This window comes from Zingiber officinale, chromosome 10A, assembly GCF_018446385.1.
Source record: "Zingiber officinale cultivar Zhangliang chromosome 10A, Zo_v1.1, whole genome shotgun sequence".
Lineage (NCBI taxonomy): Eukaryota > Viridiplantae > Streptophyta > Magnoliopsida > Zingiberales > Zingiberaceae > Zingiber > Zingiber officinale.
The window spans coordinates 45,700,950-45,773,038 of record NC_056004.1 but is presented as its reverse complement, the minus strand read 5'-3'; the positions used below and the strand labels follow the sequence as shown (position 1 = coordinate 45,773,038).

The 72,089-nt window shown below is 42.2% G+C and overlaps 1 protein-coding gene and 1 non-coding gene across 3 annotated transcripts; both read right to left on the bottom strand.

Annotated features, from left to right (window-relative positions):
• Positions 1 to 11,037: 11,037 nt before the first annotated feature.
• Positions 11,038 to 11,146, bottom strand: LOC122028351. Its single transcript, XR_006124748.1, has one exon. It is a non-coding gene; the product is annotated as a small nucleolar RNA R71 (small nucleolar RNA).
• Positions 11,147 to 20,726: 9,580 nt separating this feature from the next.
• Positions 20,727 to 44,458, bottom strand: LOC122028134 (E3 ubiquitin-protein ligase BIG BROTHER-like). Of its 2 annotated transcripts, XM_042587149.1 has the most exons (9): positions 44,204 to 44,458; positions 43,870 to 43,959; positions 43,269 to 43,429; positions 42,225 to 42,453; positions 41,742 to 41,776; positions 23,401 to 23,445; positions 23,029 to 23,156; positions 21,063 to 21,171; positions 20,727 to 20,977 (listed from the first exon to the last, which is right to left on the bottom strand). In XM_042587149.1, the coding sequence occupies exons 3-9, from the start codon at positions 43,410 to 43,412 to the stop codon at positions 20,945 to 20,947; spliced, it is 723 nt and encodes a 240-aa protein (XP_042443083.1). In that variant the 5' UTR covers positions 43,413 to 43,429; positions 43,870 to 43,959; positions 44,204 to 44,458; the 3' UTR covers positions 20,727 to 20,944. The 2 variants fall into 2 exon arrangements, with proteins under 2 accessions (XP_042443083.1, XP_042443084.1); XM_042587150.1 differs by lacking the exon at positions 43,870 to 43,959.
• Between the last annotated feature and the right edge of the window lie 27,631 nt (positions 44,459 to 72,089).

Here is a 72,089-nt window from a genome sequence, read left to right as displayed (position 1 = left end):
GGGATTGAATCCCTACTTTTGATAAGTGACTCCTAAATTCTCCCAAGAGGTACTTGTCACTACGATCTTACCATAGTGACTTTTACTTTAACATTTCTCCGCATCAGCCTTGTACTCTTTGAACTAATCAAAGTACTTAGTCTTGCGGTACATTAAGTAAATTTATTTGTATCTTGAATAGTTGTCTATAAAATAGACGAAATATTCAATACTACCTCTTGTCTGGATAGTCATAGGATCACACAAATCAGAATGAACCAATTTCAACATATCTTTGACTCCATACCCCTTAGACTTAAAAGCTTCTTGGTTATTTTTCCTTCCAAGTAAGACTCGCAGGTTGGAAAGATTTCCACTACTAATGAACCCAAAAGTTCATCAGCTACCAATGAATCCTACTCAAGTTAATATAACCTAGCCTTAGATGCCAAAGATATAATTGGTTCATTTCCGAAGGTTACTTTCTCTTAAAGTTAGAAGATGTGTTACTAATTTCCATTTGTTGCATCATGAGAGTTATTGGATTTATAAATTGCCAACCAACGTATCAGAACAGATAACTTCCCTCTTTTTCTTAATAATAACTTTGTTATTAAAAGAGACAGAATATCAAGTTCTTTGAATAGTTTAGAAACTGAAAACTAATTCTTTCTAAACTTGGTGCGTAAAGACAATTACTCAAAAATCCATGTTTTGTTCTTATCAAAAGATAAACATCTCCCACTGCAACAGCTACCATTTTTACAGTAGTGCCCATGTGGACGGTGTTTTAATTTTCATTTAGTTGCCGGGTTTCCTGGAACCCTGCAATGAATTACAGACATGATTAATGACATCTGTATCTACACTCCAGGTTCTGGTAGATAACACCACTAAACATGTTTCAACTAATGAATTAAATACACCTATATTGTTCTTAATTCTAAGAAGACAGTCTACCTCAATGTCCAAGTCCTATTTCCAATCATTACAATTGGGACTACTAAGTCTTTTCTATAGTATGACTACTAGGGGATTGACAAACATTTTAAATCATAAGAATCATAAAAATATTTGGTCAAGATCAACTCCTTAAAATCTCCATGAATTTTGTATGCCACGATAGTATGAACGTATACAAAATCGAAGAGGAGATTTTATTCATTAATTTTATTATCTCGTCAACTTTACTTTATGACGAATAAAATTAATAGTTGATCTGTCTTTGATCAAATATTTGGTCAAAACTTTTTGAATTTAAAATAACATTGATTCCTCAAACAATATTATTTAAATTCACCAACACCTCAAACACCGTGAATTTTGCATGCCACGATAGTGTGGACGTATACAAAATTAAACATTTGTAAAAGGAGGGGTTTACCCATTAATTACCTTGTCAATAAATCTTTATGACAAATAAAATTATCTCAAACATCGTGAATTTTGTATGCCACGATAGTGTGGACGTATACAAAATCAAACATTTGTAAGAGGGGTTTTTAATTTTATTATCTTGTCAACCTATTTATTTGACAAATTAATAGTTGGTTTTCTTCGATCACACAAATAATAGCAGTGACTCCGATGGGGAGGATACTATTAGACGTGCCTAAGTGTATACCATTACTTGACACTAAGTCCATTAATAAGATTATGCCCCTTCCGATGGGGAAGATCACACGCTCTTAATTAATTTCCTATAATCATCCAAAATGGAAGTTTAATCTAGTGATCTGTAAACATGCTCATCCGATATGGAGGAAGGCACTCAGAACCAACGCGCAAACTTGTTACATCACTTATAAACCAGTAATGGAGACCGTGAAATTTATTTAAAATAAATCCCTCTCCCACTTAGTTATTTAAAGTGAGGAATTTTGACTATGCTAGTCTACCTAACATGCATACTAACAAACACACACAGCACAATATAAAAGAAATAAATGAAAAACTATTTTTTCAACTATTATGGCTTTTATCTATTGTTGTCTTCTATGTGTTGTCATCCCAAGCTGCTGCCATATTTGGCCACCGCCACCGGGTCCAGCTGTCGCATCCATCTTGCTCCTTGTTCCGCTGCGCCTCTGGTCCTCAAAAGGTTCCACGCCTTGCAAGATTCGATCCGCGACATAAATAGAATTTTACATTTTTCGATCCTATATTCCTCGAAGGAATGTACATGTAAACTAGATCGAACATAAAATAAAAATTTACATCCATCGATCCTATATTCCTCGAAGGAATATACATGTAAACTAGATCAAAAATAAAATCCTAATTAAAAACTAAATAGAGCTCCTGCTGTATTTTATAATACAATCATGCACACACATATAATTGCCCTTGACATGTCCAAGGGTCCAATCACACACATAAAGAAAACTATAAGCCATAATAGTTGGATCCTACATCCACAAAGTTAGAACATCCTACTATTATCCTGCCTAAATTATGTATGACATGTGCATAATTAAACTAATACCAAATACACAGAGGCAAAACCGTAGCTCTAATACCAATTGTTTGTTGCTACTCGGAAAGCCTAGAGGTTCTACTGTACAAAGGTCTGAACCTTTTCCTAGCTACCATGTGTTCTTTTAAATTAAATTTTAGATCGCCTGCGGAACTTAACACGTTTGATCCAAAACTTAATCTATTTATTCTTTTCGGTTTTGACTTGGATCTCCTGCGGAACTTAACACGTTCGACCCAAATCACCTTAAGTTATTAATTCCATTAAATATTAATTTCCATAATTGGTTCCCAGTACTAACGTGGCGAGGCACATGGCCTTCTTGGATATGGGAGCAACCACCACCGACTAGACAAAACCTTTTATAGAAATCTAATATTTAATTTCCTAAAATAACTTTAGGTTAACCGAAAAGAACAATCAAATCACAAGAAAAAATAAAACAAAAGAACACAACTTCGAAAAACATATTCGAAATACTAGAACGTAAGCCTCTTGTATTTGGTATTATTTCCATAAATAACTAGTATGATGCGAAAAATGAAAAACTACTAATTATACCTTCTAGAAAGACCTCTTGATCTTCTACCGTATTCCTCTTCTAACCTCGGACGTTGTGTGGGCAACGATCTTCCGAGATGAGAAACCACCAACCACCTTCTTCTCCTCCAAGCTAGGTTCGGCCACAATAAGGAAGCTTCACCAAGGAAGAAAATCAAAACACCAACCAAGCTCCAAGAGATGCTAGCTTTCTCTCCTTCTTCTTCTTCTTCTCCAAGTAGTATCCGGCCACCACAAAAGCTCCAAGAGGAGAGAGAGGTTCGGCCACCACAAGAGGAAGAGAGGGAGAGGATGATGATGATGATGGCCGACCACACCAAGGAATAAAAGAGGGAGAGAAATAATAGAGGTTGTCTCTCATGAAGGCACCCTCACCCCTTCTTTTATATTCCTTGGCCTAGGCAAATTAGGAAATTTAATTACAATAAAATTTCCTTAATTTCCTTGACATGATTTAATGAGAAAAATAAAACAAAATTTCCAATTAAAACAATATTGGCCGGCCACATCAATAGAAATAAATTAGACAAGTTTTAATCAACAAATTAAAACTTCCTAATTTGTTTTCGGAAATTTTAAAAATAAAATTTCTCTTCAAAAATCTCTTCATGGTTGATAAAAAGAAATTTCTATAATTTTAATTTAACAACATGTGAATAATTTTTAAAGAGAAAATAAAATATCTCACCAATCTACAAATAAGGAAAGAGATCTAATATCTTTCTTTAATCTTTTGTAGATCCTTTACAAGAGAGATATTTTAATTTTAATTCTCTTTAATAAATTATATCTTCCACATAATAAAAATTAAAATTAAAATCCTTTTTAATTTAATATGGCCGGCCCCTCTAGCTTGGGTTCAAGCTAGGGCCAGCCACACCAATTTATGCTTAGGCCGGCCCTAGCTTGGTTTCCAAGCTAGTTTGGCCGGCCCCCATTAGGTGGGTATAGGTGGATATAGTACTCTATAAATAAGAGGCTACGATAGGGACCGAGAGGAGGAATTGGTTTTGGTCTCCCGATAAAATTAAGCATCCCGTGTTCGCCCCGAACACACAACTTAATTTTATCAATAATAATTCATTCCACTAGAGAACTATTATTGAACTACCGCACCAATCCCAAATTACATTTTTGGGCTCCTTCTTATTATGAGTGTGTTAGTCTCCCTGTGTTTAAGATAACAAATGTCCACTAATTAAGTAAGTTACTGACAACTCAATTAATATCTAGCTCCAAGAGTAGTACCACTCAACTTCATCATCATGTCGGACTAAGTCCACCTGCAGGGTTTAACATGACAATCCTTATGAGCTCCTCTTGGGGACATTCTCAACCTAGATTACTAGGACACAGTTTCCTTCTATAATCAACAATACACACTATAAGTGATATCATTTCCCAACTTATCGGGCTTATTGATTCATCGAACTAAATCTCACCCATTGATAAATTAAAGAAATAAATATCAAATATATGTGCTTGTTATTATATTAGGATTAAGAGCACACACTTCCATAATAACTGAGGTCTTTGTTCCTTTATAAAGTTAGTATAAAAGAAACGACCTCTAATGGTCCTACTCAATACACTCTTAGTGTACTAGTGTAATTATATAGTTAAGATAAACTAACACCTAATTACACTATGACCTTCCAATGGTTTGTTCCTTTCCATCATGATCGTGAGCTACTGTTTATAATTTATAAGGTACTGATAACATGATCTTCTGTGTGTGACACCACACACCATGTTATCTACAATATAAATTAATTAAACAACTACATTTATCACAAATGTAGACATTTGACCAATGTGATTCTTATTTCTAGATAAATGTTTTATACCAAAAGCTAGGCTTTTAGTATACATTCTAACAGTGACCACCCTCATCTGGCAATCAACAGTGGCATGATATGCTGACAAACAATTTATGCCAAGAATAATATTAAAGTCGACCATTTCTAGTACTAAAAGATCTACCATAAGTATCATGTTGTCAAAGTCTAACGGACAACCTCTAACCTCCTGAGCGACGTCCAATGTATCACCAGACGGTTGGGAGACGGTCAGTCAATGCGGTCTAAGAGTATGTAGTCTACCTGTGCCCCTCATAAAGGCACGGGAAATAAAAGAATGCGAGCTACCAGTATCTATCAGCATATCAACGGATAATGCATAAAGTAAAATCATATCACAAAAAATGGATCTATCGGCCCGCTGTGCATCCTCTCTGGTAACCGCATGAATATGTCCAGTCTCTAGCTGTGGTGGAGGTGGTAGTGCTTCCAAAGGTTGCTACGCCTAAGTCTGAGCCTGCCACTGCGACGATGTCGGGTACTGAGCCAGAGACGGATAGGTAGGTTGCGACTGATACTGGACCAGCGGCTGGGGTTGTGACTGGTACTGGACCAATGGCTGTGGCTGGTACTGCTCCTGAGTCAGATATTGTGGTCCCTGAACAAAGCACTGTGGAGTGCTCCTATCCATGCATGTCATATGCAACTGCTGCCGGTGGAGCTGCCCTCTGCTGGCTATACGAAGATTGGCCTCTTCGCCCTCCTCGATAAGTCCCAGTCTGACTGGGTTGTCGCCCATAACCAGACACTCCGAAAGCCATATGCTGAACATTCAGCGAACAATCTCGGCTCAGGTGCCCGGACAGTTTGCAATAATAGCAAACCGACTGTCCCAGATAGCAGGCTGTGATGACGTGGTCTCTAGACCCACATCTGGTGCAGTGAGTGTCACTGGCGGACTGTTTCCGGTTCTACCGAGAAGACCGGGAACGTCCTGATGAAGATCGCCCTGACTTCTGAGGCTAACCCGAAACCCCAGAAGTACCCTGACCTGGCCGACTGCGACCACTCTGTTGTTGTCCAGTCACTTGTGCCTGCTGGATCTATCCTGATGTCTGACCCATCTGCTTCCTTTTCCTTTCTGGAAACGCTCTCTGCTGAGCTGACTCAATCATGAGGGCTCTGTCCAACGTATCTAAATAAGATGAACTCCCAAAACCGACAAGCTTTACTTGCAAATGTCCATCCAATCCCTGGACAAACTGTAGGATGCGGGATCTGTCCTCAGCAGCTAATTCTGGACAAAGTCTGGCCAATCGATTAAACTCAACATTGTACTCTATCATGGTGCGATTGTTCTGCCGAAGGTTCAGAAAATCCTATCGACGAGTCGTCTGATATGCCCGTGACAAGTAGCAGCTCTCAAAAGCCTCTCTGAATCTGTCCCAGGTAATGTTTACCTCGCCTATGATGGAACACTGCGTAACCCACCAGGTGTCGACCTCATCCCGTAAATGGAAAGCAGCCAGCTCTGCTTTCTCCCACTCGGAGCAAGCCATGTAGAAGAAGGTCCACTCCATGGTCTCTATCCAGAACTAAGCCACACTCGTATCAGTCTCTCCTCGGAAGAGTGTGAATCGACTCTTCATCGACTCTGCCTGTGCTGGGACCCGGGCCTGTGCCGGAACAATATTAGTGTGGTGAGTAGGGACGACTGCAGGAACTGGCGGAACCACTGGAGCTGGTGCTACAGGTAGTACCGCTGGATAGACCGGGGGAGGTACTCCCGGTGTTACTGCATAAGCCGGAGCAGGTGCCGCTGGTGGCACTGCAGGGTTAGCATAGGTGGTCGCGGCTGGAGGTACGATGGGTGGTACTAAATGTGGAGCAACTACTGCTGCTGGTGCGAGTGCGGGGTGTGCAGTAGGCACCGGTGGCGGTGGTATCGCTGGTGGTACAGAAAATACGGTAGGGGTGGGTACAGCGGGTGCCGCCGAGGTAGGTACCTCTAAAGGAGCCATCGGAGTCTGGGAGCCTGACGCGCCCGCAGCACCATGAAAAGCTCCTAATTGATAGCCTCAACCCTAGTAGGGATCTCTGGAGAATCCACTGCCAGAGATTCCAAAGTCCTCTTACGTGGCCTTCCAGCACCACGTCTCGACACGAAAACACGTGCACCTCACCTCATATACGTTGAATTATAACACACAAATATTACTACAAGTATCACACTATAAAATTAAACATCATACCTATATGCCGTTTGGAGATGTCCCGTCGCTGTCCAGTCCCCCTTTATGACCTCAGAATCCCGTACGAGAAAATCGACGGAAACCCGTACAAATCCGAAACAGAATTCTGAAACATACATATAATGGAAATCCGTACAAATCTGAAAGTACCAGTTTCACCCGCGAACCTACAATACGAAAACCAAGCATCAGAAAACATGTGCTCTAATACCAAAAATATTGTCACGCCCCAGGTAGTCCCTGCCAGAGAAAATTTCGACAACATCTCCCCTATACGAGTGACAATATAAAATTTCCTACAATGCCCTCAGGGTCACATATACATCGGCCAACACAGCCGTAACAATAACAATAAAAGTACAAATATAGCAAGCATCCACGTAGTTTAATAGTAACAACTAAACATAAGCAAAGATAAGGAAAACATCGCAAAAATCCTACTCAACTACACCCATAAAGCACAAAATCGATATCCTACTCAACTACACCCATAAAACGCAAATCCGATATCATCCAAACAAAAACCCGTCGATAATAAGGAATCGTACAAAATCTAAATTCTAGCAGATACAAGTCTGAAACATAGTCTAACATAATAAGAAAAACCAAAACAAGGATCCAAAGTGGAAATCCTCGCAAACTGCAGGGGGACTAGCGACTGGAACTCCTCTGGACAGCCTCAACCTAAAAAGAGTAATAACGGGGTGTGAGTCCAACACTCAGCGAATACCTAATTGACATGCATAGTAAACTATAACAAATACCAATAACTATGCGTACAGTCTCCTGATATAACATATAAAAAGTGCAAAACTGTAAGATAAGGAGTAACTGTACTAACCAGAACCTGGGTATAGGGATATCAAGGCCGTCAGACCCAAAGTATTATAAATCCTGTATGCATGTCAAACAATGCATCCATCCAATATGCAGCATATAAAGTACAGCAAACACAAGCAATAAGTGCAAATAATGCATATGATGCCAATAACATGTCCTGGCCACCCCTGACGGCAGTCAGCCATCTCACACACGATGGTGAGACCAAGTGGGTAGGGCTATGACAACCGTGCACTCTGCCATCACTGCTCCTGATGAGTGACCGAGTGGACAGGATGCTATCGAAGTACACTTATCCTCCTACCCCAAATCATAAATGAGGGAGCTCAATGCTCTTATCTCCCTGAGACAATCCAGTGGAGGGACCCCTGACGTGCTACCACGTTACGTCCCGCTACTCATGAGTGGACCAGCGAAGCACTGACAGAGCCAGCACTACACCCTATCTGATATACCACTAACCCGTGAGTGGTGGTGTATGTAGATCTATGTAACTAGTGATGCGCTCAACAATAATGGAGCTGACTATCGCGCAGCAATGTAATCTTGTGAGATGGTGCATGACACTAAGCATAGAAATATCCTATTCCTATCTATCTCCATAAAAACAAACATGTACCAAAATACGTAGATCAAATAATATGATATAAGTACACAGGTCAGGTATAGTATCTAACCAGTCTGATATATCATAAAGCATGGCATGTCACTATCTCCATAACATACATAACAAACAGGGCATGAACGCTAAACAAGTAACAAACAAAACATGCTTGGAAACAAATAGTGGCATACCGATGCAGATATAAACATATTTAGTACTACTTGTTAAAATCTACTAAACATATCAACAAGACATATCAAAATAGATAAGTCAAGGTACTCGCTTCCAAAGAAAGGTTCAATCCGGTCCAAATTCGACGTCGAGATACTCGTCTCGCGTCAAAGTCCTATGTCACCAATAGATACATTTTTATTTAACTACAACCCAATGAATAGATAAATAAAATTAGGTAAAACCCCTAATAATATAACATTAACCCTACCAAATTCAACATGTAAACCTAATCATCTAACAAAATCCAATACACATGATCTACAACAAAGTAAATGCTAAATTCATATACCACATCAATTACAAAATGTATCAAGATCCCTACATCATACCTCAAGTTCAGCCCCCCCCCTTCCTCCTATTTTTTTCCTCACAAAAAGGAACATTACTGTGGAAATGAGGTTGTTGTCGGCACCAGAAAGTCTATAGAACAGCTGTTTCTATTGGATTCCTTCACTGAACAGAACAAGATGAGATCCGACAAGAAGATCACAAATCAAACAATACTTGTTAACATCCTAATACCAAAACAATCTACGAATCAAGCTGAACAAAACAGGAAGAAGGTCACAAGAAACTGATCCAAGATCAAACAAGATCCTCGAATCCCTAACCTTCTCGTCACTGCCTTACCTTGATTAGCCGCCTCCAGAGATCGTCACCAGATCTGGATTCTTGCCTCGGTGCTTTGAGCCCCACTCGACGTCGGTGATCTAGGGCACGGTGGCAACAAAAGTGCGACCATAATGAGGGAGAAGAAGAACCAAATTAAAAGCCTCCGCTCACCGATAGGGCAGAGGAGGATCGGCGATGGAGACAGCTAGGGCACCGGGCGATCAGAGTTAGCGTCGGGCAGTGAACCTAGGGTGGAGGGGCGATCAGCAGAAGAGAGGAAGATTAGGCTCGGCTTCCTTGATCGAGGTCTTTATACACAGGGAGAAACGGAAGGTGTGTCAGTTTGGGGAAGAAGAGGAAAGGGCACCGGCGTCGGCGATTTTGGGAAGAGGAAGAAACGACGACGGGTTGAGTGAGGCGCTGCGCGGGTCGGGGGAAGGAAACGTCATTTAGGGGGAAAAATAAAAAGAAAAGGAAATGTATTTATAAATAAAACATTTCCTCACTTAAGCGAGTATCCTAAATAGGCTTTATTCGTACCCATAAATTCGTCCCCTCAAAACCCGGCATACGAGCTCCGAAAAATTCCCATAAAATTTTTAAAAATTCTGGAAAATTCCCTTATTGTTATTTTCCCTTTTTGGTATTTTATATTAAATAAAATATTTCCTCACTTAAACGAGTATCCTAAACAGGCTTTATCCGTACCCATAAATTCGTCCCCTCAACCCAGCGTACAAGCTCCGAAAAATTTCCAGAAAATTTCTAAAAATTTCGGAAAATTCTCTTATTGTTATTCGCCCTTTTTTGGTATTTTACAGTTGCCTTCCCAAACCAACCACAATCACTTACACCCCTAGACTTCTACTCAATCTCTCCTTCTCTTCTCTTAATCTCTCTCTCTCTCTTCTTCCCTTCTCTCTCTCTTACTAGCGTTTGTAAGCTACCTTTCGATTATCTAGATAACTCATCGTGTGAAGTCAATTAGTGCTTAATCAATAGTCCCTGTGGATTCGACAATCTTTTATATTACTGATGACATTTCCATGCACTTATGGATACGTAACAAGTTTTGGCACTATTTTCGGAGACTGTTCGCATTAACATTAGTTGATTAGTATATGAGTTATTCTATACTTGTTAATAGATTTTTTATTTCCTTGTTTGTTTTTATTTCTGCATTTACTTTCCTTATTATTAATTTATAGTTCTTTTTTTTCTTTCCTTAATTTTTGCATTTTCTTTCTTGCTCTTAATTCTGAATTTTGTTCTATTTTATTTAATCTTTACATTTTTGTGTATCCATGAGTATTAACATGTCAAGTAGGCCGCTAAGAGAATTTTCTGCACCTATTTCTATGATTTATATCTCCCATTGTGCAACCTCATATCGATGCAAGAAGTTTCCAACTAGACCCAGAGTTAATTATCATGATACAAGATCACAAATTTGGAGAAGTATCATAAAATCCATACTTACACCTTGAAGAAATTCTTGAATATTGCAACATGGTAAATTGTGAAGGAGTGTTTGTGGATGTAGTTCAATTGATGGTATTCCCTTTCAGTATCAAGGATAAAGCAAAGACTTGATTTTATTCTCTTCATCCACAAAGCATCACAAGTTTGGAACAATTGGAGCAGCGATTTCTGAATCAATTTTTCCCTCTAAGAAGAACAATGCATATGTGGAATTGTATCACAAATTTTGCTCAGCGGATGGAGAATTACTATTTGAAGCATGGGACATATTCAAAGATTTATTAAAACAGTGTCCTCATTATGGTTTAGAAAGATAGCTGACAATGCACATATTCTACATGGAAATTTCTTTCTCAAATAAGTCTTTATTGGATTCATCATCTTGAGGTTCTTTTATAAAAAAAATTAGATGAAGTATATACATTAATTAATCAAGTGACATTGAACCTCCAAGAATGGTCAAATGAAAATTTGAAGACACCTTCAAGAATCCCAGATATGCAAGCCATTAATGTAGTTGAGAAAGTCAAGCAAGATTTAGTACAATCACCCGAGTATATTGAAAATCATACTGAAAACATCAGCAAGTCACTAAACGAGGGGTTCGAACTATTGGAGGCTAAGTTAGAGAGATTGACTTCAAAATGGTTTAAGCAAGACCCTCCTCCATTACAACCAAAGTCTAGTGAATATTGTAATAATTTTAAGCTAAGAAGTGGCTGGAATAGCAATAAATTTCAAAAAAAAAAAAAAGAGGGGTATGGATATGAGATGAGGAATAAAAGAGAATCACAAAATCTCACCTCCATAACTCCAACAAAAGATTATAGGTCACCAATACCATTTTCTCAACGGTTGATGAGTTCAAGCTTAGACAAACAATTTGAACCTCTCTTACATATTCAAACAAAATCTATGGAAAAGAAAGATAAAATAATTTTACCATCTCCACCAAAGACTTATGTACCACCCATCCCCTTTACACATAGGTTAGTGCAAACCAAGAAATGTAATGAATCATTCAAAAGTTTTATTTTTTTTACTTCATTCACTACTTTATTAGCCTCTTTCTTGGCTATTGTATATTTTTTTAAGTTTTTATCATTCTTACAAATATATAATTCCTTATAAGTTATTCATTTTTCTTCACTTTCTCTTATAGTTTCTCATTCTACCACCAAGATTTCTTACTTAGTGATGCATATTCATTTGACTCACCGAGTACACTTTTAGCTACTACTTTCAACTTTAATATCATCTTATCCCATGTCATATTAGAGTCACCATATATTTCACCTAATACTTGCACTTCTACCTTTTCCTTAAATATAATTTGTTTCTCATCTTTAAATTCAACCACTTAATTCTAAGAGTCATATATATTTTCCTTCTTATTAATATTATGCTTGAGGTGTATATCCAATACTACTAACCTATGTTAGGTGTTTTCTCCAGGGATAATCTTTCAATCTTTATAAATATTTCTATCCTTCTTCCTAACGATAAGAAAGTCATTTTATGATTTATTATTCCCACTTTTGAACGTGACTAAGTGTTCTTATCTTTTCTTAAAAAATGTATTAGCTAATATAAGGTCATATGCTATCGTAAAATCTAATATAGTTTTCTCTTCTTCATTTCTCGTTCCAAAATCATAACCCTCATGTACCCTCTCATATTTCTCATTTTTCACTCTTATATGCCCATTTAGATCACCTCCTATTAAAATTGTTGGTCCCTTTGGAGGCCGGCAAGAGGGGAGGGGTGAATTGCCCTACAGAATAAAACTCGAACCTTTCTCAGATTTCAACTATATCATAAACACTTGTAATAAAAAGTAGAGACTAAGTAAAGAAATCATACACCAGAGATTTACTTGGTTTGCAATCAGAGGATTGCTAATCCAAGGAAAGTAAGCGCACTATGATCTCCTCTGGGCGGAGAAGCCTCTTTACAACGTTGACAGCACAAATGAAAAGAATACAACTGAAAGCACAGAAAGAATTGATTACAAGTGAGTTTTTCTGAATGTGCAGATCAGTACTATATTTATAGTACTGGTCCGGGCGCCTGGAAGGAGTTCCGGGCGCCCTGGAGGGGATAAAATTCTATCCCCAACGATCAGATCACGTTTGACGCGATCTTGGTCAAAATCCAGCTCCGGGCGCCCGGAGGGGTTCCGGGCCCCCGGACCCTCAATAGCGCCCAGGGCGCCCGGAATGATTCCGGGTGCCCGGACCTCTTAAGTCAACTTTGTTGACTTTTTGTGGTCCGGTTCCACTGCTCCGGTTTATCTCGTTTCGGTCCGGGTCTGTTCGCTCCGGCTCCACTAGCTTGGGTGATCTCGGCCTTCCGGAATAGGGCTCACCCGAACCCATGTTCCGGCCTTCTCCTCGAGCAGCCTTCCTTCCCGGTTTCTCATCCCTCGAGCGCCACACACACTCTTCTCGTCCACCGGTGTACTCTTCCGCGGACACCTCGTCCCTCGGACGCACCGAGCCCGTTGGCTCTCTCCCGTGCCGTCCTTCTCGCTAGCCGCGTCTTCCGCTCGACTTCCTGTGTTCCTAAGCTCCTGCACACTTAGACACAAGGGTTAAACAAACGCAGGACCTAACTTAGCTTGTTTGATCACATCAAAACACCTTGGGGTTCCAACAATCTCCCCCTTTTTGATGTGAGCAACCCAAGTTAAGTTAGGGTAAACATATGCAATAAAAATAATTTATATTCAATTAAGTCCAAGTATTTTTCAAATGAAAAATTATATTACCTCCCCCTAGACTTAACATACTTCTCCCCCTTTGATCACATAAAAATTGGGGTTATAAACAAGTCTAAGGTAAAAAATTTTCTTTCAAGACACTCTTCAGAATTTTTCTTTCGAGAAAAAAAATTTAAGTAAAATATTTTTCAGATAAAAACAGTCACAAGTGTTAAAAAAAATTTTAAGTTTGAAACTTATCGCAACATTCCCAAAAAAAAATTTCTAAAAAAATCTAAGTTAATATTCATAAGAAACAATTCTAAGTCAAAAAATGATAGGGCAATATTATCATAAAAAAAATTCTAAGTTAACTTTTATATAAAAAAAATCTAAGTCAATTTTCATAAAAATTTCTAAGATAATAAAAAATTTCTAAGTCAAGTTAAAATGTTTCTAACACAAATTGAATAACTCTTTTAAAGCATTAAGTAATTTAAATTAATACTTTTTCAATTAGTCAATTAAACTTTTCATTTCGATACTTGGCTTTCAGGTCGTGGCGAGGCACTAGGCCTTCTTGGTTATTAGAGCAACAACCACTTCCTTAGACAAAGCCTCATAAAGAAATTAGTTGTTTAATTTCTTTGCTGAAAATGCTAAGTCTGACTTTAATTTTAAATTAAACAGGTTTTTGGAACCCAGTAAAGGTTCCTACCTACAGGATTAACCAAGTATTTCCTAGGTATATAGATTTTTGATATATTTCTAATTTGACTTTGATGAAATCTATAATACCAATTTAAACCTCCATAATTTCTAAAAGTAGAAATATTTGAACTATTAGATTTTTTCAATCTTTCTATTTCTTCTTTTAGTTTTTCATTTTCAATTTTTAATTTTTCAAAATCCTCTATAAGACATGATTTTGCCAAAATTCTCTTTGTTTCTAAAATTTCATTTTCTAATTTGGCATTTTTATTTTCTAATTTATACATGGATTTAGTCATAGCTTTGATACCAAAATAAAGTTCATCAGGGGGTAAGAGGCATACCTCACTTACCATGTCGGACTTGAAGCCTGAATCTCCCCCTGCTTCACTGCTTTCATCCGAGGTCGCTCCCCCTTCATCGATGCTAGGTTCTGATATACTTTGTCTATCATAGCTTGTCATTAGTGCTATCCCGGCATATTCTTAAGCTTCTGATTTGGATGAAGAAGTGTCGTCCCAAGTTGCTTTTAGGTTGTGTTTCTTGGGAGACTTCCTTTTGACCTTTTTGAGTTCTGGGCAGTCTTCTCTTAGGTGTCCCTCCTTCTGACACTGGTAGCACCGCACCTTTCTTCCACCTTTTTGATTCTTTTTATTCTGCATTTTAAATTTATTATATCTAAAAAACTTTTTAAAATTTCTTACCATGTATGCTTCTTGATCGTCTTCGAAATCTGACTCGAGTTCATCCTTCTGGGTTGTGTTCAGCGCCATAGTCTGGGTTGTATCCTTTGTCGTTCCTGCACACCTGGTTTCATGCAATTCAAGAGTAGAAAACAACTCTTCTAAAGTACTTACCTCCAGGTCTTTTGAGATGTAGTAGGCGTCGACGATTGATGTCCACTCCGGAGTTCTTGGAAACGCGTTGAGCGCGTAGCGTATAGTGTCCCGGTTTGTTACCGTTTCACCAAGGTTTTTGAGACCAGTAACTAGTTCTTTTACCTTCGCATGTAGACTAGCTACTTTCTCACCTTTCTCCAGACGGATGTTCATCAGTTTGTTGCGGAGGATGTCCCTTCTAGCGAGCTTCGCTTCGGACGTGCCTTCGTGGAGTTCCAAGAACTTCTCCCAAAGTTCTTTAGCAGATAAGTAGTTTCCGATGCGGTTGACCTCTTGAGGCGGTAACACGCTCAGCAGGTGATGTTCCGCACGGCTGTTTGCTAACGACTCATTCTGCTCCTTTTTTGTCCAATCGCTCTCTTCTTTTTCTTTTCCATCTTTATCTATTGGAGCTACAAAACCATATTTCATAATAAACCGAATTTCAAAATCTGTTTTTAGGAATACCTCCATACGACGCTTCCAGTCTGCGAAGTTCCCCTCGAATTTAGGTGGAACAATGCTTGGTCCGGCCATCTTTGTTGCTTCGATCGGCGGTTAGTCCTCCTGAAGCGTCTTGCTCTGATACCACTTGTTGGTCCCTTTGGAGGCCGGCAAGAGGGGAGGGGTGAATTGCCCTACAGAATAAAACTCGAACCTTTCTCGGATTTCAACTATATCATAAACACTTGTAATAAAAAGTAGAGACTAAGTAAAGAAATCATACACCAGAGATTTACTTGGTTTGCAATCAGAGGATTGCTAATCCAAGGAAAGTAAGCGCACTATGATCTCCTCTGGGCGGAGAAGCCTCTTTACAACGTTGACAGCACAAATGAAAAGAATACAACTGAAAGCACAGAAAGAATTGATTACAAGTGAGTTTTTCTGAATGTGCAGATCAGTACTATATTTATAGTACTGGTCCGGGCGCCTGGAAGGAGTTCCGGGCGCCCTGGAGGGGATAAAATTCTATCCCCAACGATCAGATCACGTTTGACGCGATCTTGGTCAAAATCCAGCTCCGGGCGCCCGGAGGGGTTCCGGGCCCCCGGACCCTCAATAGCGCCCAGGGCGCCCGGAATGATTCCGGGTGCCCGGACCTCTTAAGTCAACTTTGTTGACTTTTTGTGGTCCGGTTCCACTGCTCCGGTTTATCTCGTTTCGGTCCGGGTCTGTTCGCTCCGGCTCCACTAGCTTGGGTGATCTCGGCCTTCCGGAATAGGGCTCACCCGAACCCATGTTCCGGCCTTCTCCTCGAGCAGCCTTCCTTCCCGGTTTCTCATCCCTCGAGCGCCACACACACTCTTCTCGTCCACCGGTGTACTCTTCCGCGGACACCTCGTCCCTCGGACGCACCGAGCCCGTCGGCTCTCTCCCGTGCCGTCCTTCTCGCTAGCCGCGTCTTCCGCTCGACTTCCTGTGTTCCTAAGCTCCTGCACACTTAGACACAAGGGTTAAACAAACGCAGGACCTAACTTAGCTTGTTTGATCACATCAAAACACCTTGGGGTTCCAACAAAAATCATTTCATTTAATAGAATATTTTGTAATACTTCATCTAAGTCATCCCAAAACTTTGATTTGGTAACTTCATCTAATCCTACGTGTGGTGCATATACGCTAATTATATTCATAGTTTTTATTATCACTATTATCTTAAGGGTTATAATTCTATCTCCTTTTCTAACCACTTCTACAACTTCATCCTTCAATGAACTATCTACAACAATACTAACTCAATTTTTTTACTTTACTCTTTCCTGTGTACCATAACTTAAAATCTGAGTTCTCTATCATCTTTGCCTTCTAGCCTGCCCATTTTCTCTCTTGTACACACAAAATACTAATTCTTCTTCTAATCATCGTATCTACTACATTCATTGATTTACTAGTGAGGGTTTCTATGTTCCATGTTCCAAATCTTAGACTATTAGTTTTCCTATCATATTTATTCTTATCCAACCTATGGTGTGAGAAATCGTGCCTATTTAACACTACACTCAAGTTCTCATGGAGATGTAGCGATCCTTACCGATATGTTACAGCCAGACCCTACAATACGAACTCTTACATATTTAACACTACACCCAAATTCTAGAAATGTAGCGGTCCTTGCCAAGACGTTACAATCAGACCCTATAACGTGTTCCTTCCGGGAACATCCTAGCATTATCATAATAGTTTAATAGATTCATTCATTGAATATTTATTATAATTTTAACACTGGCTAGCAACCTAACGCAACCCTCCTCCTTTATCTGGGCTTGGGAATGGCCATGAATGGTTCGTCATGGGCGGAGTTAAAAAGCATGTCAACAAGTAGGTCAAAAAGTGTGTCAAACCGTATCAAATCCCTATATAAAATATGCACATCAATAGATATCTTTATGCTTTTGGGTCCCTTTTAAATAATAATAACAACTAATTAAGTTTTATTCCACTAAATATAGTCAATTGTATATATCCTTCTATGTCATTAAACTCTATCCCCTATTTAAATAAACTTTATCTTATTTTATCACTGTTAATTAAGTCTTCTTTTGTCCTTTTTTTCTTGTTTAATATTCATATTTGTTATAGTTTCACATCGCCTAACTAAAGTATTTATTGGTCTTCTAAGTATATGTTTGTGCTATCTTAAATGTATCTCTTAGAGTTTTTCCTTGATAATTACAATCCTGACTTTCTAATAGTCTTATTTTTATCGTATCTATTCTCATATGTCCACACATCCACCTTAACATCTTTATCTCTATGACTTTGATTTTATGTTTATGTGCTCCAGTCATAATCGAACATTCAACTCTATATAACATATTATTATTTTATAGAACTTCTCTTTAAATTTTAAAAATGCTTTATAATCACAAAGAACATTTGGTGTTCTCCATTTCAATCATTATTCTTATACTCTATATAAAAAATCTCTCAACGATTCTATCATTTTACAAAAATGAATCTAAATACTTAAAACTATTAGTTACAGATAACTCACGCGTCATCTTTTATCTTAATAATTATTTTATTATATCTAATATTATTAAATTTAAATTTTATATATTTTATCTTTACTTTACTAAGTATAAAATCTTTTACTTTTAATATTTTCTGTCAAGATTCAAGTCTCAAATTTATTTCATTATATAACTTATCTACTAAAAGAATAATATCATCTAATAAGAAATATCTAAATTTTGAATTCTAGTCAATACCTTGAAACTCTTAAGAAGAAAGAAAAGAAGAAGAAACTAATAGAAGAGATTAATATTTGAGATTTAATTGAGTTAATCAAGAGGAGTGATCGATGTACAATTTATAGTCAAGAAATGTTGCTACAACAAATTAAAAAGTTCAAATAAAATAGATGTGAAATTTTGAAAAATAACCCTTGAGATTGCATAATGTCATTTGGCATTGTGCCATTTGATTAGCCCACACGAAGTGGGAGTTGAGATAATGATCATGGTTGTTCAACTTCACACAAGTTGCCATTCTAACAAGCGATTATTTGTTGTTCCAGACCACGAATTATTTTGGTGGTTGTTCGTTATTTTGCAACAAACAAACGATTAGGGATGACAATGGGTCGGGTTCAGATCGGATTCTATATCCTCCGTATCTATATCCATCGGATATAGGATATCCAATGGATATACCCATACCCATTAAAGGACCGGATATATTCTATATGTGTAATTTTTCTTCTTTCTATCGAGCTATTATCATTCAACAAAAACATATTAAAATTAGCATCCTATTAAAAATATATATATATAATTAAAAAAAATAGATTAAACATCTATATAGACCTACTAATATCAACAAAAAATAGTAACTTGATTTTAGAAGAAAAAAAAAATTCTTTAATATATGTATATATATTAATTAATCGGGTATTCGGGTCAGGTATCGGGTATTGATAATCCCTCCATACCCTCCTCTATTCGAGTCGGATGTTGAATCCTCCATCAAGTTCGGATAAAATTATCATCCCTATAAACGATTGATCATATAATTTAGTCATGCGTTTGATAGACTATTTTATTGATTCTATAGTCGCTCAATTACTGGACTAAATTATTATTATTATTATTATTATTATTATTATATTTGATTTAATAATTGAGTTTTTATATGTATCCTAATTAAATTCAACATTAATAAATCTTTGTCTGAACCAATGTAGAATTTAACGATTCTAATTTTCTCAGCCATATTGTATTGTATTATAAAAAATCTGTACAGATTTTTTTTATTGGTCTCACAATAATTAACATTTATGCCTTCTTAATTAATATTCATGTATTCATATTCACATTGGGTGTCTACTTTTCCCATATAAAATGTTATTATGTTAGGATAAAATACCGTGATTTACTTGCCTATATCTAGGTGAGGAGTCGACAACACATGGATTATCTTGGGTGAGTATTATTACCGTTTGCTCCAATGTATTCATATTCTTTTTTTGTTTATCCAAATAGCTGAGCGTTCAGTTCAATTAGGAGGTAGTAACGTCGAGCAGGATAACAATTATCTTATGGACTAACAAGAATGAGGAATTGAGAAGAAGACATGAAGAGAACGTGAAGAAAATAAAGAAAAACTTGTCATTTACCAAAAAGAGAAAATTTTGTTAATAATAGAGGATGAATAATCAAACATCTAAACATGTGTTTATATATACTTTAGACCTAAGACTCAAAAAGAAAATAAATTCTAATATATAGACCTCAATTTTTATCTTGTAAAAAAATGAAAGAAATCCTTGTATAAACTTAAAATTTATTACAAAAAGAAATTATCAAAAAAAGACGCTTATATAGATAATCTCTATCCCATAAATATTAAAAATACCAAAAATATCATAAAAATAGATGTTACTAAAAATAGTAAAGCATATATTTAGAGACTTTGAAAAGGACCTAAACGGTGTTTTTGGGCCCGAACTTGACCATTACAAGTTCCTTAGAAACAAACTTAAATATTTAAATTTTGCACGTATGAGTATTGGTAGAGCTTAATTCCAAATCTTAAGTTAAAAGTTATGATATTATAAAGTTCAAGAGGTCATATTGAGTTGGTCCTACTTCAAGTAAACAGTCCAATCCCACATATTAACCATCAAATAAGTTCAAAAAACACAGATGGTCCTGCTAATATTGCACCCCAGTGTCATCAATAATTCAAACTACATAGAAAATACTGTGAGATTTAAATCCTCATTGCATGAAATCATCCTTATCTATTACCACCCTATCATCCCTGTGAGGCTCATGTATTCATATTCATAAACCATAATTATGTATGAACTTGTGCCATCATCTAATCAAAGTCAACTAAATTAATATATATGATTACTTATCTATTTGAGAAATTAATTTACATCGATCTACTTATGAAAAATTGCTAAATTAATTAAATAAATATGATTAATTACTTATTTTTCGAGATATTAATTTACATCAATCTACTTATGAAATAATTTGTCCATGCCCTTATTTGATTAATTGATTATGAAAACTATTTTTCAACAAGTAATCCATGGTAAGCCATCTTGACTTAAATGCAAAACAAGCCCATATACACAAACATAAAAAAGATTGTCGAGAAATAATAGTATCAAATCTTCTTGTTTGAAATCTACAATCATATTTGTACTTGGTGCAATGGATACAAAGATGAACACAACGATAAGACCAATCACTGTGAGGACACAGAATCAATAGGAAGAAAAAGAAGGCAATTGTGATGATAATGCTACACAAATCTTCTAGCCAACCTGCTAAGAAATCATTAACTTTGAGGTTCCTTACCTTACCTCAACAGAGCATATTGGACATGCCTGCAATATAAAAGAATTAATCAGTAATAAATGGACAGGGCTTACCAGCATAACCAAGACTGTAAGATCTGGCATGCATACAAACCTTGTTTATGCTAAGCCATCTAGATACACACACAGGATGGTATACATGCTTGCATGGAAGAATCATTTGACGATCTCCTCTCTTGTATTCCATCTGGCAAACCACGCATCTGAAAGAAGAAATGTTCGTAACTCGCACAAGCAAGACTCTTCAGCTTGTATGTATGTATATTGCTTGTATCAAGATGCTCATTGTTTCCGTTGGTGGTTAATTATGACGTTTGCAAGTGGTGCCATTAGAGAGGAAAAAAATGTTGTAATTGGGACATGGCATAAATATGAACAGTCATAGTCCTAGAATATTAGGCTCTTACTAGTAAGCACAAAGTTGAACAAAAGTCAAGTTTATTATCATAGAATATCAACCTGACTAGTTGTCATTCCCTCACTTGTACACTTGATACTCTTATCATTGCCTGTGTAGTTTGTGTGTTGTATTTATTTGAGGCAATAATAATATAATTCAGTTAATAATAACACAGATGAACTAGTAAGTTTATAAAGACAGAAAACAACAGTTTAACATTCTGTCATTTGATGACAAAGAAGGTTAGCAGTTCCTACAATCTATCTCTGAATATTGAATACCTTTAAGTCACATGCGTATTATAGCCATTGTTATTGATTTCTATAAAGTTGATTCAGCAAAACAATTTGTGCTTGTCATTCAAAATATAATAAATTAAACTCAACCTAAAATTCTCAATCTCTAAGGCTCCTTTTATTTTTTAGAAAATAGCTTATGAGTAAACACTTTTTGAGAATTTATTTAAGCAAAATAGATTATTTTATACAGTTTGATCCTTAGATGTGGTACCAAAATGCATTCATTTTTTTTATTGTGTGTTTAACACACAAAAACAAAAAAAAAAAAAAAAAAATCCTGTTCTCTAGGATAGGTCAAGTGGGCTGAATAGGCAGTCCAAGCCCCTAGTCTATTATGCTATAATCTACTTGAATCAACTAGTCAACTAAATTGTTTAGTCGTTCGAAGTGACCGCTTAACCCACTCAAGCTAATCAGCTAGTCCTATCTGCTCGGACTGACCCTATTTGCTCACTTAAACAACCTAGTTTGTCCGACTCAATGAGTCAATTTAGATTCTTCAACCCTCTTAGACTGAGCAAACTATCTAGCCCATCCAAGCTCAACCAACCCATCAATTCGACCATCTTGGGCAGACCATCCAACCCGTTGTCTCGACCAAACCGCTTTAATGCTCAACCCAACTAAACCATCCACATCGTTTATCCAACCTAATTTGATTGCTCGGCCTATTGAATTGTACCAATTGTCCTACTGCTAACTTGACTAACTTGCCTAGGCTGACCAACTCCTAATAGAGATCAATTGACCGACCGTTTAGTTTGATTGGACCACTCGGCTTATTAAACTCCACTAAATCACCCAACTCAACTTATCAAACTAGATTATCAGACTTGGCCAACCCAATTGGCTAAGTCATACAATTAAACCTACTAGCCTATCTGACCTTCCCAACCTACTCAATGCACCTAAATCATCAAACCCCCTTGACTCACTTGGCCAAAAGCAATCAAATAGTTCGATGTGATTAAACCTCCCAACTTGATTGGCCCACTTGGCTTAGTTGACTTGTTTGGATTCTGTCTATCTAGATGAGGCAAAGGGTGGAGGAGGGTTTACTAATTTAGTGAAGAGCTTGTAGATAAATAAAAAATGGCTTCTGCACTTTTTAAAAAGAAGTCATTTTTTTCCAAAAAAAACAAAAAAAATTAATTTTGCATTAACCAAAAGGAAATGTTTTGTTGACTATTTGATTTCTATTGCATCAAATAGTGAACCATAAAACAAATTGAGCCTAAATTTAGATTGGAAAACTATCATAGAAGCTACCACTAAACCCATAACGATTATGAATGACAATTATTCTTCAAGCTAGGCAGGGTTCATGTTTGATAACAAAAAAATTAAGGATGAGTTTTTACCTCTCACGTTGAGTTTTCTTCCTAGAAAAGAAACTACATTTGTACTTTGTGATAGGAAGTGAAGCAATTCGTTCTTGTGTAAGACCTCGGTTTTGTGTTCCAACTGTCTCACCCAACTCGAGTAATTCCTATATACAAAACACAAGCAAGTTAAGTTGAGCATACTAATAAACTAAAATATAATGATCATTGGCCAAAAGAACATGCAAGGTTAGGTGGTAAAAATTTAAATTTGTACTTGGTTCCAAGTTCTTTGGCGACAACTTTAGGTGGTTATCAAATTAAGCATAAGGTGTTGAATACCTAGAATGAGGCTATGCACCACAATCACCCAATATGTATACTGAAATTTATATAGGCCAGAAAACAAACCTCGTAAGTCATACTATCAGGATCAACATGGTCTTCCCATATGACCTACAACCAAAGAGAAGTGCGTGAATCAAATAAATGAAGGATATAGTCTATTTTAATGTCCAAAGAAAACATCCGATCATAATTATGTGAACATTAGATTTAAAGCAGGAAACAAAAAAAATGAACTAACAGAAAGAGATCTTAGTTAGTGCAACTCCTCAGCTCGTGGGCCTCGCACTTGCAGGCGCCCTGATTCTTTTTTGCCAGTCTCCGATTCTGGTTTGGTCAGCGCACGCAAAACGACGCACCTGCCCGATTCGCTGGCAAAGCACTGCTTCAGAGTGTATAAATACACTGCCTCGTTTAGACACACTCTCAGAGCATAGCATTCTAGTGCGTGCACTACCTTCTTCCTCTTTTCCGAGTTTTCCCTTGTTCTGAGGCTTGGTTCCGCGATCTGAGGTTGAGTTCGAGTGCGCCGCGACGCGAGCGGTTGTCGGATCTTGGGGGAATTTTGCCGGAGAGCCTCTGCATCGTGGGCGGCAATAAATTCTCTAAAGACAGTCGGCATGCCGACGCTTCAACCGGAGATACCAATTTCTTAACCTTACTCGTCTATTTACCTGTTTATTGCATGCTTGTTATTTTCGTGCAATTTTACTACTGTTAGTGCTCTCTTTATACAATAATTTTAGAGATTTTATTGTAAGCATCAGTAGACATGATAAATGATAGGGTAACGGGGTCTGATGAGGCTAGTGCTAGACCCGAAAGATTTTTCGGGCAAAACTTCAGACGTTGGCAACAACGGATGAAATTTTGGCTTACTACACTAAGGCTATTCTCCGTTATAGAAACAGATCTTCCTTCACCTGATGAAGAGGAACCTGCCTATAGTGCTGCCTTACAGAGGTTTAAGCAAAGGGATTACCTCTGCCATGGGAGGATCGTGTCTGCCCTCTCAGACGCACTATTTGATGTATACTGCTCAACATCTTCGGCTAAAGAGCTGTGGAAATCTTTGGATAAAAAATACAACTCCGAAGATTCTAGTTTAGAAAAGTATACTGTGGCAAAATTCCTAAACTTCAAAATGTTAGAAGGCAAATCTGTGGTTGAACAGACACATGAATTCCAAGTTCAAATTCATGATCTTGTTGAAAGAGATATGTCATTACCTGAAAAATTTCAGGTCTTATCTATCATCGAAAAATTGCCTCCGAGTTGGAAAGATTTTGGCATGATTCTTAAACATAGGAGAGGTAAAATCTCTCTAGAAGATTTGATGATTGCCTTAAATATCGAAGAAGAACATCAGAAGCAACATAAAGATGATGATAAAAGAATGCCTATGGACTTTATTCCAAAGGCAAACGTAGTAGTCTCATCTGACAAGAAAAAATTCAAAAATCAGAAAATGAAGAACAAGATGAAACCCAAACCAAAGATTCAAAAGAAAAATGGAACCAAGCCGTGCTGGGCATGTGGACAAGTTGGACATTATGCCAAATTCTGCCCTAAGAAGAAAAACCAGAGCAATGTCGTGACTGCTAGTGACGACACCAGCAATAGGTTTGTTACCTTCAAACCCGAACTAAATTTGATCTATCAACCCAATGAATGGTTAGTTGATACAGGTGCTAATGTGCACTATTGTGCTGATCGCTCTGCCTTCCTTACTTATCAGGTAATTGAAGGCACTTCCATGGCCATGGGGAACCATTCTGCAGCCAAGATGTTTGGGATAGGACAAGTTGACCTGAGGTTCACCTCTGGAAAAATCCTGTCACTGCACAAGGTGCATCATGTTCCAGCGGTCCGTCGGAATTTGATTAACGGGTCAAAGTTAGTCCGCGCTGGTTATGAGTTGAACTTTAAATGCAATAAAGTTGTAATATTACATTTAGGAACCTTTATTGGAAAAGGTTACCTTAATGAAGGTTTATTTAAACTCAATGTAGAAAATGCTACCTTGAATAAATCTACTGATATTGGTTGTTCATATAATATTGAGTCTTATGATATATGGCATGACAGATTAGGACATGTCAATTTTAATACCATAAAAAGAATGATGAATCTAGACATGATTCCTAAGCATGCTATAAATGATAAGAAAAAATGTGAAGTTTGTGTGCAATATAAACAACCCCATAAACCCTTCAAATCAGTTGATAGAAATTCTGATATTTTAGAATTGATTTATACTGACTCTTGTGAGTTTAACGGTGTAATAACGAGAGACCATAAACGGTATTTTATTACCTTCATTGATGATCACTCTCGTTATTGTTATGTTTATTTGCTGAAAACTAAGGATGAAGCTTTAGATAAATTTATGATTTTTAAATCTGAAGCTGAGAATCAAACAAATAAATCTGTTAAGAGGTTAAGGTCTGATAGAGGTGGAGAGTTTACCTCGAACCTGTTTCAAAAATTTTGTCAAGATGCAGGTACAATTCACGAGGCAGCTGTTCCATATAGTCCTCAATCCAACGGTATAGCAGAACGAAAAAATCGAACCCTTGAAGATATGATTAATTCCATATTAGGCAGTTCTGGGTTACCCAACTTCATGTGGGGGGAGGCTCTATACACTGCATGCCATGTGTTAAATAGAGTCCCCATGAGGTCAAGGGATAAAAGCCCATATGAGCTTTGGAAAGGCCGGAGAACAAGTTTGAAATACCTTAAAGTGTGGGGGTGCCTTGCAAAGGTACTAGTACCTGAACACAGAAGGAAAAAACTTGGTCCAAAGACCGTTGATGGTATTTTCTTGGGTTATGCTCAAAATAGTATTGCATATAGGTTTCTGATTATTAAATCAGAAATTTCTAGAATAGATGCAAATACTATTGTAGAACTTCGCGATGCTACATTTTTTGAGGATATATTTCCTATGAAGACGAGAACACCTCAGTCTATATCTAGTATTCCTACTAGAGATAAGCCTGCTTCCGTAGAGGCTCCATTATCCGTAGAAGATACACCTTCCTCAAGTCACTCTAGACTAGATGAATCTAGTGAGCATACAGAACTGAGAAGGAGCAAGAGGTAACGTGTGTCTACGGATTTAGGCCAAGACTTTATCACCTATAATATAGAAGGTGACCCTGTGACATATAGAGATGCTATGGCTTCTCCTGAAGCTAAGCACTGGAAAGAGGCTATTAAAAGTGAAATGGACTCTATTATCTCTAATGTCACTTGGGAGTTGGTAGATTTACCTCCTAAGTGTACCACTATAGGATGTAAATGGGTGTTTAAGAGAAAACTAAAACCTGATGGGTCAGTAGATAAATTCAAAGCCCGCCTAGTTGCTAAGGGATTCAAACAGAAAGAAGGGATTGACTATTTTGACACTTATTCTTCTGTTACCAAAATTACTACAATCCGAGTGTTAATAGCATTGGCATCCATATATCATCTTGAGGTCCATCAAATGGATGTCAAAACGGCATTCCTAAATGGAGATCTTGAAGAAGAAATATATATGGATCAGCCTGAAGGACATGTAGTTTCTGGATATGAGAATAAAGTCTGTAGGTTAGTCAAATCTCTTTATGGTTTGAAGCAAGCCCCAAAGCAGTGGCACGAAAAATTTGATAGTGCTATGCTATCGTTTGGCTTTGAAATGAATGACTCTGATAAATGTGTGTATGCTAAAATGAAAGATGATAATTGTATTATCTTATGTTTATATGTAGATGATATTCTACTTTTTGGTTCTAACCTTTCTATTATTAATGAGACTAAGGCCCTCTTAAGTGGTAAGTTTGATATGAAGGATATGGGTTGTGCTGACATGATTTTAGGGCTGAAGTTGACTCGTTCAACTGATGGAATAGCAATTTCTCAGTCACTCTATGTTGAGAGAGTATTAGAGAAATATGGCTATAGCCAAGTTAAATCTGTCGTCACACCCTATGATCCTTCAAAAACTCTCCACAAGAATAAGAGTGGTGTGGCAGTGTCTCAATTAAGATACTCACAAATAATAGGTAGTCTAATGTATTTAGCAAATTGTTCTAGACCTGATATTTCTTTTGCTATAACGAAATTGAGCAGGTTTACCAGCTGTAAAGCCCGAAAAATTTCCCAAATTTATTTTAGAAATATTCTAGGATTTTTCTGGAATTTTTAGATATTTTTCCGGAATTTTCCGAGTAGCGGAAGTAGCAAAAAGAAATATAAGCGTAAAACGGCCTAGGCGGGGATTTAACCCGAGACCTATGATTTAGAGGGACAATGTCATAACCAGTTGACCCAGCAGAGCTGTGCTGAAAGAGGAGGGGAACGATTATATTTAAGTTGGGTTTAGCCGAATTAACCACTTAATATAAATAGAAGGTTTAAGTGGGTTTGGTTTATTTTTGCTTGGTTCGGCAACCTTCTCCCTCTCCAAACCCTCAACGCCGACGCCACCCTCTCCTCTCCCTCACGCACGGCACACCAAGCCCCAAGGTCCCTAGGGCCATCTTCCGGCGACGACTCCTACACGAAAGAGGCTCTCCTCCGCGAGAGGAACGCGAAGACGTGAGCGGATCGTCGAGAGGACCACCTCCACCGGAGTTCTAGCGAATAGAATCGTAAGAAATTACGATTAGAAGGTAAGAAACCCCTCACCTGCAGTATAATAGTTTCCGCTTGAGTTTTTATGCTCTAGTTAGGATGTATGCAGATTTTTATCGATACCTAGGGTGTATTTAGCTCTCTTCGCCAATTAGGGATTAGTTAGCGCTTTTAGATGGGCCGAATACGTCTATTCTCCTTCAGTTGGGGATCATAGACGCTGTTGGGTGCCTAGAAGCGATTCCCTAATGGAGAGGAGGGTTTAGGCACACCAAGTGTTCGATAAAATGATTAGATTAGCTAAAAATGCAACTTAGGCATTTTAACAGCTTAGATAAATGCACTAGAAGCATTTAAACCAGTAAAATAGTTATTTCAGCTTATATGGATTAGATATCCAATGGGTGGGCTCCCATAGTCGCCTCTAGGTTCAGATAACCTAGTCCTAGGTTCAGATAACCTAGTTTCAGCAAAACAGATTAGCTATTCAGTATTTTACTTTCAGTTGGCACTGTACTGGATTTGATATCCATTGGGTTGGGCTCCCACAGTCGTCCCTAGGTTTAGATAACCTAGTTAACCCTACTAAATTCGGGACTTGCAAACCCGGGTCTAGTTAGGGATGCGCGCACAGCAAAGTACAGTTGCCGGGCCCTACAGCACTTATTATGTATTAGTTTCAAACTCAAAATCAGATATGCTAGTGGAGTTGTTTTCGATTACAGCTTTAGTTCCAGTTAGCTTAACTTATGATTAGCTTAGTGTTATTACTTGCTATGCCATGATTCCAGTGTATATGCCATGCTTATATGTTATGCCATTAGATTTCAGTATGCCATGGTTTAGCTTTTCAGTGCATGTTTTCAAATAGCATGATTTAAATCCATGATTGCATCGTGGCATGGTTTTTTGAGGTAGAGGGTTTCTTACTAAGCTTTAAGCTTACAGATTCTATTTTTCCTTATACTGCAGATAAGGGTAAAGGAAAGATGGACTAGCAGAGGAAGCTGGAGGGCAATGCGAAGATGGTGTGTGTGGCAGGAACTGGAATAAAAGATCTTAGGGATCTAACGAGCTTCATTTATACATTAGAACTCTTTAGCATTTACTTTCAGCACTTTCAGTTTATTAGTTTGATACTGTCGTTTTCATGCACGTTAAGTTGTTAAAATGTGTTTTAGTGAGTGAAATGCCATGAACCAGTTTATAATTGCCACTACCTGTTATTAGAATAGTTTATTATGCAGTAGGTAGTTGTTGGATTGTATTTTGGCACACCGGTCCCGAAATCGAGTTCGGCTGAATAGACATCGATCGGCCCCGACCGATCGCTGCTGGCATCGGATCGGGCCACCGACCGATCTGATAAGGCATCAGTATCCTCCTGGATCGATCACCGACCGATCCAAAGACGTCTGATACAGCCTCGAAGAGATTTTAGTACCGGATCGGTCACCGACCGATCCAGATACTGGATCGGTCTCGGCCGACCGATCCAAAGACGGACGATAGCGAACCCAGATTCGCAGGTTTAAGGATCGGTCGGCCGCCGATCCAATCTGTGGTAACAAGAGCAAAGCCACCGATCGGTCTCACCACCGATCAGAGGCACTCGGATCGGTCGCCAGACCGATCCGGCCAGAATGAAGCAATGAAGCTTCAGGATCGGACAGACGATCCGATCCAGGTCTTATGACCACTAAGAGATCGATGCGTAAGGCGATTAGTTTATAAGAATCAATTAGTTAGCAAAATTTTAAATTAGCCCTTTCGCGTATAGCTTAGCAAGATATTGTAGCGATTCGCCTTACCTAGTACCGCGTACGGGTCTTTCTGAGTGGTATCAGAGCAGTGTTCCATACTTCCTACACACACATCAGCATTGTACCTGCAGCTTCCAAGTAAGGATACCTCTACTCTCCTTAATGTTCTCGTTTATAGTTACAGTTCATGTTATATGTTTCTTGCTTGTAGTTATAGTTCATGTTATATGCTTATTGCTTGTTAGTATGTGATAGTTTAAACATGATATCAGAAACTATGTAACTGTGATAGTATTAGTTATACATTTGTTCCTTATGTCTTTAGAAATGGCACGAGGACGCCCAGCTAGAAGGGCACTAGCTACTGAGCCCCAGCAAGAGACAGGCAGTTCAGTGCCTCCTCCAGACCTTACAGCATTAGTGGCTCAATTACAGCAGCAGCTAGCTGAACAGCAGCAGGAAATAGCCACCTTAAAGGCTAATCAGCAGAATACCCCCACAGTCACCCCGGAACCGAACTTGACGACTCCAGTAGTCTTAGAGGTTCCACCAGCTCAACCGCAAAGCCCCAATTTCCAAGCCCAAAGAATGAGCCAAGGAAGGAAGCTATCGATCCGGTGGCGGTGAGTCGAGCCAGAACTTCTGCCTTTAGTGAACCGTGGGACTGGCGTATGGTTCAAACACCTGGAGAGCGATGGAGCTTACGGGTGGCCGTAACACGAAGGTGAAGTGTGCCTCCTTACGCGACAGAGGCACGCGTGGTGGGAAAGAATCGCACGATGAATCGGATGTCGGGGGACTTCGAGAAGGAATTCTTTGAGGAGTTCTTTCACACGGGTTACCAACCGCCACTACGATGAGTTCGGGAGTTTCGTCGAGGACCTTTCGGTGGAGGCCGTGAAGAAATTCAACAGTTGGCTACGTCATGTCCGAGCTAGTCGGCCAGAAGGAACGAGTCGGTTGATGCTCAAGATCGCCGAGGCCGAGATTGCGAAGTGAGCGTGGGCCGGTGGCATACATGAGCCATGCATCACGGAGGAGCTAGTGGCGGGCCTTGACCACGAGCATTACGTATGAAGTAAGCAGCGGCAACAAGCAAGTCTCCTCGAGTCCAGGCCAAGGAAGCTCACACTCGTAAAGCAGAAGGCCACAGCCCCCCGAAAGGGAACTCACAAGAAGCAAATCGGGAGTGACTCGAAAGGAGGACCGTCGAGCAAGCGACCCAGTTATCAAAGTGTGCTACTTGGGAAATTCCACCTGGAGTTTGTCGCAGAGGCGCCCGAGATGCTTGAATGGGCGGGGAAGGCACATGGCAAACGATGCCCGAACAAGACCCGTCTTCCTCGGCACGGCAGATTCAGATGCAGCCACCGCCACATCGACGCAGCCTAGAAGGTCCACTTATCGCCCGCGGATTAAGCTCCTCCTTTAGCGAATCGAGGATCTACGACTCACGGAGAGGGCGTAGCGATGCCTCAGCGGTTGTCGAGTTAGCATTTTCAAGATACTAGTTTTCATTCGACATCTGGGCAACCCATTCGTATATAGCCGGATGTTCTCCGAAAATTGAGGTACCTCGAGAGATACTCGGATCGTTTTGACGACGCACCTTGAGGAGAGATCATGGCGTCACGCTGACCGCTCAGAGCGGTCTTGGTCATTATAGCAGCGGGGAGCTCTTTTGCGATCGATAGTGCTAGAAATGACCGACTATGACATTATCTTGGGATGGACTTTTGGTCAATCACGTGCATCTATCGAGTCGAAAGAAAGTCACGCCCAACCTCGAAGCGGAAGCTCAATTGGTCGGGAACCAAGGAGAAAGGCGAGGTTTCTCTCATGTGAAGGCACGGTTACCTGGATTCGGAGATGCGGATTCTTAGCACACGTAGTCAAGACCAACGGAGACGTGGACCAACAACGGCTAGCGGAGGTCCGAGTCGTTCGACTACTCGGTCTTCCCTCAAGAGCTACCGGGCTTAGCACTGCATGTGAGATTGAGTTTGAGATGAGCTTATTCCCGACAACCAATTTCAAGGCACCATACCGCGTGGCTCAGCAGAATCGGAAGGAACTTGGGAGCAATTCTGAGCTCCTCGACAAGGGTTTCATACGCCCGAGTCACTCACCGTGGGGAGCGCCCGTGTTGTTCGTGAAGAAGAAGGATGGAAGCATGCGACTGTGCATAGACTACAGATCATGAACCAGGTCACAATCAAAAACAGGTATCCTCTTCCTGAATAATGACTATTCGATCGGTGAAGGAGGCATCGGTTCTCTAAGGTAGATCTCGGATCGTTATCATCAGTAAAGGTTAAAGAGGGATATACCAAGACATTCGTAACCGGACACGGACACTACGAGTTCGTGGTCACGCCCTTAGGCGACGATAACGCTCCACTACATTCGTGGATCTCGTGAGCAGTATTGGGAGTATTTAGATAAGTTTGTTATTGTGTTTATCGATGTGACATTCTTATCTACTCAGAACTCAGGGAAGAACACGCGAGCACACGAAACTAGTATGCAGACACTTCAGTGAGATCCGACTTTTACGCCAAGTTCACGAAATGTGAATTTTGGCTAGATCGGGTCCTTTCTCGGTCACATCATCTCAAAGGATGGTATGGTGGATCCCAAGATAGAAAGCGATGAGTAATGAAGCAAATCAAGAACGCCAAAGTGAAATGTGAGTCAGGATTAGCGAGGATATTACGGAAGTTTAGAGGATTTCTCCAGGTAGCCTCCCACCGACTCTTACGGAAAGAGCAGGAAATTCCAATGGACGAGGCGTGAGAACAGTCAATTGAGCTAAAAAGGAGATTGACCGGTGCCCTATTTTGCTCGCCAGATTGACACCTTCGACATCTATAGTGATGCCTCTAAGTTGGGACTAGAGCTGATGCAAAACGGCAAGGTGATCGCCTACGCCTCCAGACAACTCAAGGATTATGAGAAGAATTACCCTACTCACGACCTTGAGCTTGCCGTCTTCTCTCTCAAAATTTGGAGACATTACTTATATGGAGCTCGGTGCGTGTATGAGATCATGAGTCCAAGTACTTTTTCACTCGTAGGATCCGAATACGCTGACAGAGATGGCTCGATGGTCAAGGACTACGATATAGACATCCTTTACCATCCAGGAAAGCCAATAAGGTAGCAGATGCACTTAGCGGAAAATCCAGTGCTACCTTATTGTCTCTTGTCACCGCCCCTACGAAGGAGATCGTGGATTTCGGTCTCGAGCTTATCGTGGGACAGCTCTCTACTATGACCTTAGAGTCTACCTGGCTTGGTGATATTCAGCTCAGGATCGGGATCCCGAAATTCAGAAAAATCAAGCAAGGGCTAGCAATCGAAAGTGGAGAATTGAGTGTCCGACAATGGGTGTTGTATTTCGCGGCATGCACTCATGTTCCGGATCGGAGGAGCTACGAGACGATTTTAGATGAGGCTCACAGGACTCCCTATGCATCCAGCTCCACCAAAATGTATCAAGACACGAAGAAGCGTTTTGGTGGCCCGGGATGGCGAGACATCGCCAGATATGTTAGCATCCGCCTCACCTGTCGAGGGTCAAGGCGAAACATCGGGACCAGGAGGAGTCCATTCTGATTCCAGAATGGAAGTGGGAGGATATCTCGATGGACTTCATAGTGGGGCTACCCAGAACCACAAATGGTTTTGATGCCAACTGGGTAATAGTTGACAGGTTGACTAAATCAACCCACTTTCTAGCTATCAAGATATCCTACTCCACGGAGAAGCTAGCTCAGATCTCCGGAGATCGTCGGACTACAATGAGTCCCACGAACCATCATTTCGCATGAGACAAAGAGATTTACATCACACTCCGGAAGTGTGTTATGGGCACCCGCTAAAATTCAAGATGCCTTCCATCCCGCATGACGGACGGAGCGAGTAAATCGGTACTCAAGATACGCTCAGGCCTAGATTTGAGGAAGTTGGTGCAAATATCGAGTCTAGCAGACTCTGATACAACAACAATTATCGTGCCACTATCCAGACGGCACCTATGAGGCACCTACATGGCGGAGGTGCAGATCACCAATCTGCTGGTATGAGTGAACAGAAGGAACTAGAACTTCAGACAGATCTAGTGGCAGTACCACAGCAAAGCAGATCTGGCCAGAGGATAGGGACAAAGACAGAGTCGGAAGAGCTACGCCGATACAGCACCCCTAGAGTTCTCACTGGGATACAGTTTTCCTCGAGTAGCTCCCCTGAAGGAGTCGCTTGAAGAAGGGCAAGCTAGCTCCCGATATGTGGGACCATACCTTATCACGAAGAGAGTGGGCAAGGTAGCATATGAGCTGTGAGCTACCTCGGAGATGTCGGTCCACAACGTATTCCATGTCTCCATCTTTGAAGAAGCATATTCCAGACGCCACCCAGTGTGATCGAGCCCCCTGCACAGTCCGATGATCTCATGATGATACTTATTCGGATAATAGACGGCAAGAAAGAAATTACGGAACAAGGAAGTACCATTAGTGAAAGTCACTGGCAAAATCACACAGCAGCAGAGGCTATGGGAGACAGAGGCCGCACATTTAATGTATACCAGACTGTTTTAAGTTCGGGAGACTAACTTTTATAAGGTATGGGATTAGAAGGCCTAAAAATTTCCCAAATTTATTTTAGAAATATTCTAGGATTTTTCTGGAATTTTAGATATTTTTCCGGAATTTTCCGAGTAGCGGAAGTAGCAAAAAGAAATATAAGCGTAAAACGGCCTAGGCGGGGATTTAACCCGAGACCTATGATTTAGAGGGACAATGTCATAACCAGTTGACCCAGCAGGGCTGTGCTGAAAGAGGAGGGGAACGATTATATTTAAGTTGGGTTTAGCCGAATTAACCACTTAATATAAATAGAAGGTTTAAGTGGGTTTGGTTTATTTTTGCTTGGTTCGGCAACCTTCTCCCTCTCCAAACCCTCAACGCCGACGCCACCCTCTCCTCTCCCTCACGCACGGCACACCAAGCCCCAAGGTCCCTAGGGCCATCTTCCGGCGACGACTCCTACACGAAAGAGGCTCTCCTCCGCGAGAGGAACGCGAAGACGTGAGCGGATCGTCGAGAGGACCACCTCCACCGGAGTTCTAGCGAATAGAATCGTAAGAAATTACGATTAGAAGGTAAGAAACCCCTCACCTGCAGTATAATAGTTTCCGCTTGAGTTTTTATGCTCTAGTTAGGATGTATGCAGATTTTTATCGATACCTAGGGTGTATTTAGCTCTCTTCGCCAATTAGGGATTAGTTTAGCGCTTTTAGATGGGCCGAATACGTCTATTCTCCTTCAGTTGGGGATCATAGACGCTGTTGGGTGCCTAGAAGCGATTCCCTAATGGAGAGGAGGGTTTAGGCACACCAAGTGTTCGATAAAATGATTAGATTAGCTAAAAATGCAACTTAGGCATTTTAACAGCTTAGATAAATGCACTAGAAGCATTTAAACCAGTAAAATACTTATTTCAACTTATATGGACGGGTGGGCTCCATAGTCGCCTCTGGTTCAGATAACCTAGTCCTAGGTTCAGATAACCTAGTTTCAAAGAAAATGATTAGCTATTCAAGATTTTACTTTCGACTGAATCGCATCGATTGATATCCATTGGGTCTCCAGTGTCCCTAGGTTTAGATAACCTAGTTAACCCTACTAAATCGGGACTTGCAAACCCGGTCTAGTTAGGGATGCGCGCACAGAAAGTACAGTTGCTGGGCCCAACAGCATGTTTATTATTTATTATGTATTAGTTTCACACTCAAAATCAGATATGCTAGTGGAGTTTGTTTTCAGTTACAGCTTTAGTTCCAGTGAGCTTAACTTATGATTAGCTGAGTGTTATTACTTGCTATGCCATGATTCCAGTGGATATGCCATGCTTATATGTTATGCCATTAGATTTCAGGATGCCATGGTTTAGCTTTTCAGTGCATGTTTTCAAATAGCATGATTTAAATCCATGATTGCATCGTTGCATGTTTTTGTGAGGTAGATGGTTTCTTACTAAGCTCGTTGGCTTACAGATACTATTTTCCTTATACTGCAGATAAAGGTAAAGGAAAAGTGGACCAGTAGCGGAGGCTGGAGGTCAATGCGGAGATGGTGTGTGTGTGTGGAACTGGAATGAAAGATCTTAGGGATCTAACGAGCTTCATTTATACATTAGAACTCTTTAGCATTTACTTTCAGCACTTTCGGTTTATTAGTTTGATACTGTCGTTTTCATGTACGTTAAGTTGTTAAAATGTGTTTTAGTGAGTGAAATGCCATGAACCAGTTTAGAATTGCCACTACCTGTTATTAGAATAGTTTATTACGCAATAGGTAGTTGTGGATTGTATTTCACCGGTCCCGAAATCGAGTTCCGGCCGAATATCAGACATCGATCGGTCCCCGACCGATCGCTGCTCGGTAGCATCGATTCGGCCACCGACCGATCCGGAGATACAGAGATATCAGATCCTCCTCGATCGATCACCGACCGATCCAAAGACGATACAAGAGCCTCAAGAGATTAGTACTGGATCGGCCACCGACCGATCTTATACCGACGGCCTCACGACCGATCCAAAGACGGGACAAGAGCGAACCCGATTCTCGAGTTTAAGGATCGGTCACCGACCGATCCAAAGTAACAAGAGCATCGAAAGCCACCGATCGGTTCACCGACCGATCGGGCACTCGGATCGGTCTCAGACCGATCCACCAGAATGTAAACGAAGCTTCAGATCTGGACCGATCCAGGTCTTGTGACCGCACCAAGAGACGTCAGTAAGGCGATTAGTTTATAAGAATCAATTAGTTAGCAAAATTTTAAATTAGCCCCTTTAGATATATAGCTTAGATTAGTGATTCGCCTTAGCACCCGTATATGGTCTTTACACCACCGTCCGACGTAACACATCGACGACAGATGAGTACTGATACCTAAAAGGCACTATATCCGGGCTCATGGTATGGGAGATTCCCCGCAATCAAGGGATATAGTGACGCTAGTTGATACCGACATCTTGAGTGTAAAGGAGTTACGGTTATGTCTTTACACTTGAGGCTGCGAACAGACGATTATAACTCGCTCTACATCTCGAGGCATCAGAAGCTTGATACCACAAGAATCGCCGATCGCTTAAGGGTCTTCTTTCTAAAATTCCCTTGATGATGAAGCCAATACCTTCTATTTCAGTACACTGTGATAATCAAACAACAATAGCTCAAATTAGAAGCTCCAAGTATAACCAGAAACAGAAGAGACATGTACGAATAAGATTAAAGTCTATTCGTGAATTAGTGTCTCTTGGAGTGGTGTCATTGGACTTTGTAAGTTCAAAAGACAATATTGCTAATCCACTCACTAAAGGACTTGATTCTGAGAAAATCAAGAGATCCAGTAAGGGAATGGGACTGAGGCCTATCCTGGTTTCATCTATAGCGGCAACCCAACCTATCTGATTGGAGATCCCAAGAAGTAGGTTCAATGTGGTATAAACAAGCTATAAGGGTGAACCGTAAGCATCAAATTGATTGAGATGTAATCTCATAGTCTCTTCCCTGGATAGATGCTTGACTGCTAGTTAGGATGAGCTTAGGAGCTCTTAATGAGTTCAAGGTCTTAATGACAGGATGCTCGCAGTACATCCTTGGAGAACTCACCTATGTAAGTGTAACTGTGTGGCCGCAGTGTGGGGGGTCTAGGCAACTCTCCTTAGCACTTATGAAACAAGATTCGGTGACATGGCCGTAATGCACCAACCCAGAAGGATTCAACCGTCGCCCGTGATGAGTTGTTACCAATTGATTTTCACATATAAAAGGTTTAAGTTCAAGACTGAGTTCACTTCAAACCTATGTGAATAAGATTGGTGTACTTAGGTGAAAATTCAAACCGGAAGGTATTTTCACTAAGAGCTCATTGCAACCAAGCCTCAGAACATATCTTTGTTTTCAACCAAAATAATTTGAATTAGTGGGGGATTGTTGAGTTTTAATTCAAAGTATTCTTTTTGTTTTTTGGTAATGCATATGTGTATGCATTTAGTCCCACATTGCTAAGCCAAGAAGGTTGGAAGAGCTTATATATGGAGCCCTTCCATCCTTGCTTAGCAATGTTAAGAGGGCTTACACGCATGCCCGGGCCGAGCCCAAATCAGGTGGTTTCGGGGGGTTCGAGCCGGAAATCCATAAACCGGGCGTGACGCATGCGATCATCGCGCGCAGGGGGGGTGCAAATCCCCAGCTCGTGGTCAGCGCACGCGAAGCGGTGCACCTGCCCCTGTCCGCACGTGAGGAAGCGGTGCACCTGCCTCTGCCTGCGCGTGAAGAAGCGACGCACCTGCCCCGTTCGCTGGCAAAGCACTGCTTCAGAGTGTATAAATACACTGCCTCGATTCCTCGTTTAGACACACTCTCAGAGCATAGCATTCTAGTTCGTGCACTACCTTCTTCCTCTTTTCTGAGTTTTCCCTTGTTCTGAGGCTTGGTTCCGCGATCTGAGGTTGAGTTCGAGTGCGTCGTTCGTCTTGGAGTACACCTACGGACGACGCGAGCGGTTGTCGGATCTTGGGGGAATTTTGCCGGAGAGCCTCTGCACCGTGGGCGGCAATAAATTCTCTAAAGACAGTCGGCACGCCGACGCTTCAACCGGAGATACCAATTTCTTAACCTTACTCATCTATTTACCTGTTTATTGCATGCTTGTTATTTTCGTACAATTTTACTACTGTTAGTGCTCTCTTTATACAACAAATTGTTGGTATACGCTGAGTTGAGAAAGAGGATATTATATTGCATATTTATTGTAAAAGGGCTAATTGCATGTATATTTGTGACCCGATATATAAAATTCTAAATATAGAGTATCAATGGAGAATTAAATTCACTACACCAATAACTCTATTAACCTAATGGCACTCATTTTCAAGTGAAAGTATAAATATTATTTATATCTAGTTTGTTATATAAATTAGAAAAAGTAGTAAACATAAAAAAAAATAGCACCCCAATCAAAACCATGACTATGAATTTGAGAAAACATAACCAACTCCAAGCAAAGCTTTGGACTTGCTTATGGAGCATGCAATTAAGGATCCCTTCGATCTTAGATAACACAACCAATAACATCTTTAACTCAAATAAGCACACCAATAACAAGAAGATAGAGAGAACAAATGGAGTGAAATGAAAATAAAGAGAGATCTCAAGTTCTAATCTCTCGAGAAGACTTCTCCTAAAAGAGGCGCATACAACTACATGCAATAGATCAAGAAAATCACTTGAGGATCTTGGTTGAAAAATGAATCCTTTGTTGGAAATAGCAAACTGATTAAGTTATTTTCTCTCTTCAAAGCTTCACCGGAGATGGATCATGATGTGCTAAAAGAAGAAAGGGAGCAAGAACTCCCCTTCACGACTCGGCAAAAAGAAGAGTATTAAGGATGATAACAAACTCATCTTTTTGCATGCAGTATGAAACCAAAAGAAGGTTCTGTAGGGAGAATGACAACCTCAAAAATCTAGAAAATCTTTCTAACTTTGTTAGCATGTTACTTGAAATCACTGTAATTGCTTTTTCAGGATTCTTCTCTCTTCCATATCTCTAGTATGATGGAGTCTCAAGAACTCCATCCATTTTTTTCACCAAACTTATCCTCCATTAAAAGACCACAAAAGTCATATTCTAATGGGTTACTGGGCAAGCGACTTTAATATATACAACTTGGGATAGAGATGGTGAACTCAGTGAAGAACAGGCAAGGAAAAATGTTAATAACATTCTTGAATTTGGTTGACGATTTGCCTCAGCACTGCAGTCACATCCATCTGCCACTTCCTCGGTCATGGCCATCACTGTTCTTCTCTTGGGATCTTCCCTTTGAGAGCATAAAGATGTCACTGCAGTAATCAACACACTGCAGATTAGGCAAAGAAGAAAACCTTGCTGTATCAGCAGTTCATGATTAGGAATAAGGAGGAGAAACAATGAGATACACTGATTTGACCTTAGCATGCTACTGACACTCACTTGAGACTGCCACAGCTTCTATGTGCAATTGGATGTTGTTGCCTACTTTGTGAGCGTGTGAACTGCAAATGCTCGCCCTTCACAACTTGTGGAACATTTGTGCCTCCCCACCCCAATGTAGAAGCTATCATGAGCTCTCGTACTCCCATTTCTTCATCTGATAAATCCAATTTCCTTATCCAATTCCTCCTGTCTACTCTCCTGAGAGGATATCTTCCACCTGCCAACAACCTGCTTCCTTTTTCTCAATCTGGCATGTCTTCCACCTACAGACAACCAGTAGCTACTTCTAATCAACGTCACTCTTCCTGGTCCTGTTAATTGCAGGTCATCAAGAAAGAGCAAGGGATGCAAAGCCCATGGGTATTGATCTCATCGTTGGTGGATCAGATTTCAGAGCAAGAAAGAGCCAAACGGCTTTTGTTTCTGATGGCAAAACCAACACCTCCATCCTCCTCAGGAACTCTTCTCTACACAAGAACATGCCACAATTCCAACATGCCACACTTCAAACACCAGCTCTGACAAGCATCTGCTGCTACTTCCCTCAGCTAACGTGAGCCTTACAACCAACTTCTCTACTGTCAGATTTTAGGATCTGTTATGTGGTTCATATTTACAAACAATATCCATATTCCAACAGATTTCTTTCCATAGATTTCTCTAATGTCTTCTTACAAAATCCATTAATATCATAGGAATATCAGAGTTGTGGCAGCAGATGCCAGCAATGTCACAGTAATCTCCTGCAAGCATAGAACAACATTTATGTGACTTTGATGCACTCAACTCCCATGGTAGACTCCAGATCTCATAGCAATCTCTAATGGGCAAAGAACAACTTCTATTGACTTCAATGCACTTGGCTCCCTCTGTAAATTTCAGATCCCATTTCTCCTCGTAAATTAGCCTCTGATATCCTATCCTCTATTGAACCTTTGTTTGTCCTTCCTTCCTATGATACTCTTATGTTCATATGTTGCAGATGAATCATCTCGACCTCATCAAGTGATTTCCTTTTTTCTCACTCTATCTCATACTAATGATGTACTGCAGGGAGAAGCTCACTTGAGAGATTTCTCACCTAGGATCTGATCCTATTTGATTGTATTTGCAGCCATATATATATCGCCAAAAATCTAATGGAGATTTGAATAGAAAAAATATCTTGTTTTCATATTGCTAAAGTCAAACAGAGGGTTGACTTGGCTGTCTATCTGTCTACCTACTAATGTATATATATCTTTCACCCAAGACCCTTGAGTGTTTTCCTTTTCCTTAATTATTATGTTCTAATATAATTGGCATTTAGAGAGAAGTCCATGCGAGAAATCAATTCCATATATCTCTCTTCATCTTTTTTTTTCCCTTTCATCTCTCTATTTATCAATATGTTGATTTGCAATAGAGGAGATAGTTGTTTGTTGGTCGAGGATGAATGGGTCATCATTTGCATGCTCCATCAACTATCTTCAGAACATTGCTGAAATAATTCAAAGGGATCATTGCTTGTGTGCTTTATAACTCCTTAAGTAATATGTTTCTGTTTTGTTATGTCTAGTCTATAATTGAGTATTTTTCTAGTTTATATAACAAGCTCAACATAGATAGTATCTACTCCAGCATGAGGGAGGTGTCAAATAAAATAAAATATATAACCTAGTAAGGAACACAGTCTTATATGTCTATGTTTTAGGTAAAATTAGTTATTAGATAGACTAGTCATATTTAAGGACTAAATGCATGACATGTAATTCTATTTCAACACATAGTATGCAATACACATTTCTTCTTGTTCCTAAATTCTACATCCAGGAATTTTAGAATCTGCTTAAAAGTTGTGCAATGAAATGAAACATAGGTTATATTGTGCTGAAAAGAAGAGTAACTAGACTGCTAATTATGTTTTCAATGGTCATTTTTAACTAGGTTCAAGTTTTGCATAGTGTGGCCAGTAAAATTCCATACCTGAGAACTATTAGCATTTTGCTGCACTTGAATGCCTGCAAAGGAACAAATACATCTGACTTCAATAAACCATAAAACCAAAGTGAGGAGAGAACTAACGTAATCAGTCAAATTATAAAAAAAAACAAACTTCCTAGAAGCTCTCATTTAAACATGGCCTACTTCCATAACCTTAGTAGTTTGATTATCCTAGAAGCATAAGATTCTAAGAAATTAACAAGATAATATTTCTTGTCTAATAACCATTCTGAAGATGCAGTAATTTATACTCACACAAAAATAATTGCCGCCAATGTAACCATTGAGTAGAAATAAGTTATCTTCCAAAAAGTTTGTAGACACAATAGAATGACAAAACTTTCGGAATAAATTAACTGAGGTGATAAACCAAAGGATCCTTGATAATTTTAAGCCAAATTGTTTATCACCCATTTTAACTATTTCAACAAATATTATACTTTGCATTAAGAGGAAATTACTCACACTCCTCGGCACCATGATTTTGACTTTCATGAGCATATTCATTGTGTTGTGTTTGTTGTGAGTCAAAATTGTTCAGAACTAGAGGGTTGTCCCATTCTCTCCTTTCACCTGATCTTTGGGCATAATCAGCAACCTCAAAGTGCCCAAAATCATAATATGAATCAATGGAAGAGCCAGGAAATCCATATTTATATGCATTTGTGTACATCATTGACCAGTATGTGTTTCCCTACAATGTTACGACAAACAGAAGTTGTGTTAGTCTCAACTATTTGCAATGGGCCATACAGATCTTATCCTACCATTGCACTCAATGTTATATCATTAGTAAATTTGAGCCTTTTAAATTACTTTTAATTATGTTAATCATAGCTAAACTTCCTTAACAATCATGCATATTAGTGGTATTTCAATTTCTAGGAACAATGACAAACAAAAAGCATTGCAAAACACAATTGAAACAAATAAAACAGTAGTAGTTTTATGCTCAATCTAACCAAATCTTTTGATGTCCTCTTCATGAAGGACCAAAAAAGAGTGTCCACCTTGCTTGGAAATCAAGCAATCAAGGATAATGCATCAAAAGGTGTCAAAGGTCTTGATGGAGGTTTCTCTTTACAGAAAAATAAAGTCAAAGGAATAGTAACTAGTTAATGAAAAAGCCTCAGCACGCTGGTCTGTAACATAGAATCAGTGAACTTCATCATTAGTTGGTCAAAAGGATGTCCATATTTCACCAAACATGAGCAAACTTCGATTAAAACATTGGAGGGGATAGAAGTGTCCCCAAGGGATGCCTGGTTGGCTAGAAGGTGGGACTTACTATAATTGGGCAAGGGATCAATTCCCGGCGGGCGCATGCACTCGGGAAAAAAAAATACCTCCCACCCCCTAGCCAATTTGACGGTTGGCTATAAGCTGACCTCGTGATTTACCACCCTTCACATAACCTGGGGACGGACTATGAGGGGGTGTCTGGGGTGAGCGTAATCACCTTTTGCTACAATTAAATGGGATAGAAATATATAGCAATGTTCGAGCTACCTGGTCATGCAAAGTTTCTGAAAGGGCAGCATCAGCCTGAGCATATGTAAGGCCCTCAAACAAATCCATAAAGCTTTCAGTGACAGTGTAAGGAAATCCAGTATTTATATAATGAACATCCATCTGTGTATTATTAATACTCATTTCTCTGACAGCTAATCCTAAAAAGGAAGAAAAACCATTAATATTAGCCACGTAGACATTCAAACGAAAGAGATTCACAATACAGAATATGACAGGAATAATTACAAAAGAAAAGGTATGAATAAAAGCAACAGGAAAATGAAGAATACTTAAAGAACGGGACCAACGCAATCAAAACCAACTGCTCACTTACCACAATAGAAAACAACTAATTGTTAATAAAGATAGAAAGCAGAAAATGCTAAATTCCACCACGAATTCTACTAGATGTGAACCCCCAATGAATTGCCTTAAAGGAAATTAAAAAAAAAAGACAAGTTGATAAAACTCCATATTCAAGCATCCATATTCTGATTTGTGACAATGACTGTAATATTTGTCGATATGGAACACTACTTAAACACATCAATGAGATTATTTTTGCATTTTGAAGGTGCTTTTGAATAACAAAACAAACCTTTTCTTCGGTATCTTGTATTAGTTTGTGGAAATAAAACGTCTTTGAGGCCTTGAGGGACGAAGCCAAATATCCAGCTAAGAATCTCGCCTGTAAATTAGATAAGTGCTCAATAGTAGCGAAAGTAGATCACCTACGTTGGTCACCAGACAAAAGACACCCCATCCTACAACTGGATGAATTCATTTCGACTGCCTACGGTCATTGTTCTACAAACGGAAAGCAAAAACGACACGCAAAGGACCAATTTCTAGAGCATTGAAAACTGCTTCATTCAAATCACATTCTTTGCTAGAAAAAAGAACGATAGTGTCCGGAAGCTGAGCACTCCCACCTCATTCGAACGCGATCGCACTGACCGATTCCTCAAAGCCTCAGCGAAAGCTGAAGACGTGAACAATGCTGATAAAAAGAGGATGGATCGAGAGAGAATGAGAGGGTGGATCGAGCAGGTGAAGCGAGAACGGCGGTAGATTTAGAGGATGGCTTGTGGAAATGGCGAAGATTTGGTAGTTGCGTGTTCGTTCGCCCACTTCATCCGCTGCGTCCTCCTCGTCATCGCTACTTTGTTGTCTGCAGAGGCGCATTATGATCTATATTTTTTTTTTCTTTTTACCAGGTCTTTTCCATAGTGTCCGGAATTTTTTGTTCTGATCCTAAACTTTATCCATTTTTACAAATTGAGGCCTCATTTTCAAATCATCACCTAGCATAATGAGACAATTAATAAAAAAAAAACAAAATAAAATGATTTACAAAGTTTTATCATGAAAAAAGTTGTATCATGAAAAAGCTCGTGAAAGGATGTTTTAGCTTTAAGTGAGTTTTAGAAAAAAGGAAGAAATATTGATAAAATTACTACAAACGTCCCCGACTTTTATAATTGTAATCGAACTCATCTTGAAATGAATTTGTGTTGCGGTGTCATTTAGGTTTTGAATTGGATTAAACAGGTGGGATTAAATGAATTGATGATTCATTCAATTATATATTTTTTTAATTTAATTCACACATATTGATATAGTTGATAATTACATAGATGATTATTTTAATAAATCTTAAAATTAATTTTAAATGGTTATACAATATCTGATTTCGCCTATCGTAGAATAAAATATTCTCATTCTAGTGGGGTTGGCTATATTGAATATTCTAAATGAACGTTATTAATTTTTTTCTAATAAAATTAATTTTTTAAATAGAAAAAAATATAGAATCGTACAGAAATGGAGGACGAATGGATAAGCTAATGGACGGCTGTCATCGTTTGTATTTTTTCCTAATTCCGTCACTAATTTAACATAGCGGCGATATACGCACAAAACATAACTTAATATATAAAAAAAATTCTTGAATAGACTTACTATATGTAGGATATGATTAGAGTGGTTACATGCATGTTAAATGGGCCCTATAGCCCTGACGACAAGTCACGAGAATCATTACTTCAAAGATATTAATGAGTTAGGGACCATAGTTATTTTTTTATAATGCAAATATTTAACGTTGTAAGTAATTCAAACTCCTTAACTATAATATACTTTAAATAAAATTCAAATTCAAATCCTCATTAATTATAGAGCCTATCTCATCACTTAGCATCGTATCAAAGTCATGAAATCTTTAGTCCAGAGGCATAGTGGCATTGAGATAGGCAGATATTATCTGCGCTGAAGGTTGAGAGTCATGGAGGTATGGGGTCAGTGTGAGAGCTTTGGAGTCACATGGTGCCTTGGAGGATATATGCATCCTGGTTTGAAAAGGAAGAGATGAGATTATGTACACTTGGAATACACCTTGAGTGGATGGGATGAGAGGAGTGATTCTATATGAGTGAGGGATGAGAGGATTACATGAGAGCACCTCTTGAGTATGAGAGCATGTATATCTTGTTAAAAGGGTGAGGATATAGGTGAATAGATTCACTTTTAATAATTTAATTAATCCGTAGCAAATGGCTCACGATAAAGACGTCCCAAATCTGTTTATAAATGATTAAGGCTTTGCTAAAAATCCTATGAGGGTGAATAAATCCATTAGAATGATCTATCTAATTCGCAGCAAACGACACATGGTAAATAATGGCGGAGCCAGCCCGGGTGATCTACCCGAGCTGTGGGTTATACTAACACGGACGCCCGGGCTGCCTTCCACTATTGTTTTCTCTTTTTTTCCTTTTTCCACATAAAAATCAAGCTTTTTTCTACTTTTGATTGTCGTTGGTCCCCGGGCTACAGCCCGGGTACCACATCACTTGACTCCGCCATTGGTGGTAAAGACATTATAAATCCTTTGATAGTTTGATACGGTGCATGATCGTGAGGTCAGGGAGATGATGTGATTGGAAGTCAAGCTTGCGTGGCGGTCAGAAGTCAAGCTCACGGGGCAGTCAAAATCCAGGCCTACGTGGTGGTCAAGAGTCTGGCCTACATGGAGGTCAATAATCCGGCTTACGTGGAGATCGAAGGTTCGGGTTATAAGATGGTCCTGGTCAAGCACAAGTGTTAATCCGAGGTGAGGCATACACGTCGAGTAGAAACTCGAAAGCTAGGATACAGGTCAGGACTTATAGCCTGGCGGCGCAGGACACGTGGACAAAAGCATACAGGTCGGGAAATACAAACCAAGGCATACAGGTCGCGACAGACGAACCTGGACAAAAGCATATAGGTCGAGAATTACAGACCAAGGCATACAGGTCGCGATAGACGGACTTGGACAAAAGCGTACAAGTCGGGATGTGGCAGTCAAGGATACAGGTTAGGACTTATAGCCTTGCGACACAGAATGGAGACTAAAGCGTACAGGTCGAGATGTGCCAACCAAGAATACAGGTCAGGACTTATAGCCTTGCAGAATAAAATGGAGACTAAAGCGTACAGGTCAGGATGTGCCAACCAAGGATACAGGTCAGGACTTATAACCTTGCGGCACAGAATGGAGACTAAAGCGTACAGGTTGGGATGTGCCAACCAAGGATACAGGTCAGGACTTATAGCCTTGCAGCATAGAATGGAGACTAAAGCGTACAGGTCGGGATGTGCCAACCAAGGATACAGGTCAGGACTTATAACCTTGCGGCACAGAATGGAGACTAAAGCGTACAGGTCGGGATGTGCCAACCAAGGATACAGGTCAGGACTTATGCCTTGCGACGCAGAATGGAGACTAAAGCATACAGGTCGAGATGTGCCAACCAAGGATACAGGTCAGGACTTATAGCCTTGCAGCACAGAATGGAGACTAAAGCGTACAAGTCAGGATGGGCCAACCAAGGATACAGGTCAGGACTTATAGTCTTGCGACACAGAATGGAGACTAAAGCGTACAGGTCGGGATGTGCCAACCAAGGATACAGGTCAGGACAGACAGAATCAGACTAAGGCGTACAGATCGAGACAGACAATATCGGACTCAGGCAGATAGATCGGGACATCCGGAATTAGACTAAGGTGTACAGGTCAAGACAGCCTGAATCTGACCGAGGAGTATAGGTTGGGACTTTGGATAAGCGGAACCAGACGAAGGCTCACAGGTCATGACTTGCGAGGTAGGAAGGTCAGGAGTTCAAAGAACACGACACGTAGGACAGGGATAGGCATACAGGTCTGGAGTGGGGAAGCGACAAACGCAGACCAGGAAATATCGGGGCAGGCATGCACTACACGACAAGCAAATCAGAGAATCGTAACAATCTGTTAGGGAATAACCACTGTCTGCCAGAGAATATGCTAACGGTCTGGGGCTCACTGCCAGCTGATTCCTCATAGATCTATAGGAGGAAGCTGTTGGGGTAATTTCCCTTGGTCAAGGTTGACCAGTTTGACTAAGCTTGAGTCGAGTCAAGCTTGAGTCGAGATTTGAGTTTTGATGTTTGACAATATATGGAGATTGCTAGGGAAATCGTCCGGTTGTGGAGATGGTCAAAAGGTTGACCAAGTTAATAAGAAGACAAGTCAAGTAGGTCAGGGATAACAGGAGACTTGACAGGGGAAGTCATAACTGGAGGTTAGGCAGTGGTGAAGTCCTAACTGGAGTTTAAGTAGTGGTGGAAGGCCTAACTGGAGGTTAGGCGTATGGAAGTCTTAACTGGAGGTTAGGCAAATTAGAAAGTCCAAGTGTGATCTTGGCAAAGGAGAAAGTCCTGGTGAGGAGCCAGGCATTTGGGAAGTCCTGGTGAGGAGCTAGGCAACTAAAAGTCCAAGTGTGATCTTAGCAAATGAGAAAGTCCTGGTGAGGAGTCAGGCAATTGGGAAGTCCTGGTGAGAAACCAGGTAGATGAAAAGTCCAGGTGAGCGAAGCCAGACAGTCGGGAAAGTCCTAGTGAGTGAAGGTAGGCAGAAGTTAAAGTCCTGGTGAGTGAAGTCAGGCACGGAAAATTCAGATGGTTCAAGGATGACAGGACATTTGGTGAAAGTTCAAGTGGGTCATGGAGGACCGGACACTTGACATGAGACGGTAAATCTAAGTGGGTCACGGAGGACCATACTTGGTGATTAGAAGTCCAACGAAAAGTTGGCAAAGAGAAAATCCAGATGGGTCAAAAGTTGACTGAACTCTTAGCGGTCGTAAGTCTAATAGGGAGTTGGCAGGGAACTAGGAAGTTCAGACGTAGTAAACTTCCGAATGCCATAACTTTTAACTTGGATATCGGAATGAGGTGATCTCGAATGTGAAACGAAGCTAATTTCAAGCTCTACACAGTTTTCTGGGTTTCAATCGATTAGCCAATCGATTAGGGGGTTCAATCGATTGGTCAATCGATTGGATGACACGAGTTTGTGCAAAAAAGGTCTGGATCGATTGGGTAATCGATCAAAACTTCCCCAATCGATTGGTCAATCGATTGGGAGAGTTTCTGAGTGAACAGTAAGCTTCTGAATCGATCAGTTGATCGATTGAAACCTCCAATCGATCGGTCGATCGATTGGAGCGCTGGAAATTACTCGAGAAGCCTTGAATCGATCGGGCAATCGATTCAAGGCGATTCCAGAGAGCACAGAGGTGCTCTGGATCGATCGGCCGATCGATCCAAAGCTTCCCCAATCGATTGGAAGCAATCCAATCGATTGGTATTCGACCGTTGGCGCAGATAAAGACGTTGGCGATCGTTTTTCTCAGTAATTCTTCGATCCTCTTCGACACACGACTGTAGCTACAGCTTAGGGCAATTTTCTCCACTCTCACCGCCAAATCTTGAAGGTTCTTGGAGGCACGTCCAAGTCAAGAGGCGAGTTACAACAAGAAGAAGAAGAAGCTAGGGTTTTATTGTAATCTTATAAGATTAACTTGTATTTTGCTTCTTTCTTTTCTTATTGTTGTATTGTGAGTTTGTAAGGCTTCTCCGCCTTTGGTAGTTACCGTAAAGGAGGGTTTTCATAGTGGAGGGTGTGTGAATGTGTAGATCCTTGGACTAGTCACCTCTTCTTGAGGTGGATACCAAGTAAATCTACGTGTTAGTGTTGTTGTGTGTTGTTTCTTGTATTTTCCGCTACACATCATCACAAGAAGCAAGCAACGACAAGCACGAGATCGCGACGAGATATTTACCCCCCCTCTAGCTACATTTCAGTCCCAACAGAAGTCATGTGTCATTCACCACCAGACAAAGTCTGACATTCGACATTCCCTAACACCTGTCAGACTCCAGAAGCACCCATTGTGGTATAAAAATGGATGCTTTGTCCCTTATGCAGGTACACGCACTCGTCATTTCATACTCGTCTCTTACTTTTCGTCCTTTCTCTGTATTTTCTGGGGAAAAAGTACCTGACTTGAGCGTCGGAATGCCTGACTCGGGGACTTTTTCCTTGGTTTCTGGTCTCAAACGACTCGTGGGCTCATCTGAGTGCGCGCAGGACCCTTGCTCCGTCACCACCCCCCATCATCCACTCGTGTAAGCTTTTCCAGCTGGTGCCAGATCTATCCGGCTTCTCAGCGACTTTTCGTTAACATCAACGACAATGCGACTGGCCTCCATCCGACTCAGCTTCCGAATGGGATCAAATTTGGCATCATTTATGGGAACACAACTACCTGATCCAGGACACGACGATGGAGGATTCTGGATGCATCAACGTGACAATGACGGCTGGAGAATATGAGCTCTTCAAAGAGGCTAAGAAGCGAACAGCCTCTGAAAAGCAACAAACTATCACATCCAGACCGGAAAAGTTACTTGAGGTTTCCAAAGAGTCGGCTCACGCTTCAAACCGGGGGTCCAAGAGGAAACAACCTCTGGAATTTCCCCCCGCCTTCTATAGAGAATCGGGCCAGGGATACTATCAACCAGAACCCTGGTTGCTACAGTCACAAAGAGCAACCACAAGTTTCTATGGCGGAAAGCTCTTTGCCAAAAGATTCAAAGAAGGGGAAGTCTATTATCCCGCGTGAAGAACGCCAGCCAGAACTGGAGGAGAAAGTGCCCTTCTCTTCTAAAATCCTGGAGGAAAAGTTACCCAAAGGATACCAACCCTATGCTATAGGGGAATACGATGGTAGTAAGGACCTTGAAAACCATCTCCGCAAATTTCGAAACACGGCTCTGCTGCATTAATACAGTAACGTCGTTAAATGCCGAGTGTTCTTGAATACTCTGTCGGGCTCTGCCCAAAAGTGGTTTGATGGATTGTTGCATGGATCCATCACCTGCTTTTCTGACTTCAAGATTGCGTTCCTGTGCCATTTTGCCAGCAGCAGGAAGTACCAAAAAACTGACCACTGCTTGTTTGCGCTGAAGTAAGGGTCCGCCGAGCCGCTGAGAAGCTACATCAAGCGCTTCAATCAAGTGGCTCAAGATGTGCCCTCGGCCACATCCGAAATACTTATGAGCGCCTTCTCCCATGGGCTGACCGAGGGAGAGTTCTTTAGAAACCTCATCAGGAATCCCGTAAGGAATTTTGATAAGATGCTGGAGAAGGCGGCTAGCTACATCAACGTGGAGGAAGCACAGGCGGCGCAAAGGAAGGCAGATAAACCGCCTCCCCCCACCAATAGACCAGAAAGAAGAGCGCCTCAACCGCCTGCTCAACCTCTCCCGCGCGCTCGGGATGCCCGACCGACTTTCCACCCCGGTCAGGACGCCCAACCAGTACCACGCGTAGCTGCGGTTCTGGTTCCTCGACCTGAGCCTTGGGGACCACGCTACTGCACATACCATCGGTCCCATACGCACGCCACCAATGATTGCTTCCAGTTTACCCGTGATTCCCGGCACGCTGCTGAGCTGGGTTTGCCACCCCCTGAGTTGGCTCCTCAAGTCCAGCGAATGATGGAAGAGAGACGGAATGCAGTGGGGCAAGCCGGTAGACCCCGAGCCGAGCGGGAGGGGCTAGCATACAACAACAAGGGCGCACTGGAGAACCAGGAGAAGCCCGTGAAGCAGAAAATCAGGGCAACACGGCCATCAGAGACATAGACATGATCTCTGGAGGTCCCACCGATGGAGATTCAGGCCGGGCGTATAAGTCCCATGAGCGCCGGTTGGAGATTCATGCTGTAGGGTGCAGCCAAGAGCAGGCCGCTGGCCCGATCATCAGCTTCGGACCACAGGACCTGGAAGGACTGGAGCTGCCTCATGATGATGCTCTCATCATCAAAGCTATTATAACCAACAACCGCGTGGCCAGAGTCTTCGTAGATACTGGCAGCTCTATCAATGTCCTGTTCAGGTCGGCTTTTGAAGAAATGCAAATTGACGCTAGCGAGCTCCAGCCGGTGGCTACATCTCTATATGGCTTTACTGGCAATGAGGTAAGTCTCATAGGTCAGATCAAGCTGGTCATATCCTTGGGAAGCGAGCCGTTAGTCAGAACCAGGAGGAGCACCTTCCTTGTAGTTGACTCGTCCTCTTCTTACAATGTCATTTTGGGGCGACCGGCCTTGCATGAATTCTGGGCGGTGGTTTCTACATTTCATCAAAAAATCAAATTCCCGGTCGGAGAGTAGGTTAGGGAAGTCAGGGGAGAACAGCGGGTCTCTCGGCGATGCTACATAGACATGGTCAAAGTAGAAGCTCGCAAAGCACAAAGAACTCAAGACGGGGCTATGCACGCCATCCAGGAAGAACCCCTAACTATAGCTGAAGAACCTATTCCCTGAGAGGAAGTTCAGCTATATCCAGAATGTCCGGAGAGTCTTACTCGGGTAGCTGGTGATTTACCCCCTGAACTCAAAGAAGAACTGATCCAGTGCCTGACCCGCAACAGAGATGTCTTCACCTGATCCATAGAAGAATTACCCGGGGTCAAGCCTGAAGTGGCGGAGCACAAGTTGCATCTCCTACCAGATGCCCGGCCTGTAAAGCAGAAGAAGAGGAATTTCTCGGCCGAACAGAATAAAATTATCAAAGCTGAAATAGACCAGCTCAAGAAAGTCGGACATGTTCGAGAAGTACAGTTCCCATCCTGGTTTTCCAATGTTGTCTTAGTGGCGAAGCCCAACAATAAGTGGAGAGTCTGTATAGATTTTCGTGATCTCAATAAAGCTAGCCCTAAAGATTACTATCCTCTGCCCAGAATTTATCAGCTGGTGGACTCAACAGCCGGCTACAAATAAATCTGCATGCAAGACGCTTATCAGGGGTACCATCAAATCCCCTTGGTCGTAGAAGATCAAGAGAAAGTTAACTTTATCACGGCAGACGGTACCCTTCTGCTACATTGTCATGCCCTTTTGGCTCAGGAATGCCGGAGCCACATATCAAAGAATGATGAACAAGATCTTCCGAGAGCAGGCCGGTCGAAATGTAGAAGTTTATGTGGACGACATACTCATCAAATCTCCCCTGGCTACAAATCTAATAGATGATGTGGAGGAGACCTGCGACACTCTGTGACAATACGAATTAAAATTAAATCCCATGAAGTGTTTGTTCGGGGCTAAAGGAGGAAACTTCTTGGGGTACCTGGTGATAGAGCGAGGAATCGAGGCCAACCCTGTGAAGGTTCGAGCACTCCAGGACATGAAAGCTCCCCAGAATTTGAAGGAGGCTCAAAAGTTGGTCGGCAGGATAACAACCCTGTCCCGATTTATTTCCCGATCGGTAGACAAAGCGGTGCCCTTCTTCAAAGTTCTTCGAAAAGCTTCTAAGTTTCAGTGGGACGAGGAATGCACGCGGGCTTTCGAAGAGTTAAAGAAATATTTGGAGACCCCGCCCTCTCTATTCAAGCCGGTCACCGGAGAACCACTCTGGGTTTACCTATTTGCTACCCCTGAGGTCATTGGGGTGGTATTAGTGAAAGAGAAAGACAATGTACAGCGACCAGTATATTTTTTCAGTCATCTATTAAAGGGAGCTGAGCCTCGATACATAGCTCTGGAAAAGTTGGTCTATGGATTGGTGCTCATGGCTCGGCATTTAAGGCCCTATTTTCTGGCTCATCCTATCACGGTCCTAACCAATAGTACTATAGGTAAAGCACTTACCAACGTTGAAGTTGCCGGCTGGCTCATCAAATGGACCACTGAATTGGGAGAATACAATATCACCTATCAACCTCGCACGGCTATCAAAGCACAAGCCCTGGCAGATTTCTTGACCGAGGTGCATCAAACTGATTCAGAAGAAACTTGGAAAGTATATGTAGATGGATCAGCCACACGCCAGGGGAGTGGTGTAGGCATTCTTCTAATATCTCCTCAAGGAGATATCTTGCAGCTAGCTATACGATTAAACTTCCGAGCTACCAATAATGAGGTAGAGTATGAGACCTTATTAGCAGGGTTGCAACCAACTCACCATGTGGGAGCTGCTCGAGTTGTCATTTATTCAGACTCCCAATTAGTAACTCAGCAAGTAACTGGCAACTTTGAGATCAACTGCAACAAGATGCAAGTATATCAGGAGGCTTATGAGAAGATGAAAGAAGAATTCAAGGAGGTCACGGTCAGCAAGATTCCTAGAGCGGAGAATGGTCGGGCTGACGAGTTAGCTAAAATGGCTAGCTCCTTGACTACTTGGGTACTGGATAGGTCGATGGCACAGACCTTTCTCATAACCCAGATAGACCTGCAGAATAATCAGGACGAGATTGTTGATTGGCGAGCACCAATGATTAGCTATCTTCAATAGGGCACCCTACCAACAGACCTGAAACAAGCGCGACTGGTCAAGAAAAAGACTCATGCTTACACTATAATAGGGGACCAATTATACAAGCGGGCGTTTTCCAGACCTTTACTCAAGTGCTTAGGCATAGAAAAGGCAGATCAGGTCTTAAAAGAAATACATTTGGGGTGATGTGGCAGCCATGCTGGAAGTCGAACACTAGCTTGTAAGGTACTGTTGACCGGATATTTCTGGCCCACTATCTAGAGGGATGCTGAGCAATTGGTGAACACTTGCTTGTCCTGCCAGAAACATCAAAATCTGATGCATATGCCTACCTCAGTGCTAAAGATATCTATAGTTTCCTGCCCCTTCGATCAGTGGGGTATGGATATTGTTGGACCCTTCCCTATGGCATCAGGTCAGAGGCGATTCTTGCTGGTGGATGTGGACTACTTTTCCAAGTGGGTGGAAGCTGAAGCTCTGGCCAGGATCACCGAAAACTCGGTTATTCAATTTTTATAGAGGAATATTCTGTGCAGATTCGGCATACCCCATAAGCTGGTATCAGATAATGAAAGGCAATTTCAAGGTCGGAAGATCCAGACCTGGTGTCGAGGGTTCAGCATTACTCAGTCGTTCACCTCAGTAGCGTACCCACAGAGCAACGGGTAGATCGAGGTTATTAACCGCGAAATTGTACGTGGATTAAAGATCAAGCTAGACCATGTAGGAGGAGACTGGGCAGAAGAGCTGCAAAGTGTTCTTTGGATTTACCGTACAACACCTCGAGAAAGCACAAGTCTTACTCCCTTCCACCTAGTCTACGGCAGTGAAGCAGTGGTACCCATGGAAGTCAGGATCCCTTCGACTAGGAGGATGCTATATGACGAGGGGAATGTTGAACGACGAATGACAGAGCTAGATCTCATTTGCGAGACTCGCGAACGGACGACAACCCGGCTAATGGCTTATCGACAGAGAATGAGACAAAATTATGATAAGAAGGTGGTTCCTCGCTTCTTTAGAGAAGGGGACTTGGTCTGGAAGCGAGTAAAACCTGTGGGAGACGTGGCCAAGTTAGCACCTCAATGGGATGGACCTACAAAGTTGTCAAAAAGTTGGCATTTGGGGCGTACTACTTGCAAGACGACCGAGATAGGAATCTAGAGCGGCCTTGGAGCGCTAACTACCTTAGGCCTTATCGCACCTAGACAACTCCATTGTCAGCAAAGCCTAGTGCCCCTAAGTGCAGGGCAGAGGAAGATTAGGGTAGGTCAAGAATGCATTAACCAGTTGGTAAAACCGTTAGCCTTGCCAAAATGGTTACATCCTTATCTTTTGTAAATCATTGAAAAAGCGGAGGACCAAAAGTGAGATGCAACATTCATTATAGGAGAGTAATTCCAATTTATACAATGCACAAGTACAAATTACTTGAAAGCAAAAAAAACTTCATCAGGCATTTCGTCTAGAATGCGATGATGTTCCAAGAAATCTACGGGAGGGGCGGACTTGAGATATCCCTACTTGTATAATTGTCGCAGAGCCCCTGCCGCGCCAGAAGTTACAACAACCACAAAGCGGTCCCCCACCTGGATGCCAAACTCCGGAGAATGAAGATAGACCTCCTGGCTTTGCCTATAACGTTCCTCTTCCCCTGCTTTATATATTTCCAGAGCTGAGGTAACTCCGGAAAGACCAGAACGGGCCTGGGACAGTTCAGCTTTCAGGGATTCTAGAGTCTGGCTCTGTTCTTGCAGGAGGGTCTCTTTCGATTTTAGCTCCTAGGTCAGCTGATCCACAGTTTGTTTATGGATACCCTCGGTCTAACTTTTTTCTTCACGAAGGGTTTGGAGTTCCTGGTCAGCCGCCCGCAAAGCTTGTGGCGCTGAGCATTCGTCCTCTTCAAAGCCCCTATTTCGGCTCTTTGAGCACGACCGACTGCTGCGAGATCATTCAATTGCAACTCCAGCTCGGATACCCTATCTGCCAACACCTTATTACGGTGATGATGGAATTGGAGCATTCTATTTATCACCAAGGATTCAGCGTGGGCCTGAGCCAAAGAACTAAAGCGTTAAAGAAGAGTAAAAGAAGTTTTACTGCATGAATAAGTGAAGCACACCTGAATATACAACTCCGAGAACCTCTCTATCCGGTTGGGTACAGATAAGTATTCAATTTGCTCAATGCTTTCATCCCAACAGGTAGCCAGTTGTCCTCTCATGAAAAGGTAGCTAGTGGGGGCGTCCTGTTGTTGTAGTAGCCCTGACTCATAGGGGGTGGTGGAATAATAGTGGCGATAGGAGGAGCCAGGCGTTTGCTGTGATGGTGTTGTTGGTTCAGGAGGATTTTGAGGGGTGGAATAAGATGACCCCGGTCTTGGTTCATTGGGCGGGGGTGTAGCTGAGGGACCTGCCGGGTTGCCAGAAGCCCCCGAAGGAACATTGACAGGCCGGGAGAAGAAGTAGGCCGAAAGGAAGTGGGAATTTGCTCTGGAGCCTGGGAACGCGTGGAAGGAGAATCTGTGGTCTCCCCAGGACTGGGAACAGGCGCACGGGTCTCTTGGGCGTCCCGAGATGGAGGGACCGGTTCATCGGACGAACCAGCATCATCCAAGTTTGGATCGACATACCTTCGACAAAGTTTGTGAGCTAGGAGCTGGTCATCTGAATCTGACTCTTCAGAAGAAGGTCGAGGCCGGCAAACCGAAGTGGACACTGCAGGTCTGGCTAGACGTACCTGCCAGGATGCCCGGGAAGCCGCTCTGAAGGAAGGACTGGCGGGGGGTATGTCCCCTGACCCAGAGGGAGGTTGGGGGGTCTGTCTGATAGAAGCCTTAGGAGCCATTTGGGAGGCGGACCTGGAAGTTAATCGAGAGATTGATTGAGGAGGGGTAATGGCAGTTGTTCCTAGCCTTGTCGGGGCATCATGTGGGAGAAGTCTCCGATCCAATATGATTCGGCTCCTCCTCATTATTTCCTGTTCACTAAGGGGAAGAGGCTGGATGTCGGATGCCCGGAGCAGTGTGTTGGCTGCACAAAGAAACCAAAGTTGTAGTTACCACATCGACCAATAGTGAAGACGTTCAAGGTCAAACAAAGCTTACCCAGAGAGCGAGGCAGCTCGGAAGACAGGATATGGCTCAGCCTGAAGAAAGATAATACCTCTTCGGATATTAGTCTGATTAAGTCCAATCACCAGCACCTGAACTGAGCCCAGGCGTCTGTGAAGAGGGGGCCATTACTGAAGTTCCCTAGGTCAGGTATCACAGGAAGGATCCGTTGCCAGCGAGTGGGCCACTCCACAGCAGACAGGAACTTAAGGAAAAAAGTACTTATCCTTCCAAGCCAGATCAGAGGAGGGAATGGGGCAGAAAAAGGTGGTCCGGGTACGACCCTGAAAGCAAAACAGACCCTCACTATGCTAGCGAGGAGTGAAGAAATAGTGGAATAGGCGGGCAGACCAGGAAAGTTCACAAACTTCGAACAGAAACACGAAGCCGCACAGAAGCCTTATGGAATTGGTGGTCAGCTGGCCCAAAGAAATTAGGAAATAACGGCTTACATCGGAGAATAGAGGATGGATAGGAAAGCGAAGCCTTGCTATGAACTGTTCCTTATGAAAGGTGACATAACCTATCGGAGGAGTAGAGGCTTGGTGCAATGTGTTGGGAATGATGATATGCATGTCCTTGGAGATCTCATAGGTGAAGCGAAGATTGTCCAGATCCGTACCCTCAAAAGTTGAGATTCCAGGGGGGTAAATGATGTTGGGAAAAGTCATGGGAAAAGATTTAAGTGGTAGTCAGGAATAAGAGGATGAGGCAGACAGTGGACGACACAAGAAATCAAGGAGCCGGAGAAAAAAGAAGTGAGAGCAACAAGAAGCAGACAAAAGGTTCCATGAGGAAACACTAGCGAGCTATTTATAGCAGATATTCACAAGGGCAAAACAGTCACATTGCCATCTAACAACCCCTAATAAAAATACTTTACAATACGTTTGCAAAAAGGAGCCGCACGATCGTCACAAAAAATGAAGCACGAAAAAAGAGGCAGGAAACAGTAAGTGGCACGAAGTACGAGGGTCATCATGAGTTACCTCAGGAAAGAACGCTCGGGAGCCAGTTCGGGGGATGGAGCGCGCAGAGTCCCAGGGCAGGGTCATCAGATAGAGCGTTGAGTCAGAACATCTAACTCAAAATAAATCACAGATCGGAGAATGAATAGATCGTAGGTCGGGAAGCAAACAGATCGCCAGGCAGGAAACAAGAAAGTCCCTGATCGGGAGATAAGAAACGGAATGCTTAAGAAAAGGATAATAGATGAGAAATTTCTTAAACCTAAGTAATGGCGGATAACAGAAGCCCGGAAAACGGTAGATCGGGAAAAGGCAGATCAGGAAACGGTAGATCGGGAAAAGGCAGATCAGGAAACGGTAGATCGGGAAATTTCCTAAAGTTAAATAACCTTGAAACAAAAGCAGTTTCCAGAGGATTACACATTAAAAAGTTTAACATCAAAGCTGGGGATTTGGGGGAGTTACATCACTTGGAGGTGCCTTGATAGTCAAGAAATTAACGTCATCCACGAAAGAGGGGAAGGCTGCATCAGGAACTTCTTCCAGTAGGCGCTCCCTGTTCAGGAAGTCAGCTAGGGGGGCAGAGCGAAGAAGTCCTTGCTCAAATAGTTGGTGCACTACTCCCACACCCCCGTAGCAGAGCATCCGGTCGGTGAAATCCCCTATCTTCTTCTGGAACACGGGAGACTTAATGTAGGAGAGCCTGTAAGCTTCGAGACGCACGCCTTCGCCTGATTTGTACTTTACCATTTCCACCCTCACTTCCTCTGTAGAGGCCAGGGCCAGTGCCTTCTCTTGTTTTAAAGTGGAAGCTTCCGCCTGTGCTTTGAGAAGGTCGGCCTGAAGAGATTTGATGGTGGCCTGATCTTGATCATGCTGATCCTTACCAGTCTTCTCCCGGTCAGCACTGGCTACCAAGTCCGCTCGAGCAACTTCCAGGTCTTTTTGTATGATCTTGTTAGATTCCTGGAGTGCCTTCAAGTCTACAGTAAGAGCGGCCAGCTTAGAGTCCTTCTCCTTCAACTTGTCCGCCAGCTGACGACAACGTTGACCATCCGAATTTAGCTTGGAGTCACTGGTCTGTAAGGCCACTTTATTTTTTCAGTGGACTCCTGGACTAGTTCCCGAGCAGACTGGGTGGACTCCTCGGCCACATAAAGATAGGAGTCCAAAGGGTCGAACGGGTCACGGGGAGTCAACGACAACTCTGATTCTTAAATGCGAGCCTTCAGCGATTCAATTTCTCGAAGCAGGTCAGCGACAAAGTAAGTCAAGCACATGCCACAGGCCACTGGAACAGGCCTGCCCGACAAAAAGAAGGAAATCAGCAATAATGTCAGAATTAAATCGAGAGAAAGAAAATCCATCGCTAGGATGTGTCGGGAGGCCAGATCCAGACTCTCCCACCGAGAACCTTCACAGAATTGCTCATTGGCTGATCGCCAAAGGTTGGCTAGTTCACCTTGCAAATGGATTCTGCCACGGATTGGAGGGACATCTGCCCCGGTCGAAGTCCCTATCGGATCCGATTCAGCCTCAGAGGGTAGGCGCCAGGAGGTAGTGAAATCCCGTTCATTCCTCTGAGGTCGTCCCCTGGTGCGTGCGGATGAAGGGGAAGGGGCAGTCGGAAGAGAGGAAGGGGTCGCAGAGCTCCCAGGCTGGTCTCGAGCAGAAGGACCGACCTGATCTGGAGCCAAAGCCCAGACGGGAGTAGGGGCCGGGACTTCCGCCACCCGGGGGGACTCCTGAGCAGGAACTCTAGGTGTTGGTACTTGGACTTTGGGAGGCTTGGAAGAAGCCCGTTCGGGTGGGTGAAGCGGAGAAGCCTGGACCGAAGGCGCGACTCTTTTACGTTTGCGCTAGAGCCACAGGCGTTTGTCCGGGGGAGGAGAAGGAGCCCGCTCTTCCTCAATGAGCTCCAGAGCTGCGGGGCTAGCCTCAGGAGGGGCTGCCGGCAGAAGCAGGGGGTGGAGGACTATGAAGGTTCCCCCGAGGTTTCATGTGAGGGAGTTGCCGAAGGGGCAGCCAGGCCCTTTGCAACCTCATCAACCACGACTTGCAGAAGATTACTGGGCATTCGAGCTGAGCCCTTTGAGTATGCCCGGAACATAGCAGCCTCTGCAAAGCAAACAGGAAATATTTCAGTTAGTGAAGACCGGCGGAAGCAAGAGCAACATCTTACCAAAAGGAGCTCCTATATTTGCCGGGACCGGGTTGAGTCCGAAGAAGTGCAAAAAACCTTCTCGTAATATCACAGAGAGGAGAAGTTGGACTCCTTGTATTTTCTCGGAGGCAACATGACAGGTAGGATGATGGGTATGGTCGCGCAACTCGAAGGGGGAGGGAAGAGCGGAACGCCATTGGATTGGCCAGGTCGGTAACTCGGGTAGCCGGATGAAAAAACAATGAGACTTCTAACCTTTGTTGGAGGAAGGCATATCGGTGAAAAATTTACATCTGACCCTGGACTGCACCATAAACACGTCAGGCTCGGAGTGTTTCAGTGAATAGAAATGATGGACAAGGTTTGCGGTCAGATGAATCTTGTACACCCTACAGAGGATGAACATGCCACAGATGGCACGAATAGCGTTCGGTGTGAACTGCAAAAGAGAGATCTTAAAGTACTGACTCAAAGAAGAGAAAATGGGATGAAGAGGAAAGCGAAGACCACCCAGTTGGTCCTTAAAGAAGGTTACAAAGCCCTTGGGAGGGGAAGAAGGGTGCTAAGTCGGCCTGGGGGTCACGCAGTTGGTAATCAGTCGTAAGGTGTAGGCTTTCCTGAATCAGGGCTAGGTCGCTATCATCCAAGTTAGAAATGTAATATGAATACCACGGCAACACATTACCTTCTGCCATTGGAGAGTAAGGAGGAAGACGAAGAGAAAAAGCGTTTGCAAATAACAATCAAAGAACTCAAGAGACAGAGCAAGAGAAAGCGACAAAGTAGAAAATGGATGTTAAGGTGAGAAGGCGACGGCGGACAGCCTTTAGGGTTTATAAAGCCAAAACCCTAGGGAATCTCGAAAAGAATAAAGGAATGATGCTGTGAGACGTCGGATCTAGGGTCGCGTGCTAAAAGGCGCTGATCAGCAACAGTGGCGATAAGGGTTCGTCGAACACATATCGTTTCCCTAGGAAAGACATTAAAAAGGTCTTAATGATGGATGTGACAAGAAAATCATGAAGAGGGATTTTCGTACGACTACATTCTAGCGCGAAGACTATCATTAGGAGAGGCAACCATGCGGTTACCTCAGGAAAAGCAAGGCCACACGTCATGATTGTGACACCACCTCGGGGAAGAGAAGAGAAAATGAAGGGACGCAAGAATTTGAATTTGGCGCTCCTTAAGGTTAAAAAATAAATAAACACTGGTTTAACACTGGTCTAATTAAAATTTGCTTGAGACATTTGCAGGAAATATTCCAAGTACTACGCAGCTGGCTAGGCACCTACAGTACAACACCCGGGCGGGAATTTCAGAAAGGATCTCCAGGCTAGTCTGCAACTATTAGTCTGACCCTTGGACCTGCTAAGAAGAATTTCTTCATGCCGTCCAGGTCGGTGTCCCAGACTCTCGCCCCAGTGCGAGTTATAAGTGAGCATGCTCTCACGCCCAACGCCCGTCAAAGTCGGTATCCCAGACTCTCGCCCAGTGTGAGTTATAAGTGAGCATGCTCTCACGCCCAACGACCGTCCAGGTCGGTGTCCCAGACTCTCACCCCAGTGCGAGTTATAAGTGAGAATGCTCTCACGCCCAATGACCGTCCAGGTCGGTGTCCCAAACTCTCGCCCCAGTGCGAGTTATAAGTGAGCATGCTCTCACGCCCAACGACCGTCCAGGTCGGTGTCCCAGACTCTCGCCCTAGTGCGAATTATAAGTGAGCATGCTCTCACGCCCAATGATCGTTCAGGTCGGTGTCTCATACTCTCGTCCCAGTGCGAGTTATAAGTGAGCATGCTCTCACGCCCAATGATCGTTCAGGTCGGTGCCCCAGACTCTCGCCCCAGTGTGAGTTATAAGTGAGCATGCTCTCACGCCGAACGACCGTCCAGGTCGGTGTCCCAGACTCTCATCCCAGTGTGAGTTATAAGTGAGCATGCTCTCATGCCCAACGACCGTCCAAGTCGGTGTCCCAGACTCTCGCCCCAGTGTGAGTTATAAGTGAGCATGCTCTCACGACCAACGACCGTTCAGGTCGGTGTCCCAGACTCTCGCCCTAGTGCGAGTTATAAGTGAGCATGCTCTCATGCCCAACGACCGTCCAAGTCGGTGTCCCAGACTCTCATCCCAGTGCGAGTTATAAGTGAGCATGCTCTCATGCCCAACGACCGTCCAGGTCGGTGTCCCAAACTCTCGCCCCAATGCGAGTTATAAGTGAGCATGCTTTCACGCCCAACGACCGTCCAGGTCGATGTTCCAGACTCTCGCCCTAGTGCGAGTTATAAGTGAGCATGCTCTCACGCCCAACGACCATTCAGGTCGGTGTTCCAGACTCTCGCTCCAATGCGAGTTATAAGTGAGCATGCTCTCACGCCCAACGATCGTCCAGGTCGGTGTCCCAGACTCTCGCCCCAGGGCGAGTTATAAGTGAGCTTGCCCTCACGATTAGCGACTCTCTTGGTCAGTATCTATTCCTTTCGCCTCAATACAAATTTGCATGGTCTACTTTTGTGCTCAACAGATCGGCAATCATACTTCTATGGCCAATACGAGGGTACGAACAGGCAAGTCTATGCAAACCATTACTTTCCCGCCCTTTCTTCTAAGAAAAAGGTATGGTGAGTAGATTATCTTTTCTTCAAGCAAATTTCTTTGGAGTGGCAGGTCTATGTAACACAGTGCTATGAGAAAAGGTCTATGGAACACAATGATACAAGAAACATAGACATACAGATCTGCAACTTTAAAGGCAAACAGTGCAAGGAATATTATTTAATAAAAAGTTGGAATACAGACCCACAACCTTGAAAATAAATGGATACAAGGAATATTATTTAAGCAAAGTTGAGAAACACTCTTTCAGTTCACATTAGCATTACAAGATCCAGATCCTGAGGCTTGATTCCTCTTTGCCAGATGAGCCTGAGCTTGAGCTAGTTCTTCCTTAATAAGTTTGATGGTGCTCTTCAGTTGACCAATGGTTTCATCTTTTATCCGATTTTCCTCTTTCAGGAGGGTCACCTCGTCCTCGTGTCTCAGCTGCAAGTAAACAATATAATGGATTTGGCTCTGAAAGTCCGATTGAGCCTTAAGCTTGAGAGCAATTTCAGCCCAAGTTTGGGATTTGGCAGCCAGCCAGAGGCTTTCCATTTCACGAGTAAGGGAAGCTTGAAGATCTCTGCTTTCAGTCATCTTCTGTAAGGCTTCATCTTTCTGGGCCAATAATTCGGCCAGTTGGGCAATCGGTAGATGTAAAGAAGAGGGTTCGCCAGAGTCCATTGTAGGTGCAATGGAGGCTTGAGTATGAGAAGATAGCTTGAGGAAGGGAAGGTGGCAGTATACGAGACCCTTTTATAAGGGAAAAGAAGGTGAAGGAATTGCCTTGGAACCTGAGGCAACGTTTGGGGAACAGTGTGGCATTTATAAGAAAGTGGTATAATCGGAAATCGAAAAATTAATATGCATACAGTAATGTCCCGCCCATCTTTTAGGAGGGCAATAAATTTTGAAGATAGCGGGAAAAGGGTCATCCAGAGGGGCAAAAACTAGGTTAGACAACAACGGGACGGGGGTCTAGTTAGTTGGACCGGAGCCTCCTTCGACTAAACTTGAAGGGGAGGCTTGTGATACGGTGCATGATCGTGGGGTCAGGGAGATGACGTGATTGGAAGTCAAGCCCTTGGGATGGTCAGAAGTCAAGCTCGCGTGGCGGTCAGAAGTCAAGCTCATGGGGCGGTCAAAATCCAGGCCTACATGGTGGTCAAGAGTTTGACCTACATGGAGGTCAATAATCCGGCCTACGTGGAGATCGAAGGTTCGGGTTATAAGATGGTCCTGGTCAAGCACAAGTGTTAATCCGAGGTGAGGTCTACACGTCAAGTAGGAACTCGGAAGCTAGGATACAGGTCAGGACTTATAGCCTAGCGGCGCAGGACACCTGGACAAAAGCATACAGGTCGGGAAATACAGACCAAAGCATATAGGTCACGACAGACAGACCTGGACAAAAGCATGCAGGTCGGGAACTACAAACCAAGGCATACAGGTCGCGACAGACGGACCTGGACAAAAGCATACAGGTCGGGATGTGGCAGCCAAGGATATAGGTTAGGACTTATAGCCTTGCGACACAGAATGGAGACTAAAGCGTATAGGTCGGGATGTGCCAACCAAGGATACAGGTTAGAACTTATAGCCTTGTGGCATAGAATGGAGACTAAAGCGTACAGGTCGGGATGTGCCAACCAAGGATACAGGTCAGGACTTATAGCCTTGCAGTACAGAATGGAGACTAAAGCGTACAGGTAGGGATGTGCCAACCAAGGATACAGGTCAGGACTTATAGCCTTGCAGCATAGAATGGAGACTAAAGTGTACAGGTCAGGATGTGCCAACCAAGGATACAGGTCAGGACTTATAGTTTTGCGGCACAGAATGGAGACTAAAGCGTACAGGTCGGGATGTGCCAACCAAGGATACAGGTCAGGACTTATAGCCTTGCGGCACAGAATGGAGACTAAAGCGTACAGGTCGGGATGTGCCAACCAAGGATACATGTCAGGACTTATAGCCTTGCGACACAAAATGGAGACTAAAGCGTACAGGTCTGGATGTGCCAACCAAGGATACAGGTCAGGACTTATAGTCTTGCGGCACAGAATGGAGACTAAAGCGTACAGGTCGGGATGGACCAACCAAGGATACAGGTCAAGACTTATAGACTTGCGACACAGAATGAAGACTAAAGCGTACAGGTCGGGATGTGCCAACCAAGGATACAGGTAAGGACAGACATAATCAGACTAAGGCGTACAGATCGAGACAGATAATATCGGGCTCAGGCAGATAGATCGGGACATCCAGAATCAGACTAAGGTGTACAGGTCAAGACAACCTGAATCAGACCGAGGAGTATAGGTCGGGACTCAAGATAAGTGGAACCAGACGAAGGCTCATAGGTCACGACTTGCGAGGTAGGAAGGTCAGGAGTTCAGAGAACACGACACGTAGGACAGGGATAGACATACAGGTCTGGAGTGGGGAAGCGACAAACGCAGACCAGGAAAGATCGGGGCAGGCATGCACTACACGACAAGCAAATCAGGGAATCGTAACAACCTGTCAGGGAATAACCACTGTCTGCCAGAGAATATGCTAACGGTCTAGGGCTCACTGCCAGCTGATTCCTCATAGACCTATAGGAGGAAGTCATGTGTCATTCACCGCCAGACAAAGCCTGACATCCGACATTCCCTGACACCTGTCAGATTCCAAAAGCACCCATTGCGGTATAAAAAGGGATGTTTTGTCCCTTACGCAGGTACGCTCACTCATCATTTCATACTCGTCTCTTACTTTCCGTCCTTTTTCTGTGTTTTCTGGGAAAAAAGTAACTGACTTGAGCGTCGAAGAGTCTAGCCCGGGGGATTTTTTTCCCTGGTTTCTAGTCTCTAATGACTCGTGGGCTCGTCTGAGTGTGCGCAGGACCCTTGCTCCGTCACCACCCCCCGTCATCCACTCGTGTAAGCTTTTCCGGCTGGTGCCAGATTGATCCGGCTTCTCAGCGACTTTTCGTCAACACCGGCGACAACGCGACCGACCTCCATCCGACTCAGCTTCCGGACGGGATCATAGTTAATCACTTGCTAAAATTGTGCGGAAGATGGTAATGGTGATGGTGATGGTGATGATGATGATGGACTAAGTTGAGAATATGAGCATTCACATCAGAGGAGCTATTCCACAAGAGGATGATGAGCAATGACATTAGATGACACATATGCCACACACGGATTGATATTAGGAGGCATACGACATGATGGTACGGCATACGACATGATGGTATGACATACGATATAGAGTTATGGTATGCGACATATCTTCACCTTTAGATGGAGGATACGACTATGAAATCATTAAATTAGAGTTTTTTGATGAGAGAAGAGTGGTAAAAAATCAGGTGTTTTTTTTTTAAAAAAAAACATGAGGATGTTCCATTTTACTCTCTTGGTTTTTTTAAAAAATCAAAAAGGTCATTCTAAAGGGCATTCTATCCCAACTCCCCGTGTATACAGTAAGTTATTTCCAATATTCTACCGTTTAAATTCTCACATGTTGTATTTAATTTTTTTTGTATTAAAATGATATTTCAATTATATTATGATATATATATTCAATATCAAAATTATCCTCTCCATTAAAGAAGCATCTCCCGCTACGATCGGTCACTTCGACACGGGCAACGGCGGCGTCCGCCGTCACTGCTTCATGGCGCAGCCTACGGCCTCCTGCCTCCTGCAACCATGATACCGGTGGCGATCTGTTCATGAAGTTAATTATGTTTCTTGGATTCTTTTTGCTCGTGCTCGCCGAAAGCAGAGTGGGTGGGGGCACGACCCCTTCTCTTTGCGTAAGCGTGAAAGAGAGAACGAAGGCAACGTGACATGCTTCTCTTTTACTAGCACCTTTATTTACGCCTGATCGCTGGCTCCAGTATAGCGTATTGAACATACAATCCAATCCACCAATACTTTAAAAAGTTCAATGAAGGTTTAGTGAAGTGGATAAGGACACCACCTATATATATGAACATATGCTGTAATTACGAAGTAATAGTTTTCCTAGAGAATGTGATCATGGAGATGGAAAATAAACTTGGTGTACGTTGATATGGGGAAACATTGGATGCTTTCACAGTAAGCGTGTGAAAAAAGACAAATGCTTCGGCTCCGAATTAATTAGGGATTTAACTCACGAGAGAGAGACGCCGCAAGGAGATGTCGGGTGGGGCCATTTAGGCTCCATGCCCACGATGTTAGGTTCTGGGTAAATTGCAGAGAAAGTAAGGGAATACGTATAGACGATCTGGATGATCTAATTTAGTATTATGATAAATCTTATCTCTTTCTTCTTTCTGTAATAAATTTCTTTTCTTTTCTTTTAAATTAAAATTGATCATATCTGAAAGTGAGAGAAATAACACACTGACTATAAAAGACGTCGAAATAACTTGTATGTTAACTAGGAGCAGATTCTGAGCTGAAAGAAGATGGTACTAAGCGATCCTGGAGCTAAGAGTTACGGACCTGTACACACCGCAAACAGAGCTAACGAGAACGTTAGAGTGAGAATCAGTGAGAGCTCCCTGGTGCAAGACGCTTTAACGCTCAAGTCAGAACAGCAGCCGAGTGGAATGGAGAAGAAGATGAATAATAGTAACAACTGATGAACTGTGGTAGTGAGACCTCGCAAACCTAGCCAATAGAGATGACCCCCTTTTTATACTGTCTCTCATAACTTCTGCATTAATGAGAAGGTAGAAAATGTCTGGCGTTAGAGTATGTCAGGTGATGGAGTATGTACGACAGTCTTGCTATAGACAGAGGAAGGCTCCATTATATGTATATGTCAGAGTAATGTCATATTCCCTGACGGATTGTTACGATTCTCTGATAATGTTGTCTCCTAAAGAGAGTCAGACTGGCTCTGGGCCGATCGACTATAGACTAAGAGTCATGCTGATGTGGGGAACTGACCCCGGATGTCTAACCGGTGCCGGGGTCTACCAGGTTAATGATGAGAAACTTACATTGAAGTAGGAAGCATGCCCTCGTAAGTCCGACCGGCGCTTGGGTCGACCTACTGTAGACTGGGAGTCCTGCCTTTGTGAAGTGGGGAGCTGAGCCCCATGGGTTCAACCTGAGATAAGTTCGACCGAGTTTATGTTAGGGATTTGGCATCCGTCCAGATAAGATGTCGGGTCAGACTTTATGTTGAGGGTTCATTTTTGCACTCGATCGCTATATTTGAATATAGTGTTTAGTCCAACCAAGTAATGTGTCTAGCGTGTCCAATCTGCCCTTTGGGTTTGATCGGCCAGCGCACTCCGCGGTGACACTTATCACACCTCAAGGATATAATTGTTCGTCAAATTGGACAGTACCCCCAGTGACAATATAAAAAATAATTGATATAAAATCATTTCAAGCAAATACAACACCAATGTGATATAAAATCGACTAGATACAATGTCAATGCATATATGCATGCATGTACATGAGATCATACTACAGAATAAAAAGTCATATTTTTCTAAAAAAGCTCAAAACTGATACAGAAAAAAAACTGTAAATGCCAAATAATGGAAAATAACTCAAACAACTCAAAAGATAATCTAAACTCGAGTGGGACCGACAACTAGGATTTCTGAGGGACACAACACATTCTCTATATGCTAACTTGAAAGTCAAAGGAAAAGTAAGGGGTAGTGAGTACAACAACTCAGTGGATATAAGAAAATAGTGCATGATACTATATATATAAGGAGATCAAACGATGCAGTCTCATGCAATAATACTTACTACAAAAGTAAGGGTTGTTAGGACCTTCGGATGGCTAGAGAGGGGGGGTGTGAATAGCCTCCACTAAAACTCAGTCAATTTCCTCACAAAATCTTGTTAGCACAGCGGAAATAAGTAAAAAGAAAACTGATGCAAGGAAAGAAAACACAACCCACAGATTACACAAGTATGTACGAGGTTCAGGGATAACTTGCCCCTACTCCTCGGCGTGTCCGTAAGGTGGACGATCCCTTGATCTTTCGGTAGATCACACCCCGGACAAATTCCGGCTAAGTATTTCTCCTTCTAGGTGGAGTAACCTCTCCACAAAGTCACAGAAATGATTTGAAATGAAGCACAAGACTTACAGAGTTTTGTGGCTGACAGAATGAACAAATGAACTTACAGCCACGAAGCACAACGCAAAGACAGAAGGAATTCCTCAGCCAAGAGCTCAACAATACACAGCCTCTTACTTCGGTTCACAGAGAGTTTCAAAAACCTTTCGTTGCTAAAAACCTCTCTTCTTCCTTCTTCTTATCCCTCTGCTTTCTCACTGTCTTCAGCCAGAGCCGAATCACTGTCACCTGTATCGAATCACTGCGATCAACTCAAGCTTCGCCAATCACTCTTCCTCCTCATCTGGTTCTCTGAACTCTCACCAATACCATCCATGGTCTTCACTGGTGTCTCTGAGCTCGAACCAATAAACAAGAATCAAGCTGTCGCAGCCAGTGAACGTTGACGCTCGAATTGCACCACTTGCAGTGAAATACAGCAGAAAGGATACTTGGTCTTATTCTTCTGATGGATCTTAATTTGAAATTAAGCACTGGCACGACACCTGCAACCTATAACTCAAAAATCTCACAGCAGATGATTTGATCAGGTGAATCAGAAATTGCAGAGAAACAGCAGAAGAAAAATGACATTGTTGTGGATCGGTCAACAGACCGATCCATAGCCTTCCGGACTGATCAGGACACATACTGATCGGTCTGGGATGATTCTGATCGGTCTGTGGACCAATCCCCCCTATTGCTCTGAATCCCATCGCATCCTTCTGATCGGTCCAGGTCCCGATCTGATAGCCCACAATTTGCTTCTGTGTGGTTACTGATCGGTCACGAGACCGATTAGATAATCCACAGATTGTTTCTGTGTGGTTACTGATCGGTCACGAGACCGATCAGTTCACTTGAGGTATCACTGGATCGGTCTGTCGACCGATCCAGTCAACCGAAGTATCACTGGATCGGTCAACAGACAGATCCAATGTCCCTGTGTTAGTTTTAGAGCCTCCCAGCCCTAAACCCTAACGTCTTCCTGGTCCAGAGAACGATCTACCAAGCCCTCTCTGACCTAGTCCGGAGAACGAGCTGCCGAGCCCTCTCCGACTTCGTCCGGTCCAGAGAATGTGCTACCGAGCCCTCTCTGACCTAGTCCGGAGGACGAGCTACCGAGCCCTCTCCGACTTCGTCCGGTCCAGAGAACGAGCTACCGAGCCCTCTCTGACCCAGTCCGGAGAACGAGCTGCCGAGCCCTCTTCGACTTCGTCCGGTCCAGAGAACGAGCTACCGAGCCCTCTCTGACCTAGTCCGGAGAACGAGCTGCCGAGCCCTCTCCGACTTCTCGTGCCAAGTATCCGTACTTGGACTTTTCCTCTCCACATGATCAACCTTGATCATTAATCAGTCTGAGTCTAATTAATATCTGATACAAACTTAAATCCGTGTCAACATCAAAACAACAGCTAGGTCAGACTGTATCAACAATCTCCCCCTTTTTGTTGTTTGACAACACGATTTAAGTTTAGATCAGAAATGTTCATATTTTCCTAATTTTAGGGGAATCTAGATCCTCCCCCTAAGACAGATACAACATCATGTGAGGATAGGGAAATCAAGATCCTCCCCCTAAGACAAACTTTCATTTATCTCTAAACTTAGTTACCTTCTCCCCCTTTGTCAAACACCGAAAAGGCGTGAATTAGGTAAGAAAACGTTAAATGACTCCCCCTTAACTCATACTGTCTTTTTCTTAATTCACCTAGAATACCCTCTAAGTGTATTATAAGACAGTGATAAAGAAATAAGAGACATACAAGACATGACATATGAACAGCATATTAAAAGCCAATAAGAAGTGAAACATAAAGAAAGACAAGAAAATGAACAACATAAATAGATGAAAGCAGCAAGTATCCAGGTCAGACATAAATATCCAACAAACAACATCCAAAACATAGATAATCAGAATGACAGCATAGAACAATGTGTATCAATCAGCCTCCTCATCATGAGGAGCATCTGCATCATCAACAGGAGGAGTGAGTCCCTGAGGTGGCATGCCGCTGCTCGAGGATGGATAGCCCGGGAAATCTTGCGGAGGTGGGTATCTGGCCATCCATCCCATAATCGCCTGATGTGTCGCCAACTGCTGACTGCGTAGATCATCGTAGCGCTGGTCAATCCGAACGCGCAGCCTGTGGAGCTCAGCAACCAGCAGCTCATCGTGCCGATCAATGCGACTCTCCAGCTCGGCGATTTGCCAGCGCAGCAGGAGGAGCAGCAACAGGCGCAGCAGCAACCTGTCGTGGAGGTCCCCGTGGTAACTCACCTAGAGCTCTCCCATCCTTCCACCAAACGTCCCCATCCTGTCCTATGATGCCAGACTTGGAAAATGCCCGTTTCCCAAGTCTGCAGTCTTGCCTGACCATCTTGACTATTCTACCCTTGGAGACATCAACCTGAAGGGTCTCGAGCCAATCTGTAATGATATGCCCATAAGGTATATAAACAGTGAAGCTGTTTGGCTCACTATAGGAAATGATCGAAGAGTAGATGCTGGACATGATGTCAAAGTCGAGACGCCGACGCAATTCATAAAGCATCAGACAATGATATGGTCGGATTTCAGACAAGGGTTTAGATGTGATTGGCAGAAGGCAGTTTGTGACAATCTTAAATAGGATGTAATCGTGGGCAGATAATCTCAAGGCTGCAAAAGTAGGAAAATCAACATCTAATTCATCTAGCCCACCTGGTCTAGGATGTCTGAAGAAATACTCATAAATAGAGTCAGATGTGACATCAAAAGGTGAAGGTAAGGGATCTGGTAAGTCAGGATATATCGAAAATACATTTCCGGAACACCTCCGGCAACCTAGATAGTCAAAGAAGGCTGAGAAACTGAAATCAAGAGTCTGCTTAGCAACTTTTGTTTTATAACTTACATCATTAGTTTGATGAAGATTGTTATAAAACTCAGATACTAAGTCATAATTGATATCTCATTCTAAATAGACAAGTGTATCAAGTTTGTAGTAGGCAATGATTTCTGACACAGTTGGACAAAATTCGTCCATGAATTTTCGATCCACAGACCTACAAGGGAGTAATTTAAAGGTTCTTTGTCTAAAGGCTTCCTCAAACTGGTGGTTTGGAAATCTCCCGGAGACAGATGGTTGAGGTCGAGAGGGAGCCTTAGACTTAGACTTCTCAGGTGACTTAGAGGTCCCCTCACCCACTTGTTTCTTCCTAAGGTGTAACAATGTGATCCAATAGGGCAAGTAAGTGAG

What these genes read in the sequence shown, in the direction of transcription:
- LOC122028134 (XM_042587149.1), bottom strand. Translation starts at nt 43,412, where the DNA reads ATGAGTATTAATAATACACAGATGGATGTTCATTATATAAATACTGGA. An exon ending in AAATCATGGTGCCGAGGAGT is followed by an intron (nt 41,777 to 42,224) that starts GTGAGTAATTTC and finishes GTTCCTTTGCAG; the next exon opens with GCATTCAAGTGCAGCAAAAT. An exon ending in AAAATGCTAATAGTTCTCAG is followed by an intron (nt 23,446 to 41,741) that starts GTATGGAATTTT and finishes CTTTGGTTGTAG; the next exon opens with GTCATATGGGAAGACCATGT.